Source organism: Diadema setosum, chromosome 9 (genome assembly GCF_964275005.1).
Source record: "Diadema setosum chromosome 9, eeDiaSeto1, whole genome shotgun sequence".
In the NCBI taxonomy this organism is placed as follows: Eukaryota; Metazoa; Echinodermata; class Echinoidea; order Diadematoida; family Diadematidae; genus Diadema; species Diadema setosum.
The window spans coordinates 4,317,129-4,389,217 of record NC_092693.1 but is presented as its reverse complement, the minus strand read 5'-3'; the positions used below and the strand labels follow the sequence as shown (position 1 = coordinate 4,389,217).

The 72,089-nt window shown below is 39.5% G+C and overlaps 3 protein-coding genes across 4 annotated transcripts in view; 1 reads left to right on the top strand and 2 right to left on the bottom strand.

Annotated features, from left to right (window-relative positions):
• Nucleotides 1-13,395: 13,395 nt before the first annotated feature.
• On the bottom strand, nucleotides 13,396-27,772 carry LOC140232759 (cathepsin Z-like). Its single transcript, XM_072312873.1, has 7 exons — nucleotides 27,642-27,772; nucleotides 26,757-26,914; nucleotides 23,975-24,154; nucleotides 22,628-22,778; nucleotides 21,483-21,564; nucleotides 16,296-16,385; nucleotides 13,396-13,528 (listed from the first exon to the last, which is right to left on the bottom strand). Exons 1-7 carry the CDS (start codon nucleotides 27,770-27,772, stop codon nucleotides 13,415-13,417), a joined length of 906 nt encoding a protein of 301 aa, XP_072168974.1. The 3' UTR covers nucleotides 13,396-13,414.
• Nucleotides 27,773-35,225: 7,453 nt separating this feature from the next.
• LOC140232633 (probable ATP-dependent RNA helicase DHX35) lies at nucleotides 35,226-62,821 on the top strand. Its single transcript, XM_072312734.1, has 18 exons — nucleotides 35,226-35,238; nucleotides 39,107-39,180; nucleotides 40,134-40,270; nucleotides 41,134-41,304; nucleotides 41,821-41,925; nucleotides 43,207-43,268; nucleotides 44,636-44,809; nucleotides 45,624-45,692; nucleotides 46,598-46,726; nucleotides 47,173-47,351; nucleotides 47,731-47,932; nucleotides 49,400-49,626; nucleotides 50,406-50,500; nucleotides 50,996-51,073; nucleotides 52,116-52,164; nucleotides 59,784-60,018; nucleotides 60,683-60,794; nucleotides 61,946-62,821. The coding sequence occupies exons 2-18, from the start codon at nucleotides 39,147-39,149 to the stop codon at nucleotides 61,985-61,987; spliced, it is 2,100 nt and encodes a 699-aa protein (XP_072168835.1). The 5' UTR covers nucleotides 35,226-35,238; nucleotides 39,107-39,146; the 3' UTR covers nucleotides 61,988-62,821.
• A 5,531-nt stretch (nucleotides 62,822-68,352) lies between these two features.
• Nucleotides 68,353-72,089, bottom strand: part of LOC140233544 (AFG2-interacting ribosome maturation factor-like) — a 5,159-nt gene continuing 1,422 nt past the window's right edge. For both annotated transcript variants that reach the window (XM_072313666.1, XM_072313665.1), the window contains exons 2-4: nucleotides 71,685-71,864; nucleotides 71,046-71,161; nucleotides 68,353-69,109 (exon numbers count right to left, since the gene is read on the bottom strand). In XM_072313666.1, the coding sequence (XP_072169767.1) occupies nucleotides 69,069-69,109; nucleotides 71,046-71,161; nucleotides 71,685-71,864 (337 nt within the window). In that variant the 3' untranslated portion in view covers nucleotides 68,353-69,068. The remainder of the gene's footprint in view (nucleotides 69,110-71,045; nucleotides 71,162-71,684; nucleotides 71,865-72,089) is intronic.

Sequence of the window (72,089 nt, the reverse complement as noted above, 5' to 3'; positions counted from 1 at the left end):
TTGGGCCTAGATCATGACGTAAGCTTATACAGGTGCCAAATTAGTTCCAATGAACGCGGACATGGGATCAAAAGGTCATGTGCTTTACAATGCCTAATTCCTTACCTTTATAGACTGTGGTTCGCCAACTTCCTTTCACAGCTGACAAGCAGTGAAAAATGCCAAATCAGTCCTATAAAATAAATTGCGCCCAAAAGTGGTTTGTGGATGAGACGCCAGTGGAACATCTCCTCCAGTGATAGAGTGGTTGCTCATTACTCTCTGCCCAACACCCTCGTCCACTACTCATGCGCGGGAACTTTTTTCTATAAAAGGGAAACTGGTCGATCATAATGGACTGAAGTCCTATCTACAGGCCTGGAGGAACCCCTGTAGGTGGTAATCGGTAACGTATCAGTCATTAAACAAGAGAACACTTCCCTTTATCGCTTTTTTTATGTTTCGTCGTTATGTTTCATTTTCTTTTTGACATCTACCTTTTTCAGTTTTCTGAACACCGCTAAAACTGTTTAGTTAAGAAAACTTTGAAGACTCCTCTGTTTGCATCAGTCATCCGTCAAGAATCTCTGGTAAAACCACTAAACATATTTTGTTTGTTTGTATGTGTGTGCGTGTGTGTGTGTGTGTTGTGTGAAAATGATTTTCATATCATTTTCTATACCAATCACCGTTTGAACAATATGAAATCACGCATAAGTCATTATTTACATCACAAGTCGATTTTCATACCATCGTTTGATATTATATCCTCTATCTACTCTCTTTCTCTTTCGGTATAACATGTATGTATGTATGTATGTATGTATGAATGTATGTATGTATGTATATATTACTCATAACTCAATAACAAAACTTCAAAAATTACAAAATGCAGCTCTGCTCGTGTTGTAACTGTTTCCAATCAATACGTTCACGTTACACCAGTTATGAAATCTCTACCTTGGTTGCCTATAGAAAAAAAAAGCCTTGCTTGGAAAATTCTTTTGCTTTTACTTTACCGTTTAAATGGCTCTGCTCCACAGTACACTGGCGTAGCCAGGGAGGGGGGCGATGGGGGCGGTCGCCCCCCCCCCCCCCCCCTAAGATTTGGACCGGGGATTTGGGAGGCGGAAAAAAAATGCGTGTATACTGTATGCATGCACATGAAGCGGGTCTCCTTTGCAACCTTTCATCAAATAAGATATTTTTTTTGAATATTTCACTCAAAGTGTGCACCAGATCGTTGAATTTCAATTCAAAATATGCAAAATCTCTCGTGCTTGGGAGGGGGTATCCCCCTCCCAAATCCTCCCCCTCTGTGCCTCTTTCCCTACCTTAGTACACTTTTTAGATTTACAAAAAAAATATGAATAATTCTGAGTGCACAAGACTTATCACATACCTTCCAAAAACTCAAGGTTCCCTCATGTATAAGGGGAATTTCCCCTTTTAATCGACCCTTTCCTCCCTCAGTCCCCTCCCCCTATCATTTTTTTTTTGATTTCCCAAATGTTGATTCCATCAAATATGCGTATACGAGATATCTCAATTTCAACCTTAAAAAGGCAAAAGCTCCATCGGAAGGGAAAGGTGGAGATAACACTCGCCCACTCCTTCTCCCTGCTCACCCCCCCCCCCTTCCGCCATGCATATAAGTAGACTGTGGCTATACCCAGATCGCTTTATTTCAATTCTAAAAACGCAAAAGCTCCGCGAGCGGGAGGCGGAATTCCCCTTCCCCTAAGCTCTACCTCACTAGACTTTATACACTGACACACAGATGGTGCACATTCGGAATAAGAGCTAAATTCCGTGATTTTAACACTTCGATGAAAAAGTATTGCACCAAAAATTTGCACCAGATCGCTGAATTTCAGGTCTGAAAACGCAAAATCCCCTTCGTGTGGGAGGGGATATGCCCCTATCTACAACCTCGTGTGCATGCTTTTTCTGTTTGATTGCTGAACAGACAGCGTTCATGATATTCAGTGTAAGAATTAATACAAGGAGTGTATTTAAATATAGGCAAATTGTTCAATAATAATCTACACTAGAATATACTGCAACCTCAAACAAGTGGGACTGCTTCAACTCGTTAAAACACGCAAAAACATGCATCAAATCGCACCATTTTGCAACATCAATATGCAAAAAGTTCTCACCGTGGGAGGGGGGACACCCCCCTCCCACACCCTCCCCCTCCCCCTTCGCTCGCTCCGCTCGCTCGGGTTCAGTCGCTTTCATGATATTCAGTGAAAAGAATTCATACAAGAAGATTATTAAAAAATGATACCATTTTATATGCAAATTGTTCAATAATAATCTACATCAAAATATACTGCTACCTTACACTAATGTTACTGTTTCACGTCGATAAAACGCGCAAAAACATGCATCAAACTGCATCATTTGCAACATCAAAATGCAAAAAGTTCTCACCGTGGGAGGGGGGACACCCCCTCCCACACCCTCCCCTCTCCCTTCGCTCGCTCCGCTCGCTCGGGTTCAGTCGCGTTCATGATATTCAGTGAAAAGAATTAATACAAGAAGTGTATTTAAATCATACCATATTATAGGCAAATTGTTCAATGATAATCTACATCAAAATACACGGCTGCCTTACACTAATGTTACTGTTTCACGTCGATAAAACGCGCAAAAACATGCATCAAATTGCATCATCTGCAACATCAAAATGCAAAAAGTTCTCACCGTGGGAGGGGGGACACCCCCTCCCACACCCTCCCCTCTCCCTTCGCTCGCTCCGCTTGCTCGGGTTCAGTCGCGTTCATGATATTCAGTGAAAAGAATTAATACAAGAAGTGTATTTAAATCATACCATATTATAGGCAAATTGTTCAATGATAATCTACATCAAAATATACTGCAACCTTAAACAAGTGGGACTGTTTCAACTCGTTAAAACACGCAAAAACATTCATCAAGTTGCACCATTTGCAACATCAAAATGCAAAAAGTTCTCACCGTGGGAGGGGGTACACCCCCTCCCACATCCTCCCCTTCCTCCTTCGCTCGCTCCGCTCGCTCGGGTTCAGTCGCGTTCATGATATTCAGTGAAAAGAATTAATGCAAGAAGATTATTTTAATGATACCATTTTATAGGCAAATTGTTCAATAATAATCTACATCAAAATATACTGCTACCTTACACTAATGTTACTGTTTCACGTCGATAAAACGCGCAAAAACATGCATCAAATTGCACCATTTGCAACATCAAAATGCAAAAAGTTCTCACCGTGGGAGGGGGGACACCCCCTCCCATACCCTCCCCTCCCCCCTCGCTCGCTCCGCTTGCTCGGGTTCAGTCGCGTTCATGATATTCAGTGAAAAGAATTAATACAAGAAGATTATTCAAATTATACCATTTTATAGGCAAATTGTTCAATAATAATCTACATCAAAATAAATTGCTACCATAAACAAGTGGGACTGTTTCACGTCGATAAAACGCGCAAAAGCATGCATCAAATTGCATCATTTGCAACATCAAAATGCAAAAAGTTCTCACCGTGGGAGGGGGGACACCCCCTCCCACACCCTCCCCTCCCCCCTCGCTCGCTCCGCTTGCTCGGGTTCAGTCGCGTTCATGATATTCAGTGAAAAGAATTAATACAAGAAGATTATTCAAATTGACACCATTTTATATGCAAATTGTTCAATAATAATCTACATCAAAATATACTGCTACCTTACACTAATGTTACTGTTTCACGTCGATAAAACGCGCAAAAACATGCTTCAAATTGCATCATTTGCAACATCAAAATGCAAAAAGTTCTCACCGTGGGAGGGGGGACACCCCCTCCCACACCCTCCCCTCTCCCTTCGCTCGCTCCGCTTGCTCGGGTTCAGTCGCGTTCATGATATTCAGTGAAAAGAATTAATACAAGAAGTGTATTTAAATCATGCCATATTATAGGCAAATTGTTCAATGATAATCTACATCAAAATATACTGCAACCTTAAACAAGTGGGACTGTTTCAACTCGTTAAAACACGCAAAAACATTCATCAAGTTGCACCATTTGCAACATCAAAATGCAAAAAGTTCTCACCGTGGGAGGGGGTACACCCCCTCCCACACCCTCCCCCTCCTCCTTCGCTCGCTCCGCTCGCTCGGGTTCAGTCGCGTTCATGATATTCAGTGAAAAGAATTAATACAAGAAGATTATTTTAATGATACAATTTTATAGGCAAATTGTTCAATAATAATCTACATCAAAATATACTGCTACCTTACACTAATGTTACTGTTTCACGTCGATAAAACGCGCAAAAACATGCACCAAATTGCACCATTTGCAACATCAAAATGCAAAAAGTTCTCACCGTGGGAGGGGGGACACCCCCTCCCATACCCTCCCCTCCCCCCTCGCTCGCTCCGCTTGCTCGGGTTCAGTCGCGTTCATGATATTCAGTGAAAAGAATTAATACAAGAAGTGTATTCAAATTATACCATTTTATAGGCAAATTGTTCAATAATAATCTACATCAAAATAAACTGCTACCATCAACAAGTGGGACTGTTTCACGTCGATAAAACGCGCAAAAGCATGCATCAAATTGCATCATTTACAACATCAAAATGCAAAAAGTTCTTACCGTGGGAGGACACCCCCCTCCCACACCCTCCCCCCCCCCCCCCCTCGCTCGCTCCGCTCGCTCGGGCTCGGTCGCTTCGCTCCCTCGCAGACTAAGCGCCCCCATCCTGGCTACGCCGTTGCCACAGTATAACATTGGCCTAGTTAAGATACTGTATACATTCCCTCTATACATCTACGTTCCCAGAACTGTGATCGCAGAGCATCCTTGTCATCCCTACATTTCACACAAAGTAGGGGGGGGGGGCGAATTTTTGCTCACGCCGGGTCTTCTTTATGGAACTCACTCCCTCAATATTCATTAAGAATAGTGTTTGTGGAAATATTTCAGAATAATCTCAAAAGGTATGTATTCATTTTGGCTTACTTTGATCAACAACTGTTTCACTTTGTCGTTTTCTTTTTTTTTATGAACCTGTTTGCAAATGTATCTTGCACATGGTTGCGCATACGGCATTTGGTTATAACATGATTTTGGTGCCTTATAAGTCCCATATTATAATCCTTGTTATTCTTACCATGATTTTTAGTATTATTAGTGTTATTACTGTTATATAAATAAAAAAAATATATATATATATTTATTCATTATATATATATATATATATATATATATATATATGTGTGTGTGTGTGTGTGTGTGTGTGTGTGTGTGTGTGTGTGCAGGGTGGGTGTGTGAATGGGTGGGTGGGTGGATGAAAGGTGGATGAGATGAGAAGTGGATGAGAGGGAGTGTGTCTGTCTCGGGTATAAAAGGAGGTGGATGTGGTGTAGAGGGTGGGGAGGTGGTTTAGATATGAGAAGGACGGTGGTTTTTTTTTTTTTTGGGGGGGGGGTTAAAGTTTAAAGTTATGAGTAGTTGAGGGTTGGGTACGGTGGAAAGGTGGGAATGAGGGTGGTTTGTGTTGTTGTTGTTGTCATTGTTCTTTTAATATAATAGAAATTTCATTTCCTGTTTTTTTAATGTTTGGCTAAATTGCTTACAATTGCATATGAATTTTTCTTGTTTGTTTTGTAGTTAAAAAGGAATGATCGGATAATTCATTCTATTTTCTTTCTTCTGTTTGATTTCTGCCTTAAAATGAATTGAATGATTATTCTTGTTTTATGGATTATGGATTATGTCTCATAACTGTAGGAACATTTACATGATTTATGACAGATGTTATGTAGAATGTGTGTATTTTTTTTTGAATTGTTATATTCACAAAGGAAATGGAATAAATAAAAAGATCACTGACAAAAAAAGTGTGTGTGTGTATGTGTGTGTATATATATATATATATATATATATATATATATATATGTGTGTGTGTGTGTGTATGTGTGTTATGCAGAGAGAAAGAGAAAGGAAGAGAGAGATAATGACAGACAAACAACTAAGGCGGAAACCCACACAGACAGGGAAGTGTTTAGAAGGGAACGAAGAAAAGGTAGCGGGAAGCAATAAACAATACCATAGGAAATAAGAAAGTCACGTTGGCTTTGTAACAAGGATATTAACCACTAACCCATAGGCTCGCTGTCACCCTGCAAACAGCCAGCAAACCATGCACCAGTGGCAATTATTCATCGTTAGCTGTAGGGAAATAATGTTATAATATACGCCTGGTGTGTAGCGAACATCCAAAGAGTTTTCAAATAAAATCCCAGGTTTGAGTCCTTGTGATAATATCCTTGGAAAAGGCGTTAATTCCGGCCATGTTCCTAATAATCCAGGTGATGTATCAATGAATACAGACCTGCAGTGTTTGGAATAATGATGATGTCATGACAGGGTCCTATGGAAGAGCAGAAGTACATAAACACAGAAAATATAGGCTACTTCTCTCTGTACAATATTCATGGTGTCTTAATTCCTGTCTGTCTTTGGAAATCACTCGTCTCCCGCATTTCGTATGTCTTCAACATTTCTGTAGACATACCCCTAACTTTCTTCTCCCCTCGTTGTGAAACATGCAGTTCGTTCATTAATACGACCTATATCTCCTTAAATTTGTATTTGTCTTGCACTAGCACACTGTCTTTATTTTGTGTACAGTATATTGTTTATATTACAATATAGCTGAAAACGAATGTACACGTATATATATATATATATATATATATATATATATATATATATATATATATAACGAGCCTAAATAATGTACGCATATTATACCTCAAAAAGTGAATATACCCCTCATATTTCGACAATTGTTTTATATCGTTTCAATGGAAATCGTGGCAGAAATATATTTATGAAACTTAAATAATCACATTCTGTGGTGGCCATTGTTCAATACGTACGGAGAAATGTATAGGACTACTTTGAGCAGAGCATAATACCTATAATTTCAGAAAACGGGTCGCACCCTAGTTTTCAATATGACAACGAAATGAAACACACCTCAACGATGACAACTCGTGCCTATCTGAAGGAGCTAGCAGTAAAGGTGTCAAACGGCCGAGTATTACATGTAATAGGTCTTAATATAAACCTTATTGGTGTGAAATGCTTTCACACTTTAAGAAATTTGCGTTAGCTACCATATTATTTTCAGCATCCTAATGACAGTTTTAGGGTACAGCAGTTGAACCTCCTGCCATAATGACGCACGTAAAATATTGCTAAATCAACCTATAACTCTAATCAATTTCAAGGTACAGATTGTTCATCATTCTTTGCGCAATTCATATTCTTTCCGTGTTCGTAGTCGTTTTCAAGCTTCCGTTTTTCCAGTTAATCTACTCTGTGTTCGTGCTCACCAATATGATGAATGGCCGCGCAACTATCATTTGCAAATCGCCTTAATGACGCTTTTAGGGTAAAACCAATATGTATTTCGCCCAGATTACGGATATGATATAACTATTGCTAAACCATTAACGTGAATCGATTATATTGGAAAATCAATGATATCTCTCTTTCGTGTGATGGGCTTGTGAGTTAATTTTTGGTTTGTTTGTTCGTTTGTTTGTTTTTTTCCTTTTTTTTTCTTTTTTTTTGGTGAGATGTGGTTTCCATATTTTCGGCATTTCTCCCGAATGAAAAAACAAACAAACAAACAAGAGACCCGGGGGTCTGGCGCTCCCTTAGTATCGCAAGTTCACCTTCCATGCATTCTGGCAGACTCTTACCTGAGAACATTGGAAACTTGTGGTGGGGTAGCTTTGAGAACTGGGGGCATGGTGTCAATTTGCACATTCCATCACAATGGTAAAAATACCTGCAAGGTACACTGTACTTTATAGAATGTTGAACTATGCAGTTCTGAAAACAAAAAGACCTGAAGCCCTATCACTTTTGATTCTGAACACGAGAACAACATTATTGAATATTCCTTGATTTCAGAGGTGCGTTTGGAGCCCCCCCCCCCCCCCGAGTTTTTTATTTGTGTGTGTGGGGGGGGGGGGGCACTGCAATGAACAAACTTGGAACTACAGTCATCAATGTACAAACTCAAAGTAACTTTGCTTTATCAATTCTGGTTCTAGAGAAGAAACGTAAATACATGTATTCTTTAATGTTGGGGGGGGGGGGAGGGATTAGGCCCCCTCGGGTCCCCAAAGGGAAGCATGGTGCCCTGTTGAACAAATTTAGATCTTAACCCCCTGGCATGCTACCAGTCAAGTTTGGTGAATATTTATCAATTTAGGCCCCCTAGGGCCCTAAGGTGGGGCATGGTGCCAATATGATGGGAATGAGATTCTATCCCCCTAGGAATGCCACCTGCCAGGTTTGGTGAAAATTCATTATGGCATTTTCAAGAAAAAGATAAAAATGTACAATTTGGGCCCCATTAGGACCCCTCCCTACCCCCTTCCCTTGGGTCCCAACGGGGGCACCCCTGATTCCGCCATGAACAAACTTGAAACTACAGTCATCAATGTACCAACTCATAGTATTAACTGAGCTCTATCACTTTTGGTTCTAGAGAAGAAGATTTTTTTTAAGATTCCTTGATTTTTTTATTTTTTTAAATTTTATTTTATTTTTTATTTATTTATTTATTTATGGTGCCCACTTGAATAAATTGAGATCCTATCCCCCTAGGGATGCTATCTGCCAAGTTGGGTGAAAATCGGTCATGGGGTTCTCAAGAAGAAGATGAAAATGTAAAAAGTTTACGCACGACGGACGCGACGCACGATGGACGACGGACGACGGACGCAGGACGAAGAGCGATCGCAATAGCTCACTTGAGCCTTTGGCTCAGGTGAGCTAAAAAACAAAACAAAACAAAACCCAAAAACGTTTGCCATATTGACGGTTTATAAGATAAAAAATGAAGGGAACAACAACAGCAAAAGTTAGGCTGAAAAATCTTAGCGCCATTTACATTACAGTGGAGATGAATGGCCCCGACGGACTTTGTCAGACTTTGACTGGACAGGAACATCTTTGGGGTATCCTGAAGCGGATGGTGGAGAATAAGCAGGTGTCTTATATCTATCAGCTTCAAAATTGTTGTCATGCTGGAGCATAGACAAATCCCAACAACATCACGTGTACACTTGTGAATTCCATGCCGAGGAGAACGAAGTCAGCTCCAGACAACGCACAGACACAGTTTGTCTCTGTACTACTGGATGTACTCACTTTTGATGCCACCGAAGTTTTGGAATACTGACTGTTTGTTAAATAACTTACACGATAAAACTGCATCATTACATTTTATTGTACTATGACTGTTGAATTTCAGATTTATTTATGTAATTACATTCTTTCGAAAGATGTGAGAAAGTATTCGTTGAACTAAGGAGTGTCATCACTTCGTTGAGGTACTGATGAGTATTTACAGAGTATGTGTTGAGTCTTCAATGCGTAAATTCTTAGGAGAAATAAAATCACTGGGATTCACAAATCACAATTCAGGCCGGATTCTAATATAAAACAATTTGTACAATAGGTAACTTTTATTAATTTCCCTGTACAGCTGCCATACAAGTGATAGATTACATGATAAACATCTAATAATACATGTAATAACCCTTCATGGGTGCCTGTGTAAAAACACTAATACGCACAACGCTTCACTTAGGACTCTTAGTGCAACCAGTGACATTACATTTCTGAACGTTTGAGTAAACTAAAAAAAAAAAATTAAAGTAGCACAATCGTCATACACGTCCACACACACAAGTAACAGTGAAGCTGGCACAAATGCTACAAGGAGATTTACATTTGCGACGCGGTCGTCGAGACACTGTGATTGCGCTGGCCGTTCTCCTCTCTCCCTGCGTCGTGTTACAAAGTAGTTTTGTATTACACGAAGACGCAACCTGTAAGAAGAAAAACAATGGCGCCCCCATTATTATTTTAATCAGTGCATCAAGTAGCTCTCTGCCTCGTGAATTTGAGCGGACGCAAAAACGGCCCAGAACCGAAACTCAAGACGACGCGAAATCGATATTGAAAAGCAATTCTACGCACAATTTTTTTTCCCCTCTCTGAACGTCAGCGTCGGGAAAATCTAAAGCTTCCTAGTATCTCCTTTACTAGTATGTGACTACACTACATCTGCTCATCTCTTCATAGATGTATGAACGTTGCATGAGATGCAGGAGATGTGTCTAATGCACCGCATGAAAACCATACGAGGTGAATGCACTTTTTCTTCAGCCTTCCAAACTCAAGTACATGGTACCCGGATTGTTGTGGCGGCAAGCCATGGACTGGTTGGATCGTGCTTCCTGGTTTGGGACCATCAGAAAATTCAACCCGTGAACTTCCGTTCCTATTTCCTATTTGAAGATTTACAAACTTCCCGATGGAACCCTAATGTCTCATTGTAAGCTTGCAAGATTTCTAATTCATTTGTAAAGTTAACTTAATTTGTTCTTTCTGAGTATATTCCTTTATCATCAACAATTCTATGTTAAACAAAAATGGAATGATACAATTTTGCTGAAGGACCCTGATGCTACAAACAACAGGAATATGGGGATTTCAAGTTTTCTGCTAGATTTCTCAGAGTTGTAAAACTTAGAAAAATAAGAAGTCTGCCAAATGCATTTTGAAATATTTAAATTTCTCAGTGCTGTAAAACTTATGAAAACAAGAATTCTGGCAAATGCTTTCACTGCTCACTGCCCTAAACAGTGACTGAAGATGCAAGGTGAGGAAAATTAAGAAGGGGCGGGGCTTGCAATGAGAATTTGCATACTTACAGATGCAAGCCTTGTATATATTTCAATATTCTGTATGTTTGGCACACCATCATATTGAACACATAATGTCACTTGCCTCATTGATTGTTCCTAAGCAAAGACTAGTTTGAAATCAATTCTCGTAAATAGAAAAGGCTTATGATGACGTCATCTGGCTTGATGATTAGATGACTAGTCATGTGCATGTAATACATACTGCGATAAAATAAAACCTTGTACGTAATACACTCTACATCCCGGATAACAAGACCGCACAGTGTTTAAAGGAATATATCAGGACACTTGGGACTACCCACCAGGACTTAAAATGAAGCTACTGCAATAGCTATTCACTCTCGGCCGAATAAATACACCACATTTACATGTCATATTTCATCAGTTTTCCTACATTGTTATACAGACATACTGTATATATATGTAAATATATGTATATAATACCTTAAATAAATTTACAATCTAAGAAATTAACAAATTTTTGCTGCATTTTAAAAATCTTTAAAAAACATTATTTTTGCTACATTTTTAATTTTTCCTTTAAGACTGATTGAATCCTACTATGCAGGAAAATGTAATTTGCAAACATGTCTAAAATGTACATAAATTATACAGTAACAGGGGTGGATCCAGGAATTCCTTAAGAGGGGGCACCTTTACAAACTTCGGGGGGGGGGGGGGGGTCGCACACATTCCCCCATTTTTTTCTTTTTTTTTTCTTTTGTTTGAAATAAAAGGGGGCGCAAGCCCAGAGCGCTCCCCCCTGGATCTGCCACTGCGCTAATTTGAGTTGACATTCATAAGTGAGGTACAATATACCTGAAGGCATTGTTTTGCTGACAAGCAAAAGACTATGGTGCTAAATTTGTACATACATGAGAAAGAAAAGGCACGCAATAGCTAAAAAAAAAATGCTAAATTCACCAAATAGTTTGTTACCTAGCTAGCAATTTCAATATGCAAAAGCTGGTCAAAAGATTCAGTCACACAGAGGCTGACAAGGAGAACCTTGTATATTTCCATCTTATCATCAGTAAGCATCAAGCTCAATGTATTATTGGAACGTCAGAAGAACCAGTACGACAGAAGCACTTTTGAACATTCAAGAAGGGGACATCCTACAGATTTGCCATGTGATCAAACGATGTCTGACCTACAACGTAAAATCTACCGATTACATTCATCAGCTCTGTATTAGACATTTCATTATGTTTAAAAAACGCATTTTTTTCTTGTTAGTAACTGCTGTTGTCAAAGTGCTGGGGACCAGCAGTTTTCTTCCGCTATATCGACATTTTGATATAACCCAACAAATAAACGGTAAAGGGCATAGAGCTGATAATGTTGGAGCCTGCATTTTTACTTTGTTGTAACAGGAATTTTGTTATAACCATGTTCGTTATAAAGGGAGTGCACTGTATATGATGTGTCAAAAAGTTTTATAATTGTCTTAAGTTAATAAACTTGACTCATATTCTCTTGACACTGTACATATGGCAATACTAGGGTACACAAATGGATGGCAATATTCACTCATATGCTCAAGATGCAAACCATCTACAAAGATCTGATATCAATACAAGAGGAGGAAGAATATGACTGAATATATGGTAGCATCACTGATGTAACATAATGATGTAACCAAGCTGCTTCACATATCACCTTAACCGGATTCTCCCTTCCTGGTATGTTTTTCCCATCTAAATGCTTTGAGGAGGGAAATTTTGCAGTTTGGAAAAGGAAGGTCAGGAGAAAGAAAGATAAAATGACACACTAGCAAGCAGTGATTTTTAAAGGCAGATTCATGACTACAGAACATATTGGAAGATACCCCACTAGGGTATACCAATAAATGGCTGAGTGTTTAGTACACCATTCACACATTTCTGTTTCATCTACACATGTTTCTCTCCACCAGGAAAAACCAGAAAAACCTTGGACAAATGTGAATTAATTCGATGGTTATCTCGAAAGGCAAAAATATGGCTTACACTAAACTACCCAAATCACAGACTGAAGTCATGCTGTGACTGGTCTAAAATCAAAAGAAAAGGACCATCACAATAAGGCACCAAAATCTCATTATCATAAAAGCTAGTATTGCTGCGTACAAATGTAAAAATCACATGCTGATGCATGTATTTTGAATTTGATCAACAGTAAAGATGTCAGCTATCCGTCCATTTTAAGCAGGAACATAAGTCACAAAATACAAGCCAAATGTTGGACTAGAACAGTACACTTGCTTTGTGTTTAGTGGGCCTGCCACACATGCATTACGCTACGTCAAAGTCCTCTTCCTTAAATGTCATTTCCTGTGATTCTAAAAACGATTCTCTTTCTCTCCATATCACTTTCAGTCCATTATTTTTTTTAATGTTTGGAAATGTTTTCAACTTTTACTTCCCCTTTCCCAGCTAAACAAAACAATGAGAAGTTTTAACCATAATCACATCAACACAATTTACTTTTGTCTGTGAGTACTTTCTCGGAATGCTTGACAAAAATAAATAAAGAAAGAAAAGAAAATAACATAAAATGTGGTGAAACTGCAAGTTTTACAGATGATACTTTCTTGGAGGAGAAGTTATGTCAGGGGAATAGCTGCCTAATTTGCATGGGAAATCTTGTGATGATGGCTTGGTCAAAGGCTGAGGTCTTCAAGGTAAGATTGGATCGCCAAAGGCACAGCTGGACTCGATGCCCAGGTTATAGTGGTCACCCTGGCCTCCTTTGTAGCTGCTTGTCACGATGCGGAACCAGCCGTGTTCAGCCTGCGGAGTGATGGACACGGAAGAAGGAAGTTTGTGGTTGGAATCACTCAAAACAACCAGCATAACATCAACCGGAAAAAATAGGGCATCCTCTGCTTCTGTCATTGTAGGTGGAGCATACAAATGTAATTTGGAGGAAAGATGTCTCTATTCCATGCCTGCTATGTAGCCTTACAGTTGCTTAGCAAAATCATTGTCTACTTCCTGCTTACACTGGTCATGTTCAAGTGATTATACCAATTTAGTTTTGGTTGAGACCTAATTTCAGGTTTCTAACATTTTTTAGTGTGTGTGAGATAATGAGAAACCTCTTATGAAATATGAAAGAGCATGTAATTCGATGAGGAACTCAATGTATATTTGATGAAAATTGGTTTTGACATGGCTGAGATATAAAAAACAGAGCGATTCTAATAAAATGTGGGACCCACTTTTTATTACGTTTGCTTTGTTTTACTTTGTTTTTTTATGTTTCAGTCATTCCATACCCGATTTTCATTATATAAACTTTGTATTCCTCTTAAAATGGTATTCTCTGTACTATTTTGTAAGTGTTTTCTTGGCATCTCGCAAAAAATTAAAATCCCAATTCTCATCTCCACCAATACTGTACGATCGCTTTAAGTACTGTTCGGTTTCAAAAACTGGGCTTCATTCTAGAAAAAGAAGATGGGCAATCTACAGCCAGTTGTCGAACAAGTTTGAAGATGGCATTAAAAAGATATGATATATAGAAACAGGGATGGTATATACTGAATCCCAGTCTTGAGCTTTCTATCGATCACTGCCACTACTGAAAAGATGAATAATTTTGAGTCCAGAAGAAGGTGCTGACAACAGACAGCAAACCAAACTGGTTTGGAAGTGAAGATGGTGCACACTGTGATAATGGAGCTTAAATTGACTGTACAGTACTGGTTGAAGTGGGGATTCATGTTTTGCACATTCCCAAGTGAGATAATGAAAAACCTCTTATGAAATATGAAAGAGCATGTAATTTTAAGAAGGATTCAATGCTTATTTGATGAAAATTGGTTTTCAAATGGCTGAGATGTCCCAAAAAGTGATAATAATAAAAGGCGACAGGCCACAACTTTATTAGGATCTCTTTGTTTCACCTTGTTTTTGGATATCTCAGCCATTTCAAAACCGATTTTCATCAAATAAACTTTTGATACCCCATGGAATTGCATGCTCTTTGACATCTCATAGAGTGGTTTCTGAATATCTTGCAAAAAGCTAAATCCTCACCTCAACCAGAACTGTACACACCCTTTAAGATGACCCTCATTCTGGCTTGAAAATTGCGCCAAACTCTTGCCATGTATTGTTTGCCTCGAACAACCAAAATTTAGCACATGTACTGGTACTGCATAACAACAACGGTACATGATGCATTGCACACATCAATCATCATTACATCCTTTGATATACATGTATTGCATCCTTTGATACACATGTATTGCATTGTGCATTTTTGTGCAATACAAATTTATTCAGGCTTACATAAACACAGACACAAACACAGGCACACGCATGATTACATATCAGGCTTGACAGTAGCATTTTGGGGCACCAGAATCTTTGAATTTAAATTTTTGAAAAAAAAATGTAGTTTTATTCTGATTGACAAATTGCCCTATTTTGATGTAAATATGTATGCCCGTGATTTCCTTTGTCATGGCTACTACTAAAAACACTGATCTATTCAGTGCTTATCTATATCGATGTACAGCATTTTGTCAATCAGTTGCAACAAAAACCAACATGAAGGAAGAATTTCATCTATTTGAAGAAATATAGTGGTCCAAATTAAAGAAAACATGTAACATTATTTCGAATTTTAGCTGGATAATCTGGTCACTAAAATATAAGCTTTTTCAAAATTTGGTGGACCGTCATCAATATTTGAGTGGCCCTGAGCCTTCTGGCCACTACAAATTATGAGCCCTGATACACAGAGCCTAGAATGTCTTTCAAATCTTCTATAATTTTATCAAAAACCAGAGAATAGCTTCTCTGATAGTGGAAGTGTGCGTACAAGAAAGTTATGATCCACGGCATACCTACATTAGCATAGTCAATTAATCAACATCTACACTGGGGTAGATAAGGTTGACAATATCAAGATACCCTTCTGTTGTTGAGACAAGTCCATCTAAGCGCAAGGCTGGTTGTGACAGGGCTTCAACGTCTAAATGATAAATTATTTCAAACAGCCCAAGGTGTACAGTAGCCCATACTTAGGTGAGGATTCAGGTCTATAACTTTGTGTGTGTGTGTGTGTGTGTGAGAGAGATAATGAGCAACCTCTTATGAAATATGACAGAGCACGTAATTTCAAGAAGGATTCATTGTGTATTTGATGAAAATTGGACTTGAAATGGCTGACATACCAAAAAAAATTGATCCTAATGAAATTGATAGGCCACACCTTTTATTAGGATCTCTTTGTTTTACCTTGTTTTTAGATATCTCAGTCATTTCAAAAGCAATTTTCATCAAATAAACTTTTGATTCCCCTTAGTATGCTCTTAAACATTTCATAGAATGGTTTCTAAATATCTCGCAAAACATTACACACTGAATCCTCACCTCAACCAGTACTGTACAGTCCCTTTAAAGCGCACTAATGACCCAAACTTCTCAATCCAAAGATTGAGAAGTTTGGCTGCCAGTGTGATCGGATGACAAAAGATCGCAAAGACTTTGTGATCTTAAACTTCTTGATCTTTTGCCAGTCTGACCGTGCCTCAAGAGTACTTACCCAAGGTACACCCCAGGAGTTTCTCACCACCCAGAACTCTACATTATTCTCGTCCACACCCCAGCCTGCCACTGACACAATGTGATTGATCTGAAATACAAAAACAACAACACCAAAGATTTAATGCATGGGTCACAAAACCAAGGTGCTGAGGGTAGAGGGTAGCAACACTTCCCCTGCCCCCCCCCCCCCCACACACACAAGCACACACAAACAAACACAAACACACAAACATTTGCCAAAATCTCTCAAAATAAGAACAAGAAAGAAACACATAAAAAACATGATTTGTCTGTGCAGCTCCCAAACTGTGGAAATCCCCAACTGCAGCAGTCTTAAAATCACGACTCAAAACACATCTTTACATTTGACTGTCTATCATCATCAAGTACATCAGAAGCTTTTGCAGCGCAGAAGATTATATGTCCATAGGTTTTGCTCTTCATAAATTGATATAATTGTTACCATTAAAGCTAAAAATACCCAGAACTTTGCCACAAGCATAATGTGGGCTGATCAGTTTTTTGACTGTTGACATACTTCCCTGTCTTGTTTTCCTTTTAGTCAGTTTGAGATTTATAAGATCTGCTGAATTTCATGGCGATTTCACTCAGGCAGAAATCAATGACAGTGACAAAGTCAGCATCTTTTATTAACATTAAGCTCAAGTGTCTCTCCTTGATTTTCAAGCCCTGGTGATGTAAGACTAGATGTAGCTTATTTTACTTCCTGATACAGAGAAAAGAGAAAGTGGTACAGACTGTACTTTGATACCTAGTGATATTTGAGCTGTAATGAAAATATAAAAGAAAATGAAGATCGATCAATCTGTGTAGTTTGATAGAACACTGAATCACAGTCTTTTATTACAACCCACTGATATACCGATGTAAATTGAGGAAGCAAAAACATTTGTTACCTCCATCAGACAGTGGTAGCCTTTTTTGGAACCTCGTTCTTTACAGTTTCTTTGTGGTGAGACCCTGGGAAGTGCAGGAATTGTATTTATTTTTCTTTGTTTCCTGGTTTTGTTTTGCTTTTGTCTGCTTGATTCTTCTTCATTCAGAGTCTGCAGAACATGTTCCTTTGCTTTTTAATGTTGGGGGGGGGGGGGGCTGAAGGGTCAATGGTACCATTTGTAGAGGAACAGTCCACCCCTGTCTTTTTAATATGATTTTCATGATTCATTGCCAGCTTGTGTATTTCACAAGACAGATTAAAGCTTTTGACTATATTTGAGTCCTCATAAGGTAATGTGTCATTTTATCATTTTGGATGCAAAATATTTGAAAGTCTCTCCATTTCTGACTGATCATATAGGCAATATATACCAGTTAATATTACTGTCATATTATACTCCTAATAAATTCTGTACACCAGGGTTCTGTATGTTTTTGGAGGCAATCTTCCTAAGTACTGTTCGCTCAGTACTTATTGTTCATGAGGGAACCCCAGTACCCCCTCCCCCCCCCACCCCCATTCACAAACAGTCATAGAGGTTGCAGCGTAAAATTGCATTTCTGTTCACAGCCTTTTCCCCATACTGCAAATTATGTGGTATTGATTTTGTACAATCATGTATATACATGTTTTGCTGTAAATGTATTATTGTTGGAAATGAAAATAGATTAAATGAAATGGAATGAAACTGGCAAACATCTGATTTTTTTCTTGGTTTGTAAGGTGGGGTGAGTAAGGTTTAATCAATTAAACCAGTTCAATTTCATCTTTCTCTAGTGCTGGATATGCTGTGACAATCAGAGCTGCCAGTGTAATGGTGCAAAGATAATAATTTCTGCCAACCCCCCCCCCCCCAAAAAAAAAGAGAAAACAACAACAACAACGAACAAACAAACAAAAAACCCTTTGAGGTGTTAATGGGTTACCTGATTTCATTCTTTCATTTTTTCAATATATATCTTTAAGCTTGGGATACAATCCTTGTTATGGTATACCATAAAAATTGATATTTTTGTGTGGGTCATTTTTGGCGCTCTGGTGGGTAAGATGATTTGGTGTGTTTTCAATTCCGCGGCATCAGGTCATTATGTATTGGAAAGTGTAGCATGCAAAAATACTTGTGTGCTTTTATTTTCTTTCTAGCTTCTGGTTGTGCAAAATGCAGGAAAAAATAAATCCACGCCATGAAAATTGCCACTTTCACAGTATAGTATTCATAATTATATATTATGTTTCATAAGATGACAAGCTGCCATTTCATCTACCCGCTATCTAGGTCACTGTCATAATCCTACACTTATTCACACACATTGTCGTACAAATGCATTTGGCAGACACACCATTTACTCAAACAGAGTACTAGTTTACAGTAATGATCCAGGTTTTTACTTTGTTGATCTGAATGATGCAAGAAAGAGGCCACACATAATCCAGCAATTATTCAGTAGTGATACAAAACCAATTTTCAAAGCTGCCAAATGTAACCACATCCATGGAACTGTGAAATACTCTCTTCTTCATTTTGTTGTGCTAAAACTACAGCATATCAACTTTTACATGCACTTGACTAGGACACCTCTACCTTTGGACATGATTACTATATTTCATTACAAATGTGACCAATACTAACATGCAGACAAATGTCATTGATCATGACCTATGAACTCAAGGATAGATCTGCGCAATATATTTCTTTTTTATTATATTTCTAACTCTACTAGATGAAAGGGACAGTATAGTTTTGGTTGAGACCTAATTTCAGGTTTCTAACATTTTTTGGCAAGATAATGAGAAACCTCTTATGAAATATGAAAGAGCATGTAATTCCATGAGGAATTCAACGTTTATTTGATGAAAATTAGTTTGAGATGACTGAGATATCAAAAACAGAGCAATTGTAATAAAGTGTGGGACCCACATTTTACTACGATCACTCTGTTTTACTTTGTTTTTGGATGTTTCAGTCATTCCAAACCCGATTTTCAGCGAATAAATTTTGAATTCAGGTGTGAGTTTCTTCAGTTTGTTTCCCTCTACAAATTAGATTTGTTAAGATGGCAACTGCTGATCTGTAAATTAACAAACATGTCGGAAAAAAGGAACCAGTGGGACTCGAACCCGTCATCTACTGCTTTCAGGGAAGCGACACTACCACCAGGCTGTCCCTGGTTGCTGGCAGTGACATGATGCACCTGAATCTCACCCCTCTGAATAATATCTTTCTTTCATTTATCCTATGCCTTGTCCGCCTTGGACTACTTAACATAACAATGTTGGTATTTAGGAGCTTGGGTATTTGTTCCATGTTCATCGTGTCACTGCCGGCAACCAGGGACAGCCTGGTGGTAGTGTCGCTGCCCGGAAAGCAGTAGATGACAGGTTCGAGTCCCACTGCTTCCTGTTTTCCGACATGTTTGTTAATTTACAGATCAGCAGTTGCGATCTTAACAAATTTAATTTGTAGAGGGAGACAAACTGAGGAAACTCACACCTGAACCTTCACCCCTCTGAATAACATCTTTCTTTCATTTAAACTTTGAATTCCTCTTGATTCTCTGGCTTAATGATTTCCTCACCTGTAGAATTCAAAGAGTTAAAGTACAGAATGTGTTCTCTGATTATGTAACTACCCACATAGGGTCACCCCAGGGCAGTGTGTTGTCAGCTCCGTTGTTCATTATCTACACAAACGACTGTACTTCATCACATGACAACGTTACTATCGTTAAATATGCTGACGATACTGCTATAATAGGTTTGATTCGTGGTAATGATGAGCGCGAATATCGGGAAGAACTACTTGCCTTTGAGGAATGGTGTCATGATAATTTCCTGGTATTGAATGGATGTGTTTACTGTATTGTGAGTATAAATTATGCTTGTACGATTGTGGTTTGAAAATTGTGTTTATTTATATGTGTACATGTACATGAATGCACGTATGTATGTATGTATGTATGTATGTATGTATGTATGCAGATATTCCTATGTGTACACCCATATGCCAACAAGAAGAATTTCCTATATGGACAATAAATGAATCTGAATCTGAATCTGAATTAAAATGATATGTTATGTACTATTTCATAAGTGTTTTCTCGGTATCTCGCAAAAAGTTAAAAGCCCAATTCTCATCTCCACCAATACTGTACCATCCCTTGAAGTTGTGGCTGGGCAATGACATTTGAGTCAAAAATTAGATTTAATGTAAGCACTTAAAATTCCTACCTGAAGTTATGGCTAGTAAAAGTTATTTTCCCAAAAGTTTCAGGAACTTTGGCCAGGAAGGAGATTTTTCCCAAAGTCTATCTATGCATCTATTCTCCAGGAAGCATACTTGAGCCTAGTATCAGCAGAATCCAGCAAGGGGTTTTCCCTAAATTACCATAATGACATTGTGGCAGATGGCAGAATAGATAAACAATGCTAGACAAGTGTGCCTTTGACATCCATTTCGGAGCTTTTGGGAATCTAACTTTCTTTGAAAAGCAAACACTGCCATCTATTAACTAACTTGTCAGACCCCAACTTCCTACGTACTTCTTTTACCTACAGAAGGTAGCGTAGCCAGGTGGTAAACCGCTCGCCACAGAACTACAGTGCAACCACACTGAACAATGGCAGTCTCAATTCTGTCTACGCAAGACACACTTCCTTTTCCTCCAACTAGTCTCACTGACCAGTTTTTGGTATCTTTTTTTTTTTTTGTAGTCTAAATTGCCCTGTCTGTTTTTAAAACAACCCCCAGAGATTACCACTGTAAAAGTCCTAAATGATTTTTGCATTGTTGAAATTTTCATGCATTTTTCGAAACCAGAAACAAGCGTGAAAATAAAAGCACAGGAATATTTTCAGATTCAAGATTCTTCACTTTGTCTCCCTCTACAAATTAAATTTGTTAAGATCGCAACTGCTGATCTGCAATTTACAGATCAGTAGTTGTGATCTTAACACATTTAATTTGTAGAGGGAGACAAAGTGAAGAAACTCGAATCTGAACCTTCACCCCTCTGAATAATTATCTTTCTTTCACAGGAATATTTTGTTTGCCATAAAAGTTCCAATAGTTGATGTCTCGATTTTGCGGAATAAAAAAAATATAAAACTCTACTTCCTCCGCGGAGCGCAAAAAAAAAAAAAAAAAAACTAGTTGCGTGAAAATATCCACTTTTACGGTAATTCATAGGAAAGAACAACAGGCGATGTTTTGCGGAATGCAGAACTTACCATGGGCTGCTGTTCATAATACTCTGCATATACTTTGCCCCCTTGGAAGGTTTCCACCTTGTCAGTTACCATAATGCCACAGCTAGAGGGAGACAAACACAAATAGCGATCATGGCTTCAGACAAATTTGTTTCACATGTAGCAGGGTTCATGGGCAGTAGCCTTCATTAGCAATGTATGGCATTGGGATAGCGGTTCAATTCAATTCAATTCAAGTTTATATGGTATTAATTAAATCACCTGGTCTTAACTTTTATCCGTTCTCTATTTTTCTTCCACAAACACTGATTATCCAGGGGCTTACAGACAAACAAGCTCACTTTCATAAAGGTCCTGTCATACTTCTTGTCGTACAACCAGAATTGGGTTTTCGACCAGTAATCATTATAACTACTGTGTATGTTATGTATATATATTGTTTTTTATTGTTTTGTACATTATTGACAACGTACAAGAAATTGAGGTATCATCTTAATGTAGTATTGATATATATGGGAAGTAGGCCTATGAAATAAAAAAAAAAATTGAATTGAATTGAAATTGAAAAAAAAAATGTGATTCAAATGTTATCTGAAAACAAACAAAACTGTCATTATTCTCTTTTTTTTTAACGCAGCAAGACTTGGTGTATTTTTTAGATCATCATTTAGTTGATTCCAAAAGCATGGTCCTGAATAAACGAAATTATTCTCGGTAAGGATGGTGCACAGTAAAGATAAATGAAATTCATTTAAAGGCAAATAAAATTTGTTAACAAGGCATATGAAATTCATTTACAGGTGAATAAAATTTGTGGCAGCTTTCAAATGATAATAAGCTCACTGAAAGTTCATTTTGACCTACCAGGTTAGAAACATTCACATTTTACCTAGGGCAATTAATGGAATGTTTACAAGTCCACACAGCAAGAGGAAATAAGAGCAACAGTAAGAAGGAGCTCTGAATAATTGTTGTCCACAAACTGTTAGAGGGAACATTTTCTGAAACAAATGAATGGACTGTGCGAATGCACAACGATTTGTGAAAATTTGGTGAAAATTGGGACAATTAGTTCAGATATTGTCAGAAACTTTAAACTTAACTGCGCCTTACTCATGTGGCACGTTGCCAAGAAGTTTAAAAACTTGGCAACAAATCTCGCTCACCTTATGGGACCTCTGGCATAGATCTCCGCCATCATATTGTCCCTGCCTGTCACACTGCCATAATCTGCGACCTTGTAGAGGGTGTAATTCTGAAGAGCGCCACACTCACCGAAAGTTGTGCATGTTCCACATTGGTTGAACTTGTCACAATCTACAAAATCAATAATTTCATGTTGCCAACATATTATATATCATGATGAAATAATTGCAAGTAACAACGTGCTTGCAAGTGCAATTACACACTCACACCCAAACACACACACCCATATCAGACACACACAATAAGACAGTTAGCTGCCTTTAGTGGTCTACAGCTGGTTAGTGACAAGCCTCATTACACCTGTAGTTCACTTGCCACTACAAAACTAAAACCTTGCTGATTGTGAGCAATAAAATTGTCAACTAAAATCCAATTTCTACAATCAAACAAATATTTGAATGAACTGCATAGACTGACGTCGAGGCACTGCATCATAACTTTTCTTCCACCCAGAATTGCATTACCACTGTACTAGTCACTAGTGGAAGCGATGGCTGGAAATTATTCAACATCTTGACATGTGACTTTTGGTAGAAACATTCATTTGCATCCTTCCAAATGAATTACCTTAGCATTGAACATTCACAGGCAAAGTGACTGCTGGAAAATACTGCTTTTAGCCACGTTTTTTTTTACCTTTTGATAATTAACTACAAGGGATTTTCCTAATCTAACCAGTGTACATACACTTTATGTAGTATACACAGGGCAGGTTCGAAGAAAACCTACAAAACTTTTACTCATTTGTACTAAGGTGATAGTCAGTAAGTCAGATCTGGGATGGATTGATTGATACACAGTAAACATAATGCCTCTAGCCAACCCAGGGCAGAGATACAAATCTTTCAAGCAAGTGCAACACTACTATCAGTCTACCCACTTTTAGCGGGGTACAAGACCATGCTTTGATAAATACTGTATTACCATATTTTTCATTTTTTGTGAATTTCACACGTCAAGTGCAAATTCAAGGACATGCCAAATTATTAACTCTTTACCAGCATGAATGTGACTGAGCATGTACAGTATACATGTACTGGTACGCAACAGTCCATGAGCAAGGTGCATGATGATACTATACTAAATCATCGCAAATTTAACCACTTGCTACTGGACTTGTCAAGAAGTCTGATTTGTGAAAAAAAAAAAAATTAGACTTGCATAACTAATATTATGGCATGAGCAGTACTTCAGGAATCTGATGCAAAAATTTATGATGTTGTTGGTGATGATCTACACATTGTGTCAGATTCATCTGACGAACTTCATAGCTGCTTGTGCCAGGAGTGGGTGGTGGGTAGACTTACCTTGATCCTTGGCCTGGTAATTGTTGCACGTCTCATCCGGAATGCCTGCATCATGGGCGTACTGGTAGACTCCAAGCTGACCCCCTCCATGGCATGTACCAGCATTGCCACAGTCAAGGACATTCTGGACAGACAGGTAAGCCGAGGGCCAAGCGCTCCCTCGCTTGATGTTGATGCGATCTGCATGATGAAGAGAGCAATGGGATGAACTACAGCTGTAGTTTTCAATACTTCCACTGCAACAGGAGTAAGTCAACAAATCTTTCAGGATAGGAAAATGAACCATTAATTTGACATGGTATGACCTCTTTACATGCTGGTAATGAAAAAGGGTCCGTGCCTATTATGCACTCTACTGGTTGAGCGACATCAGTATGCAACATATGTGCCTGTGGGTATACCAATTCCATAACATTTGCTCCTGTGACAATTGCTCCCATGAGATATCTGCACGCTAAGCCAAACATAAATTTTACCCACCATCATAACCCTAACCCTAATCCTAATCCTCACATCAAATTAAACCTAAAACCCTACCACAACACTAACCCTAGCCCTAGGTCCTTGGAGAAAACAAGACTGGAGCAATTGTCACAGGAGCAACAAATGTCGTGTCACCTAGTGTATCATTCATTGGCTGCTAAGATGACTGGTCTGTCAACTGTTTTCAAAGGAAAAGCTTTGCCGTATTCATGAATCATTTGGCTCCATGCATGAAGAGGCATATTGAAGAGAAGAAATTTGGATGACCCACTCTAAAAACAAACAGAAAAACAAACAAACAAACAAACAAGTCATGTGCATGTCTGATTGCTGTGATCAAAGATGTTCAGGAGATTGGGGGTCACAACACAGTCTTATTCCTTTTGAACCCACTTTGATGCGGCCACTCAAAACATTTGAAGTATGGGCCAAATTGGCTCTGCTTCATGGATTCATGACTGACTGCACAATGACCAGCCACTCTCTGGTAAAGCTGATACATGTCTTTATGATGGAAATTATTTTTTTGCCATCCCTCCGTAAAAATGATGAGAGGTTAATAGCGGTAAAGACAAAGGGATGCAAGGATAGAAGTTGCAGAAAGATTGATGAAATGAAAATTAAAATTACTCAACTTCACATGTCCAGACACTAATGTAATCTGACATATATTAATGCATAACAAACTATACTCAAAGATTGTACAACATACAATTCATTCACAGAAATTCGTTGGAAAGTGATAAGATTGGGCTTCCAGGGGGAACAGTTTTAAACATTTTCACAACATACAGCTCTGATCCTGATTTTGTACATTACTGGATAGGATCAACTTTAATTTCATATATTAGGGGAAGTTTCACTTCATTTGATGAATAAACAAGCAGAATATTCCTAACATTATGTTACATTTCTAAATTAATGAGGAAGATGGTGGCATCAAACGTTGAGATCAAAGGTATTTGTATTTTTTTGGCATTTGGAATTCCTTCGGACATCCCCTGAAAACTGAAAGCACTTTGAATTAAATCATAGCTAAAAGTTAGAACTCCAGCTCTCAAACCTCCCTGTCATAACCAGCTCTTGACATCACCCTTTGATTAGTAATGACTTGCTTTAATAGGTCTCTCCACTCCACTTTAACCTTTGTACCTCCACACAATACATCTGTCATCCCTTTCACCTACATCATCCTATTCATTGTGTCTGCAATCTCTTTGTAACCCTCTTGCCACCCCCCCCCCCCCCCGCCTGCCTTTACTGGCTGAGCCCATACCCTGTCTTTTCTTCTTCTAACTGCACCAAAAGGCAAACTACTTTGCCATTACTGCCTTTTGTGTTATTCAACACAAACCACTCGAGTAGGCCTATGTGAAAAGGACCTCTCAAGCATGGAGAGAATGAAGTACCAGTCTTCCGACGAGGTGGGAGGCTGGATGATTTTAATTGTCCGCATTCCCCACACTAACACATGCACACATACATACATGCATGCACCTCATACAATGCGCCCAACCACTGACTGCGACACTCCACCGATTGGTACATGTACTCCCGAAGGAATGGTGATTTTGTGTAATTCAGACGCTATCAACGTCCGTGGTGGGCACAATGCATAAGTGTCAGTGTATATATACTGCTACGAGTAAAGTCCAGGAAGTGGACTATAAACCTACATACAGTTACCATCTTTCCTGAAGTATAAGTTTCCTAAACATTCATAACGACAAACTGCTTTGAAGAAATAAAATGCCATGCCATCAAATCCATATGCTCACTGCAAGTCTCCAGTATAACCTAGAGTACCAAGGTGATGATGTCTGTTTGAGCATGGTTACCTACCTACCATCATGTTAACAGATATTTGCACTATGTTAGATTAATCAGAACCAGTTTCCATATAGATGGCTATGACATCACACTTCAGTACTCTTCTCCACCAACACTAGTCAGCAAAAGATTTCATAAACCATCAATATATCATCCATGTGCTTTTTTGACATCAAGCTGAGAAGAGTAGGGAGCAATCGAGACCATTTTTAGACCTGAATTCTCAAAGACCTGTTACCATGGTTTACAATTATGGAATGTTTTTTGTAGGCTGATAATGGATTTAAAAGAAAAAAATACATGTATGTTACTATGTAGTGGAAGAACTAAAAGTGAGAATGACATTATGGAGTTTACAGAACTGCATACAATTACAAAGTTAGAACAAGTTATGAACCAAGTCAAGACTTTGTAAAGTTCAGTCCACAATAGCATTGGTACATTTGCGATTTGCATAATGAAATCTCACCTGCCAATGCACTGGTGGTGCCCATAGCCCAGCAAGAACCACAGTACTGAGGGATGTGCTGGTTCCGTGTAGTGCTCACAAAGTTGGTGTTGTTCACATTCCGCCAGTCGAAGGCAGACGGAAGACTGCGCACTTTCCAGTGGCTTCTCTCCTGGGTACTAGAAACGACAATTGAAAATGACATCTGTCACCAGGTCAATCAAAGATTTCTGGATTTCACCTTCCTGGACTAACACCAGTACATTATTTAGATGAAAGTTGAAATCATTTGGCTCATTTATTCTTCCTTTACAGCTGTGAATGGTGTATAAGTTTACCGACCGGGCGGTAGTCTAAACATTCACACAAAAGGGATAGAGTTGAGATTTTACAATGTCAATGACAATATTCTCAATGACAACGTATTTTCCTCATTTTTTCCTTCTCCTTCTCAGTCTTAAACTTATTCATCTCTTCCCATTTGCATTCTTAATCTTATAATCACTTCAGCAATAAATTTATAATAAATAACATTGACAGTTATCAATATAGAACTAGACCTTCTAGATGTTTAGTAGAGTATCTACTCTATCTTACTACAAGGGTAACTGCGACCAGCCCCAACACGCAGTGCTCCCACAGTGTGTAACTGTGCATACGGAGCGTCCCGGGGTTACTACAAGGGTAGAAACAAACTAGATCTAGTATTAGTAATTACCATTACCTTCAATATTTCACGACGGTGTATTACCACTTTGCACTACCACTCAAGTCCCAGTACTAAATTTAATTTACTACTAGCCAGGAGCCTTAAATATACGTAATATGTGTACAATTACTACAGTTGCAGTACAATACAAGTACATCTAAATTGTTAGTGAAGTACACGTCATGTGCATGTCTTACATGACTTCAGGTATCCCTTGATCCATCTTGGGTTGGTAACATGGTTCCCTAGTGCTCGGGAGACCCCTGGCTTGTCCATGTACGACAGAACAAACAGTCAGAAGAACGATGAAGACTCCGAATCCAGCCATGTTTTATCTGAATTGCCTAGAAGAATGAGCATGCAGCTACAGACAAGAGAGATGGTGAGTAGGGAGAGCTGATCCACAGACTTGTGTTGACGAAGCCGGCATGTTATGAAAACATCATGTGATAAGCTGTGAGTCACATGTCAGCTGACTGTACAATTTCTAGTCTTGAAAAACAAGCTTTTTCTTTCATTTTAATAATCAAGATCACTATCATCATTATCAACATTCATTAATAATAATCATTATAAAAGCTGACATAAATGAAGAGAAGAAAATAGAACAAACAGAATGGCGAATCTTTCAATAAAATCCAACCTTAAATAGAATGTAGAATTTTATAGTTTCAAATGTTTTCACAAAACAAGTTCTATTTGTAGAAACCAGAGGCCTACTGTGATATTGTGGTATTAGTAGTTTCTTAAATCATTATCGTTATGTTCACGGGCAGATCCAGGAATTCCGTAAAGAGGTCGGGGGGCGCCTTTACAAGATCAAAGGGCGGGGTGCGCACGCACCCCCTCCCCCATTTTTTCTTTTTATTTCTTTTGTTTTAACAGAAATAAAGGGGGGCATGCTAGTAGAGCAGATAAGCCGAAGAATTGTGCAAAATTTGACTAAAGCATGAAACTTTCACCATTGCTAGTACATGCTATAAGATTAATTTTAAGATCGGGAGGTAAGTCTGAATTGACCTCTGATGACCTCTAGAGGTCAATGACCTCAAAATCTAAGAAAATTGATATTTTGCGTCATTGGTTAATGATAAACACAGTAATGATGTACTAAAACTTACTATTTGTCACAGTGAAATTGTCTTTATGTTCCACAGAGCCCTGACAGGTTTCTACCTTTGACCTCTGATGACCTCCAGAGGTCAATGACCTCAAAATGTCAGAAAATTGATATTTTGCATCATTGGTTAATGATAAAACACAGTAATGATGTACTAAAACTTAATTTTTGTCACTGTGAAATTGTCTTTATATTCCACAGAGCCCTGTCAGGTTTCTATCTTTGACCTCTGATGACCTTCAGAGGTCAATGACCTCAAAATGTCAGAAAATTGATATTTTAATGCGTCACTCATAACTGAAACACGATAATTATGTACTAAAAACTAATTTTTGTAAGAGGAATTGCCTCAATGTTCCACTGAGCCTTTCGAGTCAGATTTCTACCTTTGACCTCTGATGACCTCAGATGACCTATGATGAGGCCAATGACCTCAAAATGTCAGAACATTGATATTTGGTGCAATTGGTTGATGACAAACATGATTTAGGTGTTATATTCATTTGTATTACAATTGAATTGTTTTCCTATTCCACAGAGCAAGAGAAATTACTCACGTGTCTCTACCTTTGACCTCTGAGGAAGGTGACAGGTCAATGACCTCAAAATATCAGAATATTGATATTCTATGTATAGTCAATGGTCAACTTTAATACCCGATGTACAATCATTTATGCTATAATAGAAGAATCTTGTCATTCCATGGAACATTGGTCATTAGCCTGTGCGTTATATCCAACTTTGACCTCTCAGGACAATGAGAGGTCACTGAGGTCACATGTGTAGGCTTACCTGTATTGATGTTTGGCTTCATTGGTGTAATCGTAAATACTTAATCATGTACAAATCACGCATTGATGTTTTGATCAAAGTATGTATGCATATTCCACAGAGCATTGGTTTATAGTAACAGGTCTCTGAAATGTGAGAGGTCAATTACTTCAGAAATAAAGCTTAAGTTTCTTGAGTGATGGCAGTGACCTCAAATGCAACTGTTATGTTTGGGTTAGTTATGTAGACTAGCAAATATGGCCATTATCTCGACACTCGAGGAAAACAAGGCCCACGAGACTGATCTACAGAATGTTTAATCTATTCAGTGTAAGTCTCATAGATCTTTTCCCCCATTTGTCGGACTCATTATAGGACTGGTTTGCCTAAGTGTCAAGCTCATGGGCAATATTTGCATAGTTTCCAGCTGGTGGGCCTGTATTGGCCAGTGTAAAGCTGGTGGGTTGTTACAGTATGACTGCGATGAATGACTCATGGTCCTGGAGTATACAGTCCACAGCTGCGACATCATGGACCATCTTGAACACTTCGACATACTGTGAGGCCCAACATGCATTCCACATGAAGCAATCCTGTGTATTGCAACTAGCTATTGCCATCCGAGACCTACCCAGGGAATAGATAAGCATTCATGGCAAACCATGGAGAAAGCGGATTGTGCAAAATATTTTGGAGTTCCAATAGGAGGCTCAGCTGGAATCAAATCGCCACAGCAGCTTAAAAAGGTTATACTTCAACCAAAGACTCTCTCCAGACGAAGATACGAGTATCATAAAGTTCAGGTGTTTTGCTACTCCATGCCGCTCAGGACTGTCCTGGAATATGCATGCATCTGGGATCCATTCACCCAGGTGAAACATCATGAAGTTTGGAATGATCCAGAGAAGATATGCACTCTTTAGCTGCAATGACCATCATATGCAAAACAAGCAGTGTTACAGCCACACTTGAAAAACAAAACAAAGCAAAACAAAACAAAACTACAATGGCAATCCCTGTAAGAAAGTACAGCTCAGGCAAATTCAGCGATGATGTTCTGCATCAAGAACCCCACAATATCCACTCCGCAGGAAGTTGTGGCTCTATTGCTGCATTCTTCAAAAAGGGCAAATGACCAAAAATGTCAGGCATCATTTGCAAGAACACAAAGTAGGCCTACTCCCAAAAAAGGTGGCGGCTACTCTCGGCCACTGTCTCTTGTATCTCTTTGAAACACTTCAGGAGAGAGATACTCAATATTCAGCTCTGTTATTAAAGATACATATGTCTCTCTTTTTGTTTTTGCATTTGTTTGTTGTTTTTTGCTTCATATAGCTCTTTGGATACCTTCTTTAACCAATTAAGAAAAGGCTCAATGGCAGAATATTACAAGATTACACAGTATAATGAAGAAGAAGAACAAGAAGAAGAAGAAGAAGAAGAAGGAGAATAGGAAACGAGATCTGCTGTCAATGATGCAGAGCCAATACCAATCAGTTCCATGGCAGATCTTAGTCGGCACTGCAAAGGTTTGGATGTCTCTCTCTGTTGACAAAGGATATTCTAAAGCTCCAAGTAAGTCCATGGGGTGGTTTACATTGTCTGGGCATAGAGGGTTGGGTTGGGTATATGAGGATATGATGCTTTGTTATAACAATTAGGTCTGAGATATCTATTTTTTATGTTCGTTTTGACCATCCCGCATGGATCTCCAACGAAAAGGAATGATAATGTGTTAGACCCAGCCGCCACCGTGTTTTTTCAATAGATTTTGATATTACAGTGTAGTTGAGAAAAAAGTAACCGCTCATTGTCCTAGATGGAAGTCAAAATTGAACTGTGTGTGGAATACTCTGCATACAATTTTGGACACACACACACACACACACACACACACACATAAAATGCATTTTTTTAAATATAATTATTATTTCATAAGCAGCAGGCCATTACAAATCAATGAGACCAGACATCAATATTCTTACATTTTGATGCATATCTTTCAATATCCTCCAGAGGTCAGAGGATCATCGCTAATGTTCATGTGAAATGAGTACACGCCTTTTGAATTGCTCACTTTTATTGCTATAGAAATACACAATATGTGCATCATGTCAATCATTAAATATTGTATCAGTTTCACTTTCAGTCTTGGATTATTTTTTCTATGTACAAATAAAATCGTGGCAAAGTAAACAACTTTCACATCAAAATTTAAACGAGAATACTAAAAAAGAAATAGATGTATTAACGTGCAAGGCAAATACCAGGCCTACATCATCTTAAGGTATACAGGTGAAGGAAATCACCTTATTGATAAACAATTTACTTGACTGGGATAGCGACCACTGAACAATATTGTTTCTTAAAACTCTCTCTTCTTTTCAACAAGTGGAATAAAACACATGCACATACCGGGGCATTAGTTTGGAGGAGGGGTGGGGTGGTGGCAGGGATAGTTGACCCCCACCCCATTAAATTCTGAGATGTGGACTATGTTTTGTTGTTGTTAGTTTTTGTTGTTGTTTTTTGTTTTTTGCCTTTTAGACAGAAAACTGCCCAAGTTTTTCACTTTAAGTGTGCATCGGATTGTTAAAATTTAATTCTGAAATGCAAAATCTCCCTTCTGTGAGAGGGGATATCTCCTTTCGATAGACTCCTTCCCCTTGCTTGGTTCCTTCCACAGATATAACATACTTTGGGGAATGATAATTTCCTTATTCTATGAAAAATGTTTTTAAGAGATATTTTTATCTGAATTCCAAAGATGAAAAGGCTTTCCTATATATGCACGATTGTTCATTTTGGAGGGCAAGAGGCATTTGCCCCGCCTCCCGAGAAAATATGGGAGGGGGAATGGTGGGGACATAAAACTTTGCCTCCAAGTATTTCCTGAGATTGAGATTTTTTTTTTCTTCACTTTTTTGACAGAAAATGAATTGTCACTGAACATTTTAGCTATAGTATGCACCAGATTAAAAGGCAGAATCTCCTTTGCATACCCCCTCCCCCACACTATCTTTCGTTATGTCCCCTTCCATATACGCTCAGTGCTTTTGTCCCATTTTTGTTCTATATCATCACAAAGTATGTACCAGATCTTTAATTTCAGTTCCGACATATTAAAGAAAATCCCTCTTGTTGGAGGGGGTAGTGTATCTTTCAATTAACAATCCCTCCTCGGTTTCTACCCTTAGATTTGGTACACTCCTTTTACTGATAATTTCCCAAATATTCCATCATAAATGTGTATACTAGATTTTTTTTTTACATTTCTATTCTTACTGCAAAGGCTCCCTCGCATGGGAAGGATTGGGGGACAGCCCCTTTCATACCCTCCTCTCGCTGTATCAACCTCCCCTCCATGCATTGATTATGGCTACACATTTGGGTATGGACTTTTTTTTTTCAAAGTGGTAGTTCAACCAAGAGTGGCACGAGATCATTGAATTGCAAACAAAAGAATGCAAAAGCTCCATAATGTGGGAGGGGGATACCTCCACCCACATCCTTCTGTCGATTGGTCTTCCTCCATAGATGGCTGACTTACTACACCTTTTTGATACAAATTTCGAGGTATTCCTTCAAAAGTGCCTGTGTGCCAGGTCGTTGAATCTCATTTCTCAAAATACAAGAGCTCTGTCGAATGGGAGTGGAATACCCTACCCTCGCCAACGCTGCGCTTCCTGGGTTCCCATCCATATAGACTTGGTACACCTTGGTGATCCATAATTTTCCAAATATTCCCCAAAACGTGTGCATCAGATTCTTAAAAAAAAAACAAACAAACAAACTTCGTCTTTGGGAGGAGGGTAGGTGAGATGCGCCCACACCCCATCAACTTCCGTATAAGTGATGACGCACACATTAAACAAGAGCTACACTGAATCACTGATTTCAGGTCTAAACCTGCAAAAATCCAATCCCCCACCCACATCCTCCCCCTCCCCCTCCGCTTCATTCCTTTGCACCATGAACTTATGCTTTTACATATTTTCCAAGTCCCCCCCCCCCCACGTGAAAACAGATCGACACCCCTTGCTCTGTGCACATACCCGACTTAGATAATTACCTGAAAAGTTCTGCGGAATGAGTAGCCACTTTTTTGGTAACAGAAATGCCCTACATTATAAACAATTATTAACTATTAACTATCGCAATATCAATATTAACATCCTCACATTTCATTCGAGGTATTTGTCCTTGTGTGATTTTCATAGGTGAACGGTAATGGCTCGTTAATAAACAGGGCCTACGAGTGCTCTCTAAAACATCATCATGTTTACCATTGATGATGCCAAACTATTCTGATACTTTGAGGTCATTGACCTCTCGAGATCATCAGAGGTCAAAGGCAGAAACTCGTCTGTGTGCCTTGGAATATGAAGACGATGTCATTGTACACAGATATGCTTGTTTTGTACATCCTTACCATGTTTGACCTTTCACCAATGATGTCATACTTCAATATTCTGATATTCTGAGGTCATTGACCTCTCAAGGTCATCAGAGGTCAAAGGTAGAAACCTGTCTGCTCTTTAGAATATGAAGACAATTTCATTGTAAGACAGATATGCTTGTTTTGTACATCTTAACAATGGTTACCATTAACCAATGACATCACAGATCAATATAATATTTAGAGGTCATTGACCTCCAAAGGTCATCAGAGGTCAAAGGTTAAAACCTGTCAATGCTCTGTGGAATCAGAAAATGGTTTCCCTGAAGTATAGATGCATGTTTAGTGAATCATAACCACATATATCATTCACAAATGTCTAAAAACATCGATATTTTGATATTTAAAGTTCATTGACCTCTGGAGGTCATCAGAGGTCAAAGGTAAAAACCTGTCAGTGCTCTGTTGAATCTGGAAATGATTTCTCTGTAGTATAAATGCATGTTTAGTGCAACATAACCACATATATCATTTGCAAATGTCTAAAAACATCGATTTTCTGATATCTAAAGTACATTGACCTCTGGAGGTCATCAGAGGTCAAATCAGACTTACCTCCCGATCTTAAAATAAATCTTATGGTATGTACTAACACTGGTGAAAGTTTCATGCTTTAGTCAAATTTTGCACAATTCACGTGATTTTGAGGGCTTATCTGCTCTACTATGCCTGGTGCGCTCCCACTGGATCCACCACTGATGTTGACATTACTTAGAAAAGATTATGACTTTCAGGGTGAAAAAAGGGTTTTCTATGATGAATTGGGCTATTTACCTTAGTCCAATTTTGTAAACACTGAAAATGATGATGTTGTTTTGTTTTTCTCCTGTGTTTTTCATGCCTTTTAGAGACTATAGGTGGCGGAGTTAGTTGCATATTGATGGCATTACCTCCAGAAATCTTGTAATGTTATAGGCATACTCCTCTATAAAGAGCACGTTACAGTGTTCTTTTTTTACTGATTATAGCCGAAACATTTTCAAATTCATTTGTAGTATTTTTGTTCTCATTTAGGCCTATTAGTACAAACTTCCATTCATGCTTATCAAAAGGGCATTATGAATTTCACTGGATGGTTTAGTAATTTTCTTCAGTCAAAACTCATTAAGAGAAAACTACTACTAACGTTGGATTAACTGGGTACCGGTAATTATTTTTTTTTTCTCAGCCAGTGCAGTCGCCATTGTCATTCTCACTTTAGGCTGACAATGTCTAAAAGTGTCTGAATTTAAAAGACTATAGAGTTTGGTCAGTCACAAACAAGCGCGAGCAACACTGCACTCAACGTGCTCCGTCGCCTTTGGGCTTTGTGCTGTTCATAACTGCTGTGCTATAGCAACAGTCGCGCCGCGGACAGCAGCGCCGCCCCCCGCCCGGCGGCGCGGCGCTACGCTCCATTGCTGGTGGTGCAAGGCGTGGGAGAGGGAGCCGACAGGTTATTCTGGTAGGTATTGAATTGTAATCATTCTCCAGCCATGATTATACTTTCTTCTTCGATGGCACTTATTACAGTACGAAGGAAAAATCGCATATTTATAAACATTTCTAATTTCCTCTTGTTCATGTTCAAAAAGTAATCATGAATTGAAGTAATTTAAACTTAGTACACATTGACTACAGTCAAACCTGATCCTTAGTCCCATGTGCTATAAAAGAATGGGTGGAAACAACAGCAGCGCGATCGCCGGCCGGGGCCAGTATACTTGAGTGACCCGCACCTTCTTCTTCTTCTGATTAAGTCTGCCTCCTTCAATAGACTGAAGATTCTTGCACCTCGTCACAGTTAATGTTTGTGCATATTTGACTCACATTTCGTCACTGAAATTCTATGAAATCCCACTCACATACAGCTATCGTCGCCAAACGCGAACGATGCGGAATAGTTGTGCACTCGGGCCCCCATCTCACCAATCACTATCTAGGAAGGCGACTATTTTATGGCGACCATGGCGATCTATGACCATTTAACAAATCGTGGCGCGATCGCCGTCCGTCTCCATTTTTGGCCTCCGAGGCGATTACACTACGGTTTCTCTACACTCAAACTGCGCTGTAGGCGATAGTGCCACAAAATGCTACGAGTACGACGCTGCCACGTTTTTGCCGCTTTTCCAAGCCGACGAGATGTGCTGCTTCTGCGATCAAAGCGATTGTATTGCGATATTCGTTCGCCTATCAAGACCTCACTACAACAGTGATACGATCGGAGCAACAATGGTACGTTTATGCCGGGCTCATGCTATGATCTCAAGCGATCGGGGCGGGGTACCGGTATAGGTTTCATGATTGAATTTCTTCAGCCAGGCAGATGTCAGTGTCAAACCAACATGGATATGCAGAATATGGTCTTACCCTTAATCTTAGCAATTTAGGACACACCAGTTGCAGCTAGAACCTGATGTGAAATTGCACTATCAGTTAAGTCATCCATTCAATTAAAATGGTAAAATGTGTATGTATTACGAAACTACAAATCATATCCTACAAGAGTACAATATCATGAGACAATTTTATGAAGATGTATTTGAAAAGATTACAACTTAATTTGCTTTCACTGACTTGCAATGACATATGACAACAAACAATTTAATAAACAGAGTAGATTCGTACTGAGTGAACGTGGAAAAATGAATTTATACGCTTTTCTCCATGTCTAATTTTCTGGGCTGTGCATCACTTTCTTTCGTTCATAGTTGGTTCCTGTTATGTACCAGGTAACACTGTAAAAGTGGTCATTTTCATGGGCGATGGGGGCCGCTTTTGATGCGCTAGATTTATGCCTGACGCGTTGCTACCCCGTCAGAGTTACGAATGTGGCACTTTTAATGCGCTCGTGAGGCGATTGTGATACGCTCTGAAACCACGGCGACCTCGCGACGGTAGTTTTGGACATGTTCAAAACTTCCGTGGCGAGGTCGCTGACCATGGTGATTTTGGTGACCCTCTGAGCTTCTGAACCGCTCAAGATGCGATGGAGAAGATTTAAAGTGATCAAGCCACGATCAACCACGCTTTGTTGATTTTTTATGATCATAGCAGAATCGTTGTTTAGTGAGAAGGGGGTATAAGGAAGGGGCCCGCAGCTCGCCACCCGCGCTCCCATAGACAAAGCACGGAAAATACGTGTGCGGGTGACCGTGATGCTCCCATAGACATACATGTAAAAGATGTGTGCAGGTGACCGTGATGATAACAATTATTCCTTAAATGTAAATTTCAGATTTTTGTGAAAACTGTTCGGTTTTCACCACAATTTGCTTGGTTGTGGTAGCCCTGTCAAGTTTCAAGCGTTCTGAACACAGTCCCGGGCATAAATTTTTGTTTAGCGCGCTTGTTACACTAACAATTTTAAGCGGGGTGACAGTATTCGGGCCCCTGATGAGGTGCGGGCACCTCACTATACAGTTAAATACTGTCAGTAGTGCGAAGCATAGCTAACGCCGCCTTTTTCAGATATTAGGGAGCTTTAGATTTTTGCGATGGGGACGTTCAGAGGAAAAAAACATGTTCTAAACATGCGCAGCTCGCAGAAGCGCATCAAGTCGATCTATTTAGCTTGCGTCGGCTGAGTTTTTCACTACGCGTTTTAATACGTTTCTTGGGTATTTTTACGTCCGCACAATTTGCGATATAGAGAACTACTTCATGCACCAATCATATGGGAGCGCCATTTTATTTTTTATACGTTGCATCCCCAGCATAATTTAAAGCTATTTTTTAGTGCGACACAGGGGAGGGGAAAACGTCCAGCTCAAGCGTGGTCTCAAACGTCCGCGTGTCAAAATCTAGAGCTCTCCCTATTGTATCACTGGCAACCACGTTTTTACAGCGACTTGGCTGTGTGTAATCAAGGCGACCCCAAAACGTAATGGTTACAATGCCCATGGTGAGATATCGGTTAGATTGTAGCTTTTGGGCAATGCTACATTATGCTTTTCCCTGGGTGCATTGCCTGGCATCAGCAGACATAATTTGACTTGCACAATGTTTTAGATACTTTTACATACATATCTCTGCAGACATGCATTTGAAAGAACAAAAAGATCGCTCAGAAACTGAAAAAAGTAGATCAATCCACAAATTGACTGCCTGACTGATCAACAGACTGATCAACCACCCCAAACTGTTCAGTCGGGCTTTTGATGAATCACAGAAAAAAAAAAAAATTGTCACCTTAGAATGAAATTTTGTTTGGCAGTTCATATCCAGAGCCCAGAAGGTGTTTGGGTAAACTTGGGTCTTTGCTCTGTAGTTAATTGTTTGGCGCTAGCTACCTTTTACAGGCAAAATGTGTTTGCAGATAGACCCCTATAGAATCTATGAAAAATGCTAACCAAAAGTAAAAATAAACAAATCTAAATATTATTCATTACCTAAATTAGAATTCTATCACCCGAGCCTTGAGTAATGGCTCGACTTGGGCAATACCAATTTCTAGTGACAACCAAAAGTAGCCACATCCTTAAATATCCTTAATCCTACATCCTTAAAATTACTACAAAAATCAGACATCTAGAGCAAACTAGACGTATTGACAATTAATGTGCCAGTAATCACATCTTGGAATAAATAAGACTACATTTTTTTTTGGGGGGGGGGGAGGAACCAAATAGGCTGTAGGGCAGAGCAACTAATCAGAATTTCCTGCTTGCACTATGCACTACTAGCAAGAGTTTGAGCGCTTGCAGCAAGAGTCGGACACATGGCAAATATTCGCACAGCAGACAAGACAGAATACTGTAAAAGTGGATATTTTCGCGCGACGCGTTTGGCATTTTCTGCGGAATCAAGACGTCACGCACAGGAACATATGGCAAGCAAAAATATTTGCGGGCTTTTATTTTTGCACTAGTTTCTGGTTGCGCGAAATGCGCGAAAATTTCAACACTGCGAAAATTTCCACTTTTACAGTACCTAGTCCAATTTATTGCCCATTGACTTAAATTGTCAGCATGGGCAATACGAAAACAATTTTTTCCCCACAGTTTTATACTTGTCAAAGTGAGGCAATAATGCAAAAATTACATTAATCAGATCACTTGGTCCAGGGGGCAGGATCACCTCATATATTCCTATAGCACAGTACAAGCTAGATCCATATGTTTTTGTATAGATTAGGACAAGATTTATTGTGAAGTGTAGACAAGTCATACTCTATCCTATTTCTATGATTATAACGTCTAATTTCTAGATTCTAACTGTGATAATTGATGAGCAAAAACTAAAAAGTGCCACTTTATTTCCTTTGTGTTAATATGTCATTTCACAATGACTTGGTGCTTTTTTTATATCTTTTCTCTTTGTACAAATAGCCTCATTTCATCATTCTTCCAAACTGTGGAGTCAGATAAGATGGCACTACCAACTCCTAAGTTTTGGAAACCAGGTAACCTAATTGCTCCATTGCCATGGAATCATGCACATGTCTTCTTCATTCAGTTTAGGCAAAAATGCGGTGTCTGTTTTCTCTTTTTTCCACTGCATGAATGTCTGGAGATCTGATTTCATACAACTCTGTTAACATAAAGAAGTAGCTCTCATTTATGTATAAATACAATTTGTATATCCCAAATTCCTATGAAATGTCCTTAAACTTGGCATTACCATACCAGTGTATGCATTGAGTACTAGTATCACACAAAACTGTCTGTCATAAGATTACAGATTTTTTTATTCAAAGGATTAGAGGATCTTCAAATTATGCTTTAAAAAATCCACTAAGTTATGCAATATTATCACAGTCTAATAATACTAATTCCAATTATGTAGCATGTAGCAATTCTTCTTAAAACTCACCTGTTTAATCAGTTGTAAATTTTTTTTTTCTCCTGGAGGCACACACAGTTATCAATTATTGTACCATTGTATCACATGTATTTTTCTTTTCTTTTCTTTTCTTTCTTCTTCTTCTTTTTACTGTTAACGTTGATTTTGTTAATGTTATTGTGTTTTCTAATCTATTTGTATGAGTAGTAAAGTGCGCTTAGAAACGTCAGTATGAAGCGCCATATAAATGCAATTATTATTATTATTATTATTATTATGTGTCCTAATGCATTCTTTTCATTATCCTTATGTTATGTTATGTTATGTTTAGAATATATGCTCCAAATGCTAGATGATATTATTACTTTGTTAAAAAAAAAAGAGAGGAATTGCTGCTACTAACTCTCCATGCATATGATAAAGCATTATCATGTTTACATAAAAATGATCCGGTGGAGGGGGGGGGGGGGGGGTCGCAGAAGGATATGATGGTCATTGCATGCTATCCAAAGGAAGATTGATGTTTGAGCATGCATGATAGGTTTTTTGTTTCTGCCTATTATCTGTCATGAGGAACCGCTGCTCCTGGTGAGGGGCTGAAGGAGGAGAGGACCGGTGGGGAAAGCCAGGGGGAATCCCAGGGTGTGGTCTTCAATCCAAATGTCTCCCTCTCCATTGAACAGCAGAGGCAGAGGCTACCAGTGTTCAAGGTTGGTGTGACATACTGTGGGGTGTACGTGTACATATTCCACCTTATGTTTCTTGGTAACTGTACCCATGGCATCTCATTTGAAACTGGAACTCTCACAGGACCAAGTCATGAAACGGTTACATTAATTTCACATTTACTCTGTGATCAAATTACAAAAATTATGTTTGAAGAAATGTTGAAATTGGTGTTCATCCTCACCAAAATGGATATATATTCATAAGATCTTCATTTATAGTACTGCACTCTCAATACTTACAATGAAGGTATGTTGCCATTTACAACTTGAAGTACTGTTCCAGCATTTGATAGGGATTATGATCTTTCCTTCTGCTGTCTCATGATGCATTTTTGGTGGGAATTTTGTTGCTTTATGCTGGAAAATGCATTTATTTTGTTCAGCTTCTGGTGAAAGAGTAAATCATTTGTTTTACAAGACTATACATCACAAAGTCTGATCACACTCGAACCAATGAGAAGGGTATGAAAATCACTTTGAAGTTTGTGTAGGGAAATGCATTGTGTGTGTCTAGAATGATAATCAGTCGCTGTATCACAACCACACATTTGACTTCAAAGATGTTGCAGGAAGATAACGATGCTTAACCCATTGAAGACTAGTCCCATGTATACCTTTGTAGGTGTGCATGGGAAATGTGCGTTAGAGCAAAATCAGTTTATTCTCAACAGGTTAGGAGGAAAAACATGATCTAACCCAGTATATAAATTCGAAGGATACTAAGGATGTAGGGATGATGATGATAAGTTAGTAGTGTATGGTTTATGTGAGGCCTCATTAAGCTAACTGTGTTGAATGTCATCATTGCTAGATATTAGTTTTTACCTCTTTATCCCCCCTTACAGCACCGCAACCACATTTTGTACCTGTTGGAGAAGTACCGGACACTAGTCGTCGTTGGAGAAACGGGCAGTGGGAAGAGCACACAGCTTCCACAGTATCTTACCGAGGCGGGCTGGGCAGCAGAGGGCCGCGTCATCGGGGTGACGCAGCCAAGAAGAGTCGCTGCTGTCACGGTGAGGTGGCCGAGGAATAGATTCCACTCAATGAAGCTAACAATCCCTCTGTATCAGACTCTTCTGATTCAACAGAACAAAATAAAAGAACTTTGAAATTTGATGGGTTATCATGACCATTCTAAAGACAAAAACAAAAGCTTATCTTGCATTGTGCTGGAGAGGTAACTGAAATATTTTTTTTTTCTTATTTGCTCTTGTGCCAAGAGAGATTAAAAAAAAAAGTGTTTTCTTGATTTTGCAGCAAAGAATCACCTACCTTTTGGGGTTTTTTGTTGTTATGTACTTATAAATGTGTGTGGGTGTTTGTGTGTATCTTCTATATCTGTTGTATGATATGTACACAACATTCTGACTTTTAGTATGTGAAATGAGTTTTGATGCATTGCTTGATTTCTTTTCGGTGGAGTTTCATTCATAGTGACATGCATGTTCAGAAACTTCCAGCAGTGTTGAAATGTTCCATTTTATATCAACACTCACAAATCATTTCATTGTGGGTAAATGTCAGTGCAGGTTGCACAAAGAGTGGCAGAAGAGAGAGGTGCTCTCCTGGGTCACGAGGTTGGCTATGCCATTCGATTTGAAGACTGCACAGACCCAGAGGCTACAAAGGTCAAGGTAATCCATGCATTGCACTTTATGGAAATATGGAAATGAAATCTGTTGTAAGGTTATTCTGTGAGTGAGAGCAGGTGACACTGGGCAACTGTGATAGAATGTCTCAGTTTGAATTTAGCATGAATGTACAGGAAAGAATAGGAGACAGTCGAAAATGACAGTCACTGGATACCAAACAAACACAAAACACTCAATTGAATTCTTTGACAAGAATAAAATATAGAATCCTAGTCTCTCCAAACTTATTGCCCATGCATTGTTTATTTTAGAGTTATTGCTTTTTGATGTAGAGAGGTTTTGAAAGACTTGATATTCTTGTCAAAAATTTGAAAGTTGATCGCAAGATCCAGTGAAGTTGGATATTTTAATGTTTTCAAAATATAAATTTGGCATCAGAGATACAAGCTACCTGTGCCCTATCCCCGTATTATGAACTCCTCCCACCACTTCCAAGCACCAGTACTTAAAAGTTAATGAGTCAAATACTGTATACGCTATAATTTTCGCGTACATAAATTTTCGCGAATTGCCGCTGTCACACATTTTCGCGAGTGGTTAAATTCGCGATTGGGGGAATAGAGAAAATATGAAGTGGCAAAGAAAGTGTGAATTTTCAACTTACTAGCATATAAGAATGATACTAGTTATACACTGCATGAAAAAGACTTGCCAAACTCTGCGAACTAGTAAGTTAGAATTCAACATTTTTGAAGTGGTTAAGTCCATCGCGCTAGATTTCTGACGAGTGGTCCCCTTGCGATAATGGATTGGCTCTGTACAGTATTCGTAAATAGACGTGGACGTGCGTAAACAAGCTTAGCCAGTATGGTCTGTTCGGTAGTAAAGCCGTTACATGGTATTCTAGTACTGAAATGTTCGTATCATCAAGGCAAGGGATTCATTTTGGAAGGTAATATTTTCGCGTGTTGTTAATTTTGCGAATAGCTCCCGACTCGCGAAATTCGCGAAAATAAAACCCCCGCGAAATATATAGCGTATACAGTATTAGATCATTGTTCATGCTCACCCTTGCAGTTGCATCAGATTTGCTGTCATTTCTGCTCTTTGGAATAGTAACAAGCAACTTGATGTCTCAAGCATTGTTGCTCTGAATGCATATGCTGACATTTTAGGCAGTTAGTGCAAGTACAAGATTAGACAGTTTTGTTCTTTTTCCCTTTAGTGTAGCACTGTAGCAAACTGAGTTACGTAATAATTATATAAAAAAAAATTATGTGTATTTTTTTCATTTGCGTGATTTTCATATCTGTCTTCTTACAGTTCATGACAGATGGCTTTCTATTACGAGAAATGATGAGGGATCCCCTCCTGTCAAGATACAGGTAATATAATCCAAACTAGAGTTTCTACCCTTTTGAATGTGGCAGGTCTAATTTGCAGAAGAATCACAAATTAAAGTATTTCTAACATAGATGGATCGCCTGGAATGTTGGTTAAGTAGTACAGCACATCAATATCTATTGTAGCGAAATGGGTGTGGTAGGCTAGGTTCTCATCAATATCTTCCTGTGATAACGGGGGTGTTTTTATTGTCGATGTTGCTATCATTTGTCTGTTGTTGTTGTTGGTTTTTTTTTTTGGGGGGGGGGAGGAGGGAAAGAACTTCCCATTTCAAATTGTCAGACCAAATGCTAGTCTCATCTTACATTCAATAAATGGCAACTGTATGACAAGTCATGTATACAGGTCATACTCTTAGTGGACATAGAGTGCTTTTATCAGTGAAGGCTCAAATAATCAAGTTTTCTGTAGATGATGAAAGTTTGTGATCTATTCTTCCAGATGAGACCATTTCCATCATTTCAGTTTTGTCTCTACTGCATAGGGAAAGCGGACATACACGTAGGTGTCACTTTTCCATTGGCCTCATCGCTGGCATCATTAACAATTTGGCGTACTGTCAATTACTTTCTACAGCTTTGAGTTATGACCATGAAATAGGTACCGAGGTTGTATTACTTAAAGATGATAGTCGAGTGTGAATACGGGTCAGATCTGACAGTGTCACGGTTACAAGGTCAATGAGCTTACTTTGAAAGTCACTATACTCACAATATTTTGGGGTGTACTCATAATAAATTTTGTCAAGTTACTAAACCATATACAAGTGGTGATATGTAGGGCAAGACATTACTTAGTGCATGCCTCTTTTTTTTTTTTCCGTTGTAGGTGGGCATTGCCTAAAGAGAGAGAAAAAAAATCTCATTGCACATTGCTCCAAGAAGGCTGCGTAGAGGAAATCGAAAGTTTTGCCCCTTTTCAGAGAAATTGGCCATCAACAATGGCAGGAGTTGATTATAACAGACCTCTTCACAGCCAATCACCTTCCAGTATTCCAGTAGCACTTTTCCATATATGTTGTGACTTGTAAAAGGCAGTAATTGTTGGAAGACGACAGTCAGGAGGCAAACAAAACCAGTAAGCCTCACACACACAAAATAAAATTTTGATCCCTTGAACGAGGAATGTGTTGGTCTCAGATGTGGAAATGGAACAATGGGTAATGGCCAACCAGTCATATAGGACAACTTTCATGCAACCTTTCCAATGTTTTCAACAACTGTAAAGGAGTGTTGTTTCCCTTCTGATTCCAGTAATAATGCCTTCAAAAAACAAATCCACAAGTGGATGTAACGTGGCATGTTTGTTGGGTGAGAATTATTCATTCCTGTGACAATTTAATCCACAGTGTCCTGATGCTGGATGAAGCTCATGAACGAACACTCTTCACCGACATCATCGTTGGCCTCCTCAAGAAGATACAGAGAAAGAGACCAGAGCTGAGGATCATCGTTGCCTCGGCAACGCTGGATGCGGAATCCTTCAGGGACTTCTTCAATCAGAACAAGAGCAAAGATCCAAAGTTAGTCTGAAAACAATGCAATCGATGACTGAATTAAAGTTATTCACAATAGTGTACTGGAAAGTTTGCTCAGCCAGTAGTTTCTTCTGAATTCTTCAGAATCTTCAGGAACTTGGTGTGCACTCAGACAGTTGACGAAGGCCCGTCCCCACTGTTGTTTGATCCCCTATACACGCCACAATTGGCCATTGCTAATTGATCGTTGAATATTCATTTTTGTCTATCACAATCTGCGCCACTGTTGAAATTGTGGTCTGAATTGTGCAGTAATCATAGTGATCATATCAGGTCTTATCACATCTTATCACATCATGAGGTCAGTTGTGGACTGTGTTGTCCATAGACAATTTTTGCACCAGCTGACCTCAGGATGTCATAAGATGTGGTAAGATCTGATACGATCACAATGTTAGCTCTATGCTTCGGGCCACTATGTCAATTGTGGCACAAATCCTGATACAAATAGACCAAACTTACATGATTGGCTACTAATGGCCCAATTGTGGCATGTGTAGCTGATAACATGACAGTAGGAACAAACCACGAGAATGATAAGTGTGCGGATGTTGGCAAATTATCTACTTTGAGCTGCTGCACCATCAGCTGGTTGTGTGTGGTGATTGCTGTGTCTCTAGCATGGAATCCCAATTTGATTTTGTTTTGTTGTTGTTGATATCATGTGGATCAGGTATGGATTCCACAAGCAGTCGCAATACTATATGCATGTAGGCATGTAGTTTGATGATTATCCTATGATAATTGGAAGGCACTTACGTATGGAACTTCTTACATTTGCTCCTCAAAATTGATGCAGAAATGACACAGCTGCCATTCTTACCGTGGAGGGAAGGACATACCCAGTGGATATTTTCTATTCGGCCAGGTATGCATTGATGATAAGATTTCCTATGGTGTTTCGTCTAGACTTACGACAGATGTATCTGGAGGTATTTATTATTTGACGAGAGTAACATGGTGCAAGAAAGTTCGCTGATGCTGAAGCTTTCTGTGTAATCATGACTCATTCAAAGTCTTTGATATGAAGCTGAGATGTAGCAGGTCAGAGGAGTTGAATGTATGTACAGTTACATCAAAGTTTTGAGCAGATAAATTTTAACACTCACGCATACATACATACATACATACATACAGTTGAACCTCTCATATCCGGACAAGTCGGGACCGGGGCTCATCCGGATAAGGGATTTGGCCGGATACGGGAGACTCAATGCTTTATACATGTACATATACATACACATGTACTGATGTAGCCCATTGTAGTACCACATGTAGTAATGTGTATACTGCAACCTTTTCATTGTTACATTTGGGGATGTTTGGGGATGTTAAAATGTCTGAAGGTAAGCAATTTGGAAGGAAATTTGATGTAATGTATGTTAATCATGTTGGAAGTAATATGTTATTCATGTGTGTTTGTGTAGGAGTTCTCAAGGAGTTGGGAATCCCCCTTTCCTCCCATAATTATTTTATTAAAAAAAATCACGGCGAGATTGCGTCCGTATAATAGAGAGATCCGGATAAAGGGAGGCCGGATAAGAGAGGTTCAACTGTACATACATATATTTGATACATACATACATACAGACAGACAGATAGACAGACAAGCAGACACACTTGTCTCTTCTCAACACTTGTCACATCTGGTGCTAGCATGCATTTTAGTTCTGTGGGTGTCTAGCAACATTCAATGTACGTCTTCCATGCTGAGAGAAATGGTTACCGGTGTTTATATTCATTTTCCTCACTGTTATCACCACTATCATTCAGTCCAGTGCCAGACTACTTGAAGTCTATGGTAGAGACCATTATGAAGATCCACAAGACTGAGCCATCTGGAGACATTCTGGCCTTTCTGCCTGGACAGGAAGAAGTGGAGCGTGTCCTGAGAATGGTCATGTAAGTCTCCTTTCTCACATACAATCTCTCTCACACACACAAACATACCTGGTACGCATATACCTCAAAATAAAGAATTATTCTTGTACTTCATTATAACTTTATCTCCCTCTCTCTTTTGTTACCTCTAGTGAGATTTACGTGCCTCAGATTATGACTTGAAAATAGAAACTAAGCTCAACTGTGTGAATGTTTCATTGAAAAAAAAAAACCCAATAAGTTTATGATGCTTAACTTATGTTACATAATGACCAATACTTTACAAACACAAAGAAAAGATAAAACAGATCATATTGGCATCTGTAAACACAGAACTAAAGGAAAAGATATGGCATCAGTGCCCTTGGTCACTGCTTTTGCTCCAGTTGACTATGTATAGGAAGGAAAAATGTTAATGGATGAAGAGGTGAGTAGATGAAAGTGATTGTGCTTTCCTGTCTCTGTAGAGATCAGATCAGGGCCCTCCAGGACAGTTCCATGAAGATGCTAGCCTTGCCAATGTATGGCAGCCTTCCCGCTCAGGATCAGATGAGAGTTTTCGACAGGGTGGGGAAGAACACTAGGAAGGTTGTCATAGCAACCAACATTGCAGAGACTTCCATCACCATCAATGGAATCGTGTATGGTGAGTCTCATACCATTCTGTCTTTGTAGAGTGTTTTTTTTTTTTTTTTTTTTTTTTTGCTGCAGATGAGTGGCTGATAGATTTACGGCTACTGTGCTTTTTCAGTTAAAGCTGGGAGATATAACTCTTAAAGTATGCTTTACACATGCTATTTTTCCCATTGTAATTGAAGCGAAGTCTTATTGTTGCCTTCAAAATAATTCTTTTATTCTTCTTTTACTGAGTATGAGTGTGTTTTTTGATCTGCAGATCAACCCTGATAATGTAATTTGAGTTCATGTGTAGAGTGTGATCATTGATTTCTGCAGAGCTCTAACTGTAGGGTGAAACATATATTCATGTTGTTTTTTTTTTTCCTTTCATATAACTACCCACATAGTTATTGACGGTGGTTTTGTGAGAATCAAGGCCTTCAATTCCAAGACTGGAATTGAGGGGCTCGTAACTGTTCCGGTCTCGCAGGCATCAGCCCAGCAGAGGTCTGGTAGAGCAGGGCGTGTCCGGTCTGGCAAGGCATACAGGTTGTACACAGAGGAGGCTTTCAGGAAGCTACCAAAGACAACTGTACCAGAGATGCAAAGGTAATGTAATCTGGGCATGAGTTTCATCCTGGGGTAATGTCAACATTTTGATTGGAAGTCTCAAACTGAAACATAGTTCTCAGCATGGCTTAAATTCATCAAAATAAAATTTCAAATTTATGAAGTTCTTCCGTTGTGATGTTTTCATTGCAACTGATTGACAAATTGCCCTACATCGACGTAAATAAGCACTGAATTGATCAGTGTTTTAGTAGTAGCCATGATAAAAATCATGGGCATACATACTCGAGCAGGATTCGAACCCACGACCTCCTGATATGTACGCCCATGATTTTTATCATGGCTACTACTAAAACACTGATCAATTCAGTGCTTATTTACGTCGATGTAGGGCAAATTGTCAATCAGTTGCAATGAAAACATCACGACAGAAGAACTTCATAAATTTGAATAACAAAAGCAGTACCCGCTGCATGCTATAAGGATTAGAACCAACACTTGCTGTCGGGTGAAAGCTCGGTGGTCTAGTGGAGATGACGCCTGTTCGGTGATCAGGAGGTCGTGGGTTCGAATCCTGCTCGAGTATGTACGCCCATGATTTTTATCATGGCTACTACTAAAACACTGATCAATTCAGTGCTTATTTACGTCGATGTAGGGCAATTTGTCAATCAGTTGCAATGAAAACATCACGACAGAAGAACTTCATAAATTTGAATAACAAAAGCAGTACCCGCTGCATGCTATAAGGATTAGAACCAACACTTGCTGTCGGGTGAAAGCTCGGTGGTCTAGTGGAGATGACGCCTGTTCGGTGATCAGGAGGTCGTGGGTTTGAATCCTGCTCGAGTATGTACGCCCATGATTTTTATCATGGCTACTACTAAAACACTGATCAATTCAGTGCTTATTTACGTCGATGTAGGGCAATTTGTCAATCAGTCAAAATAAGATTTGATTAGCCTTTTGTGTGGTATTGATACATTTGGATTGAAACAATTAGTTTCTTGTGTTTATCTTACATTTAGTTAAAACTTTTGAATTGATATTTTATAAGCAGTCGTTTCCCTCTTTACATGGCACTGTATTACTTGAGAATTTTAAGTCTCCAGATATGGCCTTGTTATAAACTTAATGAAAAGACAAAAAAAAAAGATGCTCTGACTTTATTCTAAGATTTTACAAATGCAGCTCAATTTGTGATTCTAAATATTAGATTCAGATGATTGTTTACTAAAAGCAATAACTTTTCAAAATTACTTATGTGTCTTTGTTGAGTATTGGATAATACCACTTCATTGTTACGGTTGGTGAACAAATGGTAAGTGTAATGTCACAGGACCAAGAGCTTGTACAGTACTCAAACTAACTAAAGTTTTAACAAGATGTTTTTGAAGAGAAGTACAAATGAAATATGTTTTATAAGTAAACTGACCACCAGTGGTGTATTCTCTTGAAATGGTTCACCTGCTGTGTTCATGGTTTAATTTCTTTGTTGAACTCCAGGAGTGATCTAGGGACACCCATCTTGCAGCTGAAATGCCTGGGCATTGACAACGTCCTCCGTTTCCCGTTCCTCTCGCCGCCTTCCTCCAAGGCCATGGTTCGAGGACTGGAGCTACTCTACGCCCTGGGTGCTCTCAATGACCACGCCCGTCTGGCAGAACCACTGGGGGTCCGGATGGCGGAGCTGCCACTGAGGCCCATGCTGGCCAAGATGCTGCTTGTATCAGGTGACAACATAACTATACCACAAATTTCAAAGTATTGTACATCATCAAATAATTGAAGTGATGTCAATGAAGCATATAAAAGACTTAGCTGCATCTATTTGGACAAGTTAAAGCAAAGCGATGACAATGACCCTTTTTACACGATGTAACATATTCCTGCATACATTAAAAAAAAAAGAAATGGTTACTTGCCAAGAAAATGTCCACAAATTTTCTCTTCAAAATGTGCAGGACAGGGTTATAAATAGTCTGTTTAAGTACGCAGTAAATAAGTTCAACAAGGACATTGTGTCATTTCAACAATGTGTCCAAATTCCAGTGGATTAGGTCAAGATTAAGGTCTTTGTCTTTACATCTCAAGGGATGTGGGATCAGGAATCTAGGTTGTGTGATAGTTATGATAATAATTATGATACACAACACATGTAAGCACTTAATGAATAACACCTATATACCCATGGCTTTACTGTTTGCAGTTTCTGATCAATGTAACAATGTTCAGTCAAACCATAGCAAGAAAAATGAAAAATATGACTTGTCTGATCTGATATTTTCCGTCTTAAATGCCATAAGTGAGAGTTTAGTGGAAGCACTTGGCAGAATTTGCAGTGCTTAGCCAATTGGTAGGCGGATTTTATTGTCAGTGAGGCATTCCATTTGCAACCTTGAAGAATCAAAGTTTGAATCTTTATGAAATAGTTACTGCATTCTATATGATCCATGAAATCTTTTACACAACACATATTTACACTTTGACCTTATCTCTATATGATTGGCAGGAGACTACAATTGCTCTGAAGAAATCCTAACTATAGCTGCCATGCTTCAGGTCCAAAATGTCTTCCTGAGCCCGTCAAACCAGAAAAATGCAGCGGTGAGTCCCATACCTCCTGTTTCTCTTCCTGCACTTTCTGTACGAAGTCAAGTGATGCTCTTTCCCCTTCGATGAGAGACCTACGCTACTCTTGTATTACTCCCAGAAAACTAATTTAGGCATTTCATGACTGTTAAGATTTTTGTCATTGCATTCATCTTATATTTTGCTGTTTGAATTGCAACTGTCTTCAACCTTTCATACTGTGTTACCAAAAAAGGTGAGAAAGTGTTACTAGTGTGCAAACATAAACTTTTCGCTTCTCTCACCACTTTTTACATTATTTTATTATATTTTACAATATTATACATTTTGATGCACAAAAATAAGCTTATACATCGTGTCTTTGATTGTGTCATGTAAATGAAACCAAAACCGTAAATCCTTCAAATTGATGTCACTCTCTGTCTTCTACCCTTCTCATATTGGGGTATGATGATGAAGTACAGTATTAAATGAAAAATCATCACCCTCCTTGCTGTCTGGTTTACACAGGAGAGAGCCAAGAGGAGATTTGGTGTCAAGGAAGGAGATCACCTGACGCTACTCAACGTCCATGATGCTTTCCTGAAGGTAAGGACCAATGTAGCTTAGTGGTCTGGCAAATGTGCACACTGCTGTGGTACAATCTTAACACAGTCGTGGATGACCCAGGTATCAGTGTACACCATTAGGCTAAACACATGTCTATAAATATGCTCCTCGAAGCGGTCAATATTTGTATTAATATACCTTCATGTCAAGAGCTATGTGGTTGCAGGAGGCAGTGATAGAAGAAAGGATTATTAAAGTAGTGTCAAGTTTCCATCAAAATGTTGTATGTGTACATACATGTACACATTTGAAAGTACTTTGGTATTATCATTATTGGTAATTAATCAAGTTTAACCCTCACGTTAGGAGTGTATGGCTTTCAACTGCAACAACCTTGGGTCCATTTCAAATAGGGGTCTATGATGGTTGAATATGGCTGTGATTGCAGTTACCATGGTAAAGACTGAAATACTGACATATGATTGGATCATACATGACTGCTGCCATAGCTACTGCAAATTGCTTCACCTTACCTGTGTTGACAAGAGCTTCATGAAGGGGCATCCAAGAGTATAATAATAATAACAACAATAACATCATATGAATAATATGAATTTATATTGCACAAAATACATTCTGTAAGAGTGTTTAAAGTGCATACATATTATTATTTCCCTGGTCTCTGGATACATTATCTCCAACCAGCACTGACATTGCTCACTCTCCACTCCCTGGGGAGCATTCCAGCCAGTCGCTGTTTTACCGGCGTGCACATGCTGATCAACCAACATAAACATTCTCATCTTACCAAGTACCCATTAATCCTCCTGGGTGGCTAGCAGCAATGTGGATAAAGTACCTTGCTGAAGGGCAAACGTGTCTGACTTTGTGGGGCTCGAACCCACGAACCTAAATCACGCTCATGCGATTCAGAAATGTGTACTCTTATTCACTCAGCCATGACACCACCTCTCTCTTGATCGATCTTTTTTATATACCCGTACCACACATGCCACCGACTATTTTTTCCGATCATGTATGCTCATTGCAATAACAAAACTATTTATTTGCTTTCAAACAGTACAAAAAGAATTCAAGATGGTGCCGGGAGAACTTTCTCAATTATAAAGGTATGATCACTCTGCACTCCTGGAAGTATTTATGACTGCTCACTTACATTAATCGTACACACATGTACCTTGTGGCGATGTTTGTTATTGTCAGCTCTTGGCTCTGAGTAGTCTGGCTGACGATAGATTAAGTCCTGTTACAGTGGTATAAGAATGGTATAAATTATGAACTCCGAAGAAAGGCGGCGTTGCACAAATATATTCCGTGAAATAAATTGTTTATTATTGACGAAGCTCGGTGCTTTCCGGCTCGTCAAAATGAAATAAAAATCAAGTAGTACAAAAAATGAACAATTCAAAGGGTTACATAAACGAACAGTATTGCTGCAAAAATTACTATTCTACCAAATCACATTGTGGCAGACATACAAACAATCATGGGATTTAAATAATTAAATAGCACCTGGAAGGGGGGGGGGGGGGGGTGTGCGGATCGAGCTACCGTGCGTCGTGCGTCACCCTGGGGGACGAAGACGGTGAGTAGGTCGGAAGGCGGGCCTCCGAGACGAACGACGCCGACAGATGCCGAATGTCGACGAGTGCCGGGATGCTGCGTGCTGAATAGCAGCTCGGGATCGATGAGTGCAGGATGTCGCGTTATATAGCGATGCGGGCTAGACGTTTGTCGTGAGCTTTGTCGTGAGCTTTGTCGTGAGCTTTGTCGTGAGCTCAGCTCATAAGCCCAGCTCATCCAGTTCATGGAAGGGGTGAGTCGAGCTGGGGGAAGTTGGGGGCTTCTCCTGGCCTGTGCTGCCAAAAGTTGCGCTGAAATGGGCTCCTCCTGGCCTGTGCTGCCAGAAGTCACGCTGTCTGCAAATCTGTGGTTTTGCCAGCCATGCTAAAACCACCTTGCAAATTATAGGGCGTGCCTCAGCCTCAGTGCCTTCCCAATTCCCTATAGCTACCCACACAGTATACAAGAGCCTGGGTTGCAGCTCCTCAGCTCTTCATCCTTCTGCAAGGAGCTCTTGGTATCTTCTGTCTACTCTCACACACTCTCTCTCATAACTGGGCACTCTCATACTCACTTGCATACACAAACACAAAAGATTTTGCATCCTACCCAATTAAACCCACCTGTCTGAACTATGCTAAAACCCTGGGCTATGTGTTATTGACCCGCTAGTCAGACTGGTACCTTATCCTATTCCTTATAATAATCCCTATCTAATGTGTTCAACATAAAGCTAAGATGTGAGCAGGCATGATCCTAATGCAAATGAGAGGAGGAGGAGGGGGGGGGGGGTAAACTGGTCGCATTGTGACTTATCTCCCCCTCCTTCAAGAAATTTTTATAATTTCAAAAAGGGGAGAAACATTAGTAAATTAGAACATTGTAAATCATTAGTTTGTGTTAGCGGAGTGGCTTTCTCCTGTGAAATACACATTGGGGTGGAAATTCAGTGTCAATATATCTGAAAGAAAGGGAAAACAGGTCTCCCTGTTTAGGCGACAGTCCTAAGTTCAGGTTTCAGGGATCCTGCTGAGGTAATCAGCACCTACATTCTCGCTACTCTTGATCGCAGTGATGGTGAATCGATATGGCTGAAGAGCAAGCGCCCATCGTAGGATTCTGGCGTTTGCCACTTTCGATCGTGCGATACACTTGAGAGGTTGATGGTCAGTTTCGAGTTCGAAGTGCTTACCAAACAGATAGGCCTCAAACTTCTGTGTTGCCCATATGATGGCTAGGCACTCCCTTTCCATTACGGAGTAGCGCTGTTCTCTTGGGAGGAGCTTCCTACTGGCGTAGGCGACTGGGAATTTCCTTCCCTCTCGTTCCTGTAGGAGGATAGCTCCCAGGCCAATGTCAGAGGCGTCTGTCCTCAAAATGAAGGGTGCATCCAAGTCAGGAAGATGGAGGATGGGCTCCTTCTCTAGCTTCTTCTTTAGCGTGTTGAAGGCCATCTCCTCCGCGTCTCCCCATCCAATGACTGTGGGCTCTCCTTTCTTTGTGCGATCCGTCAATGGGGCGGCTATCGCGGCGAAGTTCGGGATGAATCGTCGGTAGTACCCGACAAGGCCCAAAAAGGAGCGGAGCTGCTTCTTTGTCCTCGGTCGTGGTGCATTTTGGACGGCTTTTACCTTGTCTTGGACTGGTCGAAGCTCGCCTTGTCCTACGCAGTGACCAAGAAATTCGACGCTCCGGTACCCGATGAAGCACTTGGTCGGTCTTGCCGTCAGGTTCGCCTGCCTCAGTCTCCTCAGTACCTCGTTTAGAGTGACGATGTGCTCCTCGAATGTAGCCGTGTGGATCAGGATATCATCTATGAAGTTGTCCACATTACTCAGGCCACGGAGTAAGTCCCTCATTATGCGACTGAAGCTTGCTGGCGCATTTACCAACCCGAACGGCATTGTCGAAAATTGGTACAAGCCATCTGAGGTCACGAAGGCTGTGAGTTCCTTGGCATTCTCTGTGAGCGGCACCTGCCAATACCCCTTTGCTAAGTCGATCTTTGTGAAGTACATGTCATTAGCCAGCTTTGCGAAGATTTCCTCTTGATCGGGGAGCGGTTCTGCATCCGTCACTGTGACTTGGTTCAGCTTCCTATAGTCACAGCAAAACCGAATGGAGCCATCCTTCTTTTTGACCATGACTATAGGAGATGCATACGGTGACAAAGATGGCTCTACAACTCCGAGGTCAATCATTTTCTTCACCTCCTTTGTGACTTCACCTCGCAGTGCGTGGGGTAGTGGGTAGGGTTTGCTCTTGATCGGTTCTTTGCTCAGTAGCTTGATGTTGTGCTTTCCCAGAGTTGTTAATCCAGGCATGTCAGTCAGTGTCTCCTGATACTCTTCCAGCACAGAGTTAATAGTCCCGCGCTGACCTTCATCCAGTTCGGGATTAATCTGCACGTCTTGGAGCGATTCAGTGGGGGTTAATGTTGGTAGATGCAGTAGGTTGTTCCTAGCTGTAGGCTGGATGTTCTCCCCATCGTCCTCATCCATCGTGCCGTCATCCACGACTGAGACGCAAGCGACATCATTTTCGTCGAGGTTATCTCTTCTGAAGAACCTTTTCAGAAGATTGGCGTGAAAGGTCTTTACCTTTCCGTCCATATCGATCTTGTAGTCCAGGTATCCCACTCGCTGAACTACCTTGAATGGTCCCTGCCAGTGCATAAGCAATTTGTTGCGGTCACTTGGCAGTAGGAGCAGGACCTCATCACCAACTTCGAACTTCCGATGCTTCGCTTTCCGGTTGTACTGCTTTCTGTACTTCTCGGCTGACAGGCCGAGATTCTCTTGGGCAAGTTTACATGTTGCCTCCAACCGGTCCTTCAAGTCGAGAGCAGCCCTTCTAAACGGCTCATCGATGAGGGGTGTTGATCCTAGGGGCACCTTTGTCGCTTTACCTTTTGGAGAGGTTCGTTGACATGGCCCACACAAACGGCAATAACGTCCCACATCGGCATGCATTCCAGGCCAGAAGAAGTTGGACTGAATCCTGTCGCGGGTCTTCTTGTTTCCCAGATGACCTCCAAAGTTGGACTCGTGTGCCAGCTTCATGACCTGATTCCGGAACTTTGATGGCACAACAACTTGCATCACCACATCTGATCCAGGGGTTACGTCAAGGAATTTCCTGTAGAGCACATTGCTCTTGTACACGAACGACGTAGTGTTGCCTTGCTTTGTCACACGTTGATCCCCGAGTTCCGCAAGGTTTCTCAGCGATTTCAACGACTCGTCATCCTTCTGAGCCTTTATCAAGTCCTCCACGGACACCATGCTTTCCAGTGGTTCGGGCACTGAGAGGGCTGGGTGCACATGTCTCGCTTGCCTCTGCTGTCCTCTTGTTCCCGCAGCACTGGCCTGATGACTTTCTGGCTCCCATCTCTCATCTGGATTTGTGGGATCGCGGACTCCATTCACATTGCCGAGAATGAGATCATAAACAGGCGAATCCATACACAAAGCTTCGAGCGTGCCCGTTAGGTAGGGTGTGTCTACCTCGATAATTGCGACGGGGTACTTCTTCGCTGTTCCATCGATTAAAACACAGGTCCTCTGCTCACCAGTGAATTGCTCCTCTAACACGAGGTTGCGTCGCACAACAACGGTTGAACAACCTGAGTCGCGAAGTACCTCCACACGCTGTCTATTCACCATGCCTTGGCACACTGGCATAGCGTCTCCGCGTGTTCCACATGCAGCCGCTGACAGTACGGGAAGTGTGCCACCGGTTGCCAATTTCACTGTAGCTCCATCAGTGAGATTCTCCATCCCGGTAGGTGATGGATTCACAATCAAGCACATCCCAGTCGGTTCCGGTAAGTGGGTAGTCTCACTGGATTTCTTGAGTAGGGGCCCAGCGGGTCCTGGGTCCTGGGGACGACCTGCTGCTGACTTGCCCTCAGTGAGACTCGCACCCTTCTCCTGTCGACCTTTCTTATATGGGCAATTCCAAGAGGAGTGACCAAATTGAGAACAATCGAAACATTTCATTGACCTTTTCATGGGTGACTGAGATTGACCAGACTTTCCTCTAAATGGTACTGTTCCTGGGGAGGAATTAGATCTGTTAGTCTCACTGTTAGTTGTATCGGTAGTGTATGAACTGGATTGCTGGGCTCCACTAGAATGAATGGGCTTGTCTTTCATCCTCCTAATCCTAGGGTCCATGTGGGCATCCCGATACTGATCAGCAAGTGATAGAACCTCTGTCAGATTCCTAGGCTGACGTTCTTTGACAAACATCAGTAACTCCTTGCTACATGCATCAAATACTTGGTCTTGGATCAACAAAGCTTTAAGTCCCTGAACATCATCATTGTATGGACTAAGCTCAATCCATCTATCCAAATACTTTTCGACTCGGGAAGCATACTGCACAAATGTTTCACCCTGGCGGAGTTTAGACTGCTTGAACTTTAACCTATAACCTTCTTGGGTGAGGTCATAACCTTTCAACAAGGACGATTTTACAATCTCATAGTCCTGCACCTGCTCTGATGTAAGCCTAGAGACAATGTCAAGGGCCTTACCAGATAACAAAGCTGACAGTGCTAGCGCCCAATCTTCCTTATCCCATCCAACACAGGATGCATGTCTTTCAAACCGACAAAGGTAACTATCTATGTCATCCTTTCCTTCTTGAAAAACGGGCAGAGGGGGAATGCTCGGTTTATTCCCAACCTTGGGCCTGTGTCCCATCCCATTAGCATTCCTCAATTCCTCTAGTTTGATTTGTTGGGCTATCAAGTCTGCTTGTTCTTTCCTAGCATCTGTCTCAGCTCGCCTAGTTTCTGCTCTCTCATCTCTGGCTTCCTTAATGCACTCATCAACATACTCCTTCAACTCACTGCCACTAAACCCAAATTCTTTTCCCTGTGCAATGAATTTATCACGCTCCATACTGTAAGGCACTGAGGATAAGTTTGCACACTTACCAAAATAAATTTCGCGCTGCACAGAATTGAAGTGAAGACAGGCACAGCTGATGAAGCCTCCTTTCCCCCACTTGACTCACTGTTACAATGCAGAATTACCTATACAGCATGCATAGAATATAACATTGCATGAGAATTGCATATAACATGGATATTAAATTGCATGAGAATTGATAAACAGTACACAACTGGATAAATACACCAAGCTATATTTTAACCTAATCTATCAAAAGAAAGAGTCCCTTCGTGGTCGCCATTTATGTCAGCTCTTGGCTCTGAGTAGTCTGGCTGACGATAGATTAAGTCCTGTTACAGTGGTATAAGAATGGTATAAATTATGAACTCCGAAGAAAGGCGGCGTTGCACAAATATATTCCGTGAAATAAATTGTTTATTATTGACGAAGCTCGGTGCTTTCCGGCTCGTCAAAATGAAATAAAAATCAAGTAGTACAAAAAATGAACAATTCAAAGGGTTACATAAACGAACAGTATTGCTGCAAAAATTACTATTCTACCAAATCACATTGTGGCAGACATACAAACAATCATGGGATTTAAATAATTAAATAGCACCTGGAAGGGGGGGGGGGTGTGCGGATCGAGCTACCGTGCGTCGTGCGTCACCCTGGGGGACGAAGACGGTGAGTAGGTCGGAAGGCGGGCCTCCGAGACGAACGACGCCGACAGATGCCGAATGTCGACGAGTGCCGGGATGCTGCGTGCTGAATAGCAGCTCGGGATCGATGAGTGCAGGATGTCGCGTTATATAGCGATGCGGGCTAGACGTTTGTCGTGAGCTTTGTCGTGAGCTTTGTCGTGAGCTTTGTCGTGAGCTCAGCTCATAAGCCCAGCTCATCCAGTTCATGGAAGGGGTGAGTCGAGCTGGGGGAAGTTGGGGGCTTCTCCTGGCCTGTGCTGCCAAAAGTTGCGCTGAAATGGGCTCCTCCTGGCCTGTGCTGCCAGAAGTCACGCTGTCTGCAAATCTGTGGTTTTGCCAGCCATGCTAAAACCACCTTGCAAATTATAGGGCGTGCCTCAGCCTCAGTGCCTTCCCAATTCCCTATAGCTACCCACACATACAAGAGCCTGGGTTGCAGCTCCTCAGCTCTTCATCCTTCTGCAAGGAGCTCTTGGTATCTTCTGTCTACTCTCACACACTCTCTCTCATAACTGGGCACTCTCATACTCACTTGCATACACAAACACAAAAGATTTTGCATCCTACCCAATTAAACCCACCTGTCTGAACTATGCTAAAACCCTGGGCTATGTGTTATTGACCCGCTAGTCAGACTGGTACCTTATCCTATTCCTTATAATAATCCCTATCTAATGTGTTCAACATAAAGCTAAGATGTGAGCAGGCATGATCCTAATGCAAATGAGAGGAGGAGGAGGGGGGGGGGGTTAAACTGGTCGCATTGTGACAGTTATATATTGTTGTTGTTGGGGGGTTTTTTTCTTCTTTTTCTTAAAGATGACTATAGTGTATTACAAAATGTATACTGGTACCCTATTGTACTCACTGCCATGCCAAGCAAGTGTCCAAGCATTAGATTTGTCCAACAATTAAGACAGAGTTAATTGTCTCGAGTTATCTGGATTCAACTTTGTAGGTCTTGTGAGTCCAAACTTCATTTGAATTGGAGCTCTCAATGGTGCTATAACAAGTGGAATCAACTGATTAGTAAAATGGGTGGGGGGGGGGGGGCAGTGTTTTTTTTAGCAAAACTTTCATCAGGTATTCAGTCACATTGTGCATCTTGGCAAATCGATGTACAGCTAGTTAAATAGATTTACATAAATGCCACTTTTGAAAGACATTTAATAGTAGAGATGTTTATCATTACAATCAGTGCAGTTCTTTCTGATACCCAGTTATGATTTTCTCTCTTTTTTTTTTTGTGTATGTCAACAAAGAATTTCAGACATTGATGCACACTTCCATGGATCTGCAAGTTCTGTAGTGATTAAGTACCGTGTATTTGAGCTATGTGGGAGATTAATATAGTGTAGAATTCACACAGAATTCACAAGTGCACCGGCATACCTCAACAGGGAATGAGTTATGTTCTTCGTGTGTTGAGATTGTTTACCACGTCATCACTGATTATCATATACAGATGAACATGGAATATTTTACAAAGTGCAGCTATCTTTTGATAAAATGCATGTACAGTATGTTGTACCAACACTCTGAAATGTTTAATCCATGCAGGTCTTTGCAGAGCTGTAACCGTCCGAGAGCAACTCAAGAAAATACTCAAGAAGTTCAAGGTGAAGATGATATCAAGTGACGGGGATGCTGACACCGTTCTGAGGTGCATCGTTGCTGGATTCTTCCCCAACGCAGCCCACTACCATCCGAGCGGCGAGTATCGGACAATCAGAGACAACTACCCCCTCCACATTCACCCCTCATCGGTTCTCTACACAGAACGGCCACCCAAGTGGTTAGTCCACTTTCCTGTCATTCATAAACAGAGATGAGTCGTAGCTTCCCCATTTGTGCCATAGTTTTCATCGTCGTTTACGGTTCGTAAGTGATGCGGTCTGTTAAATTGCGTCTTACAAAGTCATCTTTGTGATGATGTTTATCTATTCTGTTCCTTATTCAGGCTCCTAAGTTCTGTAGCAAATGAAATATCATCTACAACTAAACTAGTATGATGAACTATAGTTTTCATTTGATAAAATTTGTCAGTGATTGTGGTCAATGCCTCACAGAACTTTTGGCTGAAGATATAATGTGAACAAAAAATTCAATCAGTTTATCTGTTCATCAGGTCACCCATTAACTTTTAAGTGAATCCATCAATCTATCCAGTAATCAGATAATGTACACTATTATGGCTAGAAATCATGATGGCACACTATATCTGAGGAATTTGATAGTAGAGTACAGATGAAATTCAAACATGGGGAAAGTCTGCTGTTTTATAGGATAGTTCATGTATCTTTGTGAACGTGTAACGAAAAATCAGTTTGTTCTATTGTCTTCATGGATATCTGTGAAAAAGTTTTGTTTTCAGTTTTCTGTACCCATTTCACTGAAAGAAGAGACAAAGATTGGATAGTCAATACTGTATTGTAACTGTAACTGATGATTCTTTGCAGGGTTGTGTACAACGAGGTGCTACAGACAAGTAAAGACTACATGAGAGATGTGACTGAGATTGACAAGTCCTGGCTGTACGAGATAGCACCACATTACTACCAGTTTGGAACGGTGAGTGGTTTGTGATTTTTGTAAGTATTGTTTGTTTGTCACAACATATACTCCCTGTATAAGCTGTTTTTTTATTCAATTTTAGTGAATTTCGCGAATCTCAGTTGGATCACGAATTTAACAACACGCGAAAATGTCTCCATGCACCAGGGTAATAGCATATATACGTTAGTGTTGGCGTCAATTCACAAAAACAACATCTCGCAAAAATGTCTATGACCTTCTCATTCGCGAGAATGTCTGTACGCAAAAATAACAGCGTATACAGTAAAACATTTCAGTTGCACCATGATAGCGATTTCAATCGATTCTTTTAGACAGATATGATGGTGCATTACTGCACTTAACTGTTGTCACGTCAGGTGATGTTTATATTCTGGAAATTGAGTCACCTCACAGCCATTCCTATTATCCTGGGGCCCCGTTGCATGTAAAAGATGCGAGCAAACATGGGTCAGATATCAGCCTATCAGAATTGAGTATTCACAGACTCATATTTGCTTTTCTGACGAATGTTTGATCTCAGCTTTTATGTAACATTATGTATTCATTTCATATCTGGTATGAACATGCATTGCCTATGTTTATGTGTATATGAATGATCGTCATTGCATTTCTTTGTAGTTTGCAGTACTTTCTGTCTTTCGAAATACCTACCTGTGAGGAGTATTTTTTTTTTCCTCTTAAAAATTACATTTCAACTACAGTAGTTGCATATTTGTAGGACACAACAAATGAGTCTGCATAATTTTATTGAAGTGAAATTTCAAAAAATCTGAAGTGGGGAATCTACTGACATTGCACGAACTATAAGATGGAAGTTGTGGCTAGGCAAGTGGTTGCAATACTCTGAAGTGTTAGTCCATTCAAAAATCTGTTAATCTCCATCTGAACTTGGGTATGTTTCAGTGCACTGTGTGTAGCATGTAATTGCACCCTTGCAAGGGTACACATGGTCAAGCCAATTTCTTGGAATAAATGCACAAGATCTACTGGTTCATGCTTGAACTGATTCCCCATTTCCAAATCATTGTCTTTCCAATGTATGCCGTGACACCTTGGTTTTCACTCCTCTTCTTTGATTGATTGATTGATTGATATGCATCTGCTGTTTGGTTTCACTCTTCACTCCACCTATCATACTTTCGCAGGATAATGAGATAGCACTAAAGAAACAGAAGACAGAGAGGTGACAAAAAGGGACAACAGAGCTTTGTTACGAAAGTGATGAGATCGCAGTCATGAAGTGGAGAAATGAAGGACTTGTGCCACAGAAGTGGTCATACAGCCTTTCTTCATCGATACCATATTGAGGACATTGAAAAGTCAGTCTGTGGCAAGAGATGCTTTCAGTTGTGCATCAAACTGGTTTCAGAGCTTCAGTCTTATCATCAATATGGATGAACACAGCAGAAATACAAAGGCAAACATTGATAGAAAGGCATCCAACCGTGATTGTGAGTGTAAAATCTCAGTGTATATTAATCAATGAGACATTTCCGGGCAAGAGAGACCTATTGACAAGTGCAGAGAGTGACATTGTAGTGCTTGCATGGCTCTCGACTACTAATTGGTCAGTCTTTCGTTGTGCTTTTTACTGGACTGAAGTGAATTTTAGATATTTTCCTGTCATTAATGTGAATGAAAAGAGAAGTTCAGACACTGTCCTATTTCATATTCTTCCCCATCCATCAACTTCACTCAAAACACTGCTTGGCACAACAATCTATGCCACTTTTACTGAGATGAAACTTCAAAAGGAATGAAAATACGAACATGGCTGCCATGCCAAACTTTAGATAATTCCCCTTTTTAGTATGTACAACTACAGAATGAAAGAAACATTGGTACCAGTACATTGTATCAGAAAATGCGTCTGCAGGCAAGAATTTGATTAGAAACTGTAATGAGCAGAGTTGAAAACCTTTGATATTTTTATGGTTGTTGTCATGAAGAGAGATTATGGGTGAGGTGATATGATTTCATGTAAAGATTGGGATGTTATACCTAGGTTGCACAAAAAAAAAAAAAAAACCACACACACACAAAAATAATTTCTATGTTGGTTTGCTTCTCAATTTTTGAAATGCATGTTTCACGTAACTTTTTTTTTATGCCTCCGCCACGAAGTGGTGCCGGAGGCATTATGTTTTCGGGTTGTCCGTCCGTCCGTCCTTCCGTCCGTCCATCCTTCCGTCCGTCCGTAATGAATTTTGTGGACAAGGTAACTATCAAAACCTGTTGAGGTATCCTAATGAAACTTGGCATGTATGTGTATTAGGGGGTGAAGTTGTGCCTATCAACTTTTGGGTGCACATGCTCAAGGTCAAAGGTCAAAAGGTCAAGGTCAAATACATAAAATTTCACTTTTTCCACCATATCTATTGAATGCCTGAAGATATTTTCTTGAAACTTAGTGTATACATGTATTACCCAATTAAGATTCTCTGGTGAAAGTTTGGGTCAAAGGTCAAAGGTCAAAAGGTCAGGGTCAAATACATGAAATTTCACTATTTTTGCCATATCTATTGAATGCCTGAAGATATTTTCTTGAAACTTAGTGTATACATGTATTACCCAATTAAGATTCTCTGGTGAAAGTTTGGGTCATGAGGTCAAAGGTCAAAGGTCAAAAGGTCAGGGTCAAATACATGAAATTTCACTATTTTCGCCATATCTATTGAATGCCTGAAGATATTTTCTTGAAACTTAGTGTATACATGTATTACCCCGTATCCGGGTAATTACCCCCGGAGGGCAATTACCCCCCGGCCAAATACTGGTTAGTGGTAAGGTAAGAGTAAAGATTAGGGTTAGGGTTAGGTTTAGGGTTAGGAGTTTGGGTTAGGGTTAGGGTTAGGTTCAGGATTAGGATTAGGGCCAGGGGAAGGGTGCGGGGTAATTGCCCAGGGGGTAATTGCCCTAGACCCGTATTACCCAATTAAGATTCTCTGGTGAAAGTTTGGGTCATGAGGTCAAAGGTCAAAGGTCAAAAGGTGAAGTAAAAATATCAAAACTTCTTTTTTTTCTCTGTGCCTTGGAAAATTGTTCAAGGTATCTTCATGGAACATAGTATATACATGTACTGACTGGAATTGATTATCTAGAGAATGTAGGGTTCATGGGGTCAAAGGTCAAGTGCAACACTTCAAAATTTTACTATTTCCCTCATATTTATGCAATGCCAGCAGGGTTATTATTTTTTTACACTTGGTGTATGCATGTGTAACCTAATAGAAATTCTCTGGAAAGTTTTTTTTTTTTTTCTTCTTTTTTTGCCTCAAAGGTCAAAAGGTCAGAGATCAAGTGAAAGTGCTGAACTAACTTTTTCCTCCATATCTCGAAGTGGCTCAAGTTATCTTGAAACTTAGTACATATTATGCATGTTCTACCTGAAAGTGATTATCTTATGAATTTTAGGGTCAAGGGCCAGATGAAAATGGTAACAATTTATTATTCAATTCAGAAATTGCACTTTTTCTCCACACCTGTACCTTGAAAATTACTCAATGCCTAAATGTATGAATGGGTCAAAGTCAAGTTAAAGTCCTTAAATCCCTAGATACATGCTCTCCTATTCATCCAATTAAACCTAGGTCAAGGAAGGTGAACATTCAACACATTTGTGACAAACTTGTCATTTCAATATTTTGCCAATTTTGTTAAATGTAATCACACATTGTCCACATGTACTATCTAGACCTATTGGGAAAATCATGCATTATGGCGGAGGCATACCAGTCGCCAAAGCGACATTTCTAGTTTTACCATACAATGCATTTTTGGCAGTACTGTGAGTTCCTTTCTGTGTCTCTCAAACAGAGATTGCATACAATATTTATGCTTTCCGTGAGACTTGTTGCCGTCTTGAGTTTTTTTCAGGCACAGTGCACTCCTGTTTTGACGCAAGTCCTCAGGACTGGTGGTGTCCTTTCGTCTAATGAAATTTTGTTATATCTGAAAAGTAAAGTACCAGTTCATAAATGCATATAGATGATAATCTTTTGACCTGAACTTTTACTTTGTTGTAACAACCATTTCATTATAACCATGTTTGTTATAACAGGAGTGTACTGAAGTCATTTTTGTATTTCAATCCCACCTTGATACTGTATCACCAGTTGGATGTGGAGAAACAAAATGGGAATTCAGCACAAAAATTGATAATACTGTGTATTGAAGATTGTTTCTTGTAGGCTTTTGGTACTCAAGTTTCAGGGATCTACTTCCCAAGGTATGGCATTTCATCAAAATCCAGTCCAAATATAGGTTAGTCTGATAATAAAGAGTAAAATATTATGAGTTCAAGGGTATAAATTTGATCAAAATCGAATGAAAAATAAGGAAGTTATGACGTTTTGAAGATTTGCTATTTTGGGTGGAAACAGTTCTTGAACAGTCGATATGAATATGCAAATGGCAAAGTGAGCATGTCATTCCTCACAACTTGCCATATACAGTAGATCGTACATAAAATGTTGAAATTTCCAGTTCTTCATTCAAACGCAATTATGTCGAGGCTCAAATCCTCATATTTCATCTAACTGATCACTATTCTGAAGTTATTCAACCAGGAATAACGTCACATTTCAGACTTCAATGACAGAAACATTGAATTTTTGTCATGTTTTTTTTTTTTGTACACAATCGATGGAAAATTGTGAGGGTACGAGGGTATAGCCCACTTAATTTGCATATTCATATCTATTGTACAAGAACTGTTTTGCAGAAATTAGCAAAAGTTCAGAATGTCATAACTTCCTTATTTTTCATCACATTTCAGTCAATTTTTACTGTTGAACTCGTACGAATTTACCCTTTTTTATCAGAATAACTTATACATGTATTTGGACTGGATTTCCTCTTTAATGAGAACCTATGACAGCATATAGGTGTTGTCAAATCAGTGAATTCTCAATTTGTAGAATTGAATGAAGATAGCATGGAAATTATGTACATGTAATAAAGTCTATGTTTCCATCAACAAAGCATTTGTTAATGTTCCTCATTATTGTGGATGTTATAGCAAATCATGGTGTCGTTGTAATCCAGTACAGTGGACTCTTGTTATATCGAAGTCTTAGGGACCGGCAGTTTTCCTTATTATAACCGACCAAAAAATAAGAAAAAAAAAAAGGTAGAGCGTATAATATGGAAGCCTGAATTTTTACTTTGTTGTAACTGGATTTTTTGTTACAGTGTAACAGTTTTCATTATACAGTGAAACCCCGTTATAACGAGGTCCGTGGGACCGGCGATATTACCTCGTTATAACCGGTACCTCGTTATAACCGTACGCATCAAAAACAAAGAAAAACATAAGCACGACATCGGAATATACCCATCCTTTGCGTTGTTATTACACAATTATGGATCATTATTATTGAGATAATAAAGGAAAATTATTTGTGAATTAAACGAAAAAGTAGATGTTGAAAATTCTTTATTGTAGTTCTTGTTTGTTAATTTTTCCTAACACCAGCGCAAATAGAGTAAAATACAGGCGTTGTTTACCATAACTTGCGAGGTATTTTTACGCTGTTGGTGCCCAGCAGGAATGCGATGATTTCATGAATCATTTCGGCTGTAGTCTTGTACAATATAATCTTATGATCGTTGCGCTCGAAGGGATTAAAAATGCGTTCTTTATTTTCTTCCGAAAATTTCTTCGCGTTTTGTGCATCCGTTCTTGAAAAATATGCGACAGGATTGAATGTGGAAGGTTACGTTGTGATCCTTTTTACGCAAATCTGTACCTCATAGACCATTCTGAAAGAAAGAAAAATCTTCATAGTGAAATGGAGTGTTAAAATTGTGATAATGAACAAACCCAGATCTATTCAAACTAATAAATACGTTTGTTTCTTTTTCTGATTTAGGTTAACATGCTTATTCAACTATTTTTTACGCTACTGTCACCTGGCGAGATCGCGATAATTTTAGAGTAACATACATGCGTTATTTACCGTTAACTTGAGAGGTATACGCTGTTGGAGCCCAGCGGGAATTCGATAATTTCATGAATCATTTCGGCTGTAATTTTATACAATGTATGATCGTTGCGTCCGACGGGATTAAAAATGCGTTCTTTACTTTCTTTCGAAAATCTCTTCGCGTTTTGTACATCCTTGAACTGTTAAATGCGTTTGTTTCTTTTTCCGAACACCGATTAAGTAGGTTAATATGCGTTATTCAACTATTTTTACGCTACTGTCACCCGGCGAGATCGCGATGATTTCATTAATTATTTCGGCTTTAATCATACACACTCATATTTAAATTATCATTTGTTAAATGATAATGAACAAATCCAGATCTATTCAAATTAATAAATGCGTTTGTTTCTTTTTCTGAACACCGATTAAGTAGGTTAACATGCGTTATTCAACTATTTTTACGCTACTGTCACCCGACGAGATCGCGATGATTTCATTAATTGTTTCGGCTTTAATCATACACACTCATACACATGTATTTAAATTATCATTTGTTAATGATAATGAACAAATCCAGATCTATTCAAATTAATAAATGCGTTCGTTTCTTTTTCTGAACACCAGTTAAGGAGGTTAACATGCGTTATTCAACTATTTTTACGCTACTGTCACCCGACGGGATCGCGATGATTTCCTTAATTATTTCGGCTTTAATCATCCACACTCATATTTGCTAAGCAGCAAAAGAACTGGAAGTCGGAACTAAAAATGGAAAGGATATAATAATGAGTTGCACACGCATTCCAATTGTCCATTTTTGGCCACAAGTGTCGCTACATGAAAAGTTTTTGAATGCGTTATCTTTTTTATTTCTCGTTGCGGTGTGGTCTGCCCTAATATCACGCACGAATATCTCGCGGAAAAGAAAATCGAATGATTATGTTTAATGAATTAGTAGGAACATCGGAAGACATTCCTGTGTCTTATCGCGTGATTTAGAAGAAAACATGGAAGGAACGGTTCTCTGCAAAACGGAAAAAGACGTGGATAGCGTGATTTCGGTTTTCAGGGTTTCGTTTGTCGCGTGTTTGAAAGCGGCAATTTAGTCAAGAAATGGAACCTCGTTATATCCGATCAAATTGCTTATGTTTTTCTTTATCATGATGCACCGAAATTGTCCTCGTTATAACCGGAATCTCGTTATAACCGAACTCGTTATAACCGATTCGTTCTGCCATAGGTTTACACGCAAAGGAAAACGGGACCGACGCGATCACCTCGTTATAAGCGGTTCCTCGTTATAACCGAACTCGTTATAACGGGGTTTCACTGTAATAGGAGTGCACGGTGTATCAATGAAAGTACATGTATGAAAATTAAAACATGCAAGATCAGGGGGGCGTTTCATCAACGAGTTCGTCGGAGGTTTTCACCGACGAATTTGCTATCAGCCAATCAGACGGAAGGATTTACACTGACAACTGTTAAAAGCTAATGAAATCCTTGGTCTGATTGGCTGATAGCAAATTTGTCGGTGAAATCTCCGACGAACTCGTTGATGAAACGCCCCCCAGGAATTAGAACAAGAAATCATTAACAAAGATGACAGAATTCACAAGATATTAAAGGTCCATTTTTTAAATAGACCGAGTACAGTATTTCATTTTTTATTTCACTTTATCTGAGTGTGGAGGACAAACATTCCATCTATGACATACACGTACATGTATTATATGAAACATCAAATACCCAAGTCAGGGATGCACACTAACTTTTTTCCTTACTGGTCCAAACCTTAAATTAACTAGTCCTGTACCTTTTTTTCAACTGGCACTGACAATGTAATTTTTGCTATTTTACCTGTCATGTCGGACCAGTAATTACTAGCAATCCCTGAAAAGTTGCTAGTTCGACAGTGATTTTTACTGGTCTGGGACCATCGGACCAGTGCCAGTGTGCAGTGTTGCCCAAGTGCTTGATACAGACATTAATGCATTGCTATAAAAGTGGTTCTGCAGCTCGACTCAATGCAAAATTCATGTCCACCATGAGCTATTGCTGCACAATGAGGCCTAGGTGAAGGTACATTGATCCACTTCAGTCAACAAAATCCAACCTCACAACATGTCCAACGAGAAGAGCAGATCTATGCATATCTTGCAAGGAACACCTTTGTGCGGCTGCAGGGGAACCCGAAAGTTTTTGGCTTGGAGTGTGTGCCAACAGTCCCGTTATCTTCGTAGCAGTTTGGCTCATGGTAAAGCATGTCTGTGATGTCATCCTGCTCAAGTGCTGAACTGCTTTGTACTGCTTTCTAAGTTCCAGTCTTTCTGTCCATTCATCCATCAGCCATGAAAAAAGAAACATGTGCCAGTACATCTGAGGAAAGAAGGGCAACACTTTTCAAAAGGTTTTGTTGCTATTTCAGTTGGACAGCACTTACATAAATGAAAACTTATTAATGTGCGCAATGATGGTTCTAAACAATGACCACAATTTACATGAGAACACATGCAAAAAAAAAAAAAAAAAAAAAAATTTGAAAGAAATTTCTACACTGACAAGCTAGAAGTTGAGATTTGTTTGAGCTCTCTTTGTGTGGCAGCATTGGTCTGTATATCAGGGGCTGCAGCCTCCCCCCCTCCACCCACTTCAGAAAAAACAAGATACCTGGGGGTCTCCCGCTCACCTGAGTATTACCAGTTCACCTTCCACGTATTCACTAATCAAAATTATGCAAGGCATAACTGAAGCTTATTACTTACGATTTGAGAAAAGAAGATTTGAACAGATTCCTTTATTTGGGGTTTTTGTCTGTCTCCCCACATCAGGCATTGTGCTGCAGTGCCCCACCCCCCCCCCCCCCATCATGCCCATTTGTACAAATACATGCAGTCAACCTTGCTTAAGTCGAATCTATATGAATGGACAGAAGAAAAGTCAACTTGGGAGGGATTAAAATCAATAGAATATAAAGAGAAGAGGACTTAAAGAGACCTTGGACTTAGGCGATTATTCGATTTATATGATCATTCGACTTATGCGAGGTCGACTTAACCCTAACTAGGCTGGGGGGCCTCCGAGCCCCCCCCCCCCCCCTCGACGTTTCGCGCGATGTTTCACTATCGGGAAAGGCTATCGCTGCGACGTTTCATGACTTTTTTTCTTTCTAGTCTCCCACATCTTTCGACACCAAATTTGCGAAGCCCGGGCGCGCGGTTCCGAAGTTGCGCATAAATATGTACGTACATGTCAGACCAAAAATTGCTCAAAAACGTGAATTTGTGTACAATTTCAATGCAAACTGTGTTTACAGGCAAATTTCATAAAAGCATGATTATTTTGGGGTTTTATTGATTAAAATCAATTAATAACATATTTTCTTTTTCAGAACAATGTCCCGGACAAATCTCATCGAAAAACCTATGAAAAACATAAAGTCAAAAAAACAATGAAATACATAAGAAATTAAAAAAACAATAAAATACTTAAGAAATTTTTTCTGATTGCACAATTTTTGTTTCTCTTACATTTGCTAAGGACACTAGAAAAAATATTTACACAAAAAATATGCCTGTTTTGAGCTTTATTTAGTGATTTATACCAAATTGTCTGATTTCATGCATTGTTATGCATAAATTAGCATAATTTAGCATAAATGATAATTTTTTTTTACAAAATTAACTTCATGGTACTTTAGATTACATCATAGGCAATGTGTGTGCCAATTTTCGTCGCGATCGTGCGGGCGACGGCTGAGATCTGCCCCCTCCCCCCCCCCCCCCCCAGCTCTATCATCTACCTAAATAGCCCGGCCTAGTTAGGGTTAAGCAAGGTTGACTGTATTCTGACCATGCATTCTCAAGAAGAAGACGAAATGTACAATTATGGCCCCAGCTCCATGAACAAACTTGAAACTATGGTCATCAATGTACTTACTCATAGTATCAATTCTAGCCCTATAACTTCTGGTTCTAGAGAAGAAAATCTTTTAAAATTCCTTAATTTTAGGGGGTTTGGACCCCCATGGGAGCATGGTGCCCATTTGAACAAATTGAGATCCTATTCCCCTGGGGATGCTGCCTGTCATGTTTGATGGAAATCCATCATAGGGCTCACAAGAAGAAGTAGAAAATGTACCATTACTACAACTGTACGTACAAGTACATGTACAAAACATACATTTTTTTGATATTTTGTTCCTTGTCAAACTCTTGATATGCGTAGAATGTAGCTTCCCTCGTATCTTATTCATATTGTGGTATAAACTAATGATCACATGATGCAACAATAAAGGCTCAGTTAAAACACATACTTTCTACTGATTCTGCTACTTCATTGTGACCACTTGTCCATCTTGTGAGCAAGCTCTGCATCTTGGCCTCCTGACTGTAGTCTATGGTATCAAAGACCTCTTGCTGGTTCTCATATCTGATAATAAAACATGTTGCTGGTTAAGGATGAATCTGAAAGAAAGATGTAAGATGCAAATCAGGCCCTACATCAACTTTCCAAGGCAAGAAGAGCTTGCCACCGTCCTTGCAAGTAATAATGAAGGCCATACAGAGTCCGGTTTTAACATTATCTGCTTTGGTAGTCTTTTTCCACACTTCAGCATTGAAATGTAAATCAAAAAATTGATTACCAAAGACAAATTGACATCAGAGAAATCAAATGTGAACACAAACTGAGAGACATTGAGCAGTAGAGTCCCACAGCTATAATGGCTACCGGTACATATGACAGGTTATCTTGAACATGAGGTGATTCATATGTAATGTTTTCCCCCATTTTATTTTCCTCATTCTTTATTTTTTATTATTTGTTTATTTATGTATTTATTTATTTATTTATTTGTATTCATTTATTTATTTATCTTTTTTTTTTGGGGGGGGAGGGAAGGTGTGAAGTCAACACACCTGCTAGTTGTAGACTTGTAGTACAACAAGGATACAGGTACTGGAACATATAATCAAGATCCAGAAGCCATTCCAGCATGTCTGCCAAAGCTGGGCATGTTGCGGATCCACAGCAAGCTTCAGTGACTGGCAGATGTTGATGGCATTTCTTGTATGCTGACATCGCATTGACATACTGCTGGTGTACCTTGTTGCTTATGGTCTGCATTTCTGCTCTGTTGAAACAATAAACATAATAACAGTTACATAATACGAATGTGATGCATGTATACAGGTAATTAAAAAAACAAAAAGAGGCATGTCAGAGAAATTGCATGTGGTACGTGTTCACTGGCATTTAGTGAGGTCCTGCAAGATTTGTGGGACATGTAGAAAGAGTATCAATTTTCTCATCCTGGCCGAACCCTGGGGCGCTCCTTTATTTAATTACACTGTTCAAA

Coding starts and splice junctions, on each gene's coding strand:
- LOC140232759 (XM_072312873.1), bottom strand. CDS start 27,772: ATGGCTGGATTCGGAGTCTTCATCGTTCTTCTGACTGTTTGTTCTGTC. Junction 24,155..26,756: donor CACCACCAGTGCATTGGCAG/GTGAGATTTCAT, acceptor TTCATCATGCAG/ATCGCATCAACATCAAGCGA. Junction 13,529..16,295: donor ACTCCTGGGGTGTACCTTGG/GTAAGTACTCTT, acceptor ATCACTCCGCAG/GCTGAACACGGCTGGTTCCG.
- LOC140232633 (XM_072312734.1), top strand. CDS start 39,147: ATGGCACTACCAACTCCTAAGTTTTGGAAACCAG. Junction 44,810..45,623: donor AACAAGAGCAAAGATCCAAA/GTTAGTCTGAAA, acceptor AAATTGATGCAG/AAATGACACAGCTGCCATTC. Junction 51,074..52,115: donor TCCATGATGCTTTCCTGAAG/GTAAGGACCAAT, acceptor GCTTTCAAACAG/TACAAAAAGAATTCAAGATG.